We start from the raw sequence: 55298 nt of genomic DNA on the forward strand, positions 1-55298 counted from the left end.
AACTACACCTGATACCCCGCAGACACAGTGCCCAGCTGATTGGAGTGCTTTACTTACCTCAGGACTGGAAGGACCCACTCTCTCACCCAGGAAGACCAGTCGTTGCAATAGAAATGATTTGTGATAATGTGTTCCTGGGGTTGTGTGATCCAAATATTTAAGTATATACATGAATGAGTGTATGCATGTGCATCTGTGTGTTTTGAGAGTATGTATATTGTGCCACTGATTGGGCACATGTGCATGAGTTGCACGTTCATGTATGTACTAGGTGCTAGTATGCAAGCATGCATTTGTGCCAAAATATGCATCTGTATGTTTGTATGCATATGTATCTGTTGGTATGATTGCTTGTGTCTGAGTGCATGTGTGTTAATGTAACTTTTAGGGCCTTGGCTTTCTTTTCTGTTACACATTGAAACAGTTAAGCATCATAATCTTATTGTTTGTTTAAAGTTTGCTCTTGGATGCAGGCCTGATCCAGAATAACTACCAGATGCGAAAAGCATCCATTATGTATTTTTGCAATTAGCCGAAAACCCAGAAACTTTTCTTAAATAACAGACACAATTCTGTGGGTTGCTTATTGCTGGGAGCCACCTCCTTTCCCTAGCTCGCCTGAGCCGGCCCTGGGCCCAGTCCCACCCAGGCCAAGCCAGGGAGGGTTTGCAAACCAGTCCTCAGTGAGATGGAAAAAACATTAAGGATTCAGAATACAACTCAAGGGACAGTTTACAGAGAAAAGGAGGAAGAGAATAAAGAGTTTGGGGAAGTAGAGCAGCCTCCAAAATCTGAAGAACTTTTGTCAGACGACTCATCCAGCATAGCAGTTACCCATCATTAAAGACTGGAACCAGCTAAACAGATATAATAAACCCACATTTCTTTACCTGCTATTAAATATATTTCTTCACCCTATCTTTGCATACTACCTCCCATTGTTTGGTACACAGACCCTCATCACCTCCAAGTAGGTGGGTCTCCCCCAACCCTCCCTCATCCTCACTGCCATCCTTTTGCTAGTGCTGTTTCTCTCTCCTGGAATACACGACTCCTCTCCTCCAACACAAACCAGGCACCTCCTGAACACCAGCAGCGTGGTCACCAGCAAACTTTGTTGAGTACCTATCCCAGGCACTGCAGAAGGTATCCAGGAGGCAAACACAGGAGCTTCCCGTGTTTGGGTTCTATGGGAAGGCACAGACTCTCATAATGATCCTTAGTCTTTCCTCCCACTTGTATGGAAGGTAACTGTTCTGGGTCCTGGGTTACAAGAGGGCCCAGAAAACGTGGCTGGGGTTCCAGGTGGACTTCAGACTTAGTGACAACTTCAACAGGATGGTGCCAAACTACAGAATCTGCGCCGGAACACTAAAACATCCCGCCAAGTAGGCATCCAGGTTCTGCTAGCACCTCCCCAGTGATGAGGAACTCATCTGTCCTCATGCAGCCCAATTCACTGTTTGGCAGCTCTAACTTTAAAATGTTTTTCTTGCATTACTTCCACTTGCTCTAGTTCTGCCATCAAGCCCACTGTCCACATCTACTCCATCTCCCTTCAGAGGTCTGGAGATTGATGGCACCCCAGTGGGCTCTGCTCACTTTTAAGACAATGGCAGCTAAGTGAGGCCAAATCAGCCCCGTTTCTGTCAGGTTGGTACTTGTGACAACTTTAGTGGGAGTGTCTGTGATCTCCTTGCAGTACTTCTCCCCTTAACCATTCACTTAAGGACAGCGGCCCATTTGCTTCAGGCAACTGATCAGTGAGCTTTCCTGTTTGTTATTACCAGTTTATGAGTTTATTAAACACTAAGGACCTACTGACTATATAAAACTAATAAATAACCTAGAGTGAGCCTTGCACACAGCTTTGTACTTCCAAGTACTAACTGCTGAACTAACTCAACATCTTTCCCCTCTGGCTCTGGAAGCCCTCAGTGCCAGGTGGCTGTGAGAGGGCCAGTTCCACCCAGAGTCCTCAGAGGACTACAATGGTTTACAAACTAGCAAGAACACATTTAATTCAAGGCTTTTCTTGAAAGTCCATCTTTAGTCCACTGCATCAATTTTTTTCCCTTAATGTTTTAGAAGCAGCTATGAGAGTATATTTCTTCCAGGAAGGCTTCTAACAGGTAGTATATGAGCAGTCCTTAAAGCTCACATACATGTCTTTATTTGAATTTTACTTTCCTTTTTAAATGTGGTTACTCAAACAGTGAGAATACATCCACTATTTATACAGTATAATGGTTAACTGCTTGATTCCATTGCAGAAGAGTTCTCAGAGTCTGCTTCAATTACCTTCCATTAGGGTTGGAGCGTACTAGTAGCTCTGCAGATGCTTCTCCTCTGGTTGGGTAGGGAGTCACAAAGAAAATCACATAGTTACTTGAAAATGTAGCAAAAATAGAAAACAATTTTCTGTGGCTGAAGGAATCTCATCTGGAGAAATGTCAACTTGTAACCCATCTCCCTAAACTACAAAATAACTAAGACTTCTTCTCTTACACCAGGGTGTTATGAGGGCAAAGTCATGAAAGAAAAGCTTCTTTGGAAAAGAGGGACCCAAGAGAAGCAAGTTCTGCTTTAATAAACGGGAACAGCAAGGATCTCATAGAAGTCTGAGCAGACAGCTTACAGTCGGTATGGCTGACATAGGGTAGTAGCCAGAAATTCAGCTTAGTCCTTCACCTCTCGACAGGAAATGGTGACCTGCAGCACTTTCCCAAGGTCCAGAACTAACATCACAATCCCATCACTGTACCCATTCAATGGAAAGCAGACCTGCATCCAAGAGTACATACACTGAAGTCTAGGGTGAGGAAAAAGGGGGTTGGAAACTAGGACCATTTTTACCTTTTTCCTTTGGTACACAATAAATGAGCTTCCTTTCTTTCATTAAAAAGAAATACTTAAAATGAAGGAGTCAATTTAGCTGAAATATGCATGCAGGCTAGGGAGAAGTGCAGCAGGCTGTATAAAAATGACTGAAGTTAGCCAACGTAAGACATCTGAAGGTCTATCTGCATCAGAGTGTTAGTTTTAGATAGAAAGTTCTAGGAAAGCAAAGAATGTGTTTGTAGCTACAGCTAGGGCAATTAATATGTGTTTGTAGGTGAAAGACCAAACCTCCAAGGAAAAGATGCTGACCTAATCTGGCCAATATTTCAGCCACTGTTGTCTCCAGGGACCACTGAAATTACATGGACAAAGCCACAAACCCACCAAAAAACCCCTCATTCTGAGAGACATTGCTTCCCTGCTGCCAATCTCCCCCTCAGAGAGGCAAGGCATTGATGCTGCAGGCTGGTAATGAAATAGGCTGCTTGTGCCTCAAACCAGATTACTTCTTGAAGGAATGGATAAAGTCATGCTTTCTGCTTAATTCAAGATGCACATATGTAATAGACGGAGCAGGAAAACTCTCCTGGATCCTTCATTTTGCTTTTGCTATGTGAGAACCCACATGCTAAATCTTCAACATGCCCGAGATAACAGAAATCTGAACCAGCAAACAACAAAGGTTATAGCACAAATTTTATTGAGATTATTTACTAAATTATTCATATATATCCAACATCACTGAATAGAAAGAATGTTATGTTTTTTTATTTTTTAAGTCGCAAGGCTTCCACTGGGGTCTTTCAAGAAAGTAAAAAACTTCTTGGTGACGATATGTTTAACAAATACAATGACCTAACCAGTGAAGTTAGGTGTATCTCAATCAGCTCCTGAACTCAATATTGCTAACATGTTTTTCTACTTAAAAAGCAAACAAAAAGCAAGGCATCATAATTTAGTAATTATTATGTTTCTGGGGTTTTGTTCTCAAATGCCACAGAGAGATATTTGATAAAAGGAAGCAAAGCACCTAGTCTCAACAGTCTTCTTAAAATCCCAAGGCTGCTTTCACAATACCATTATAAATATTCGTATCCCCATCTATGGGTTTCTTTATTTATATGAGTAGGGATGCACTCAAGACTTGAAGTCTTCACTCTTGCTTCTTAACTGCAGCTGTTTGATTCAATTACCCATAAAATTGCTCTGTACTGACTGCACCGAATCACTAGATAAGAATTCATTACAATCTCTTCCAAGAAACCAAGATAATTTCAATACAAATCTTGTTGGTTAGTATCTTATAGTATTTATGGATACTTTGTTTTATAAATGGTAAATATATTGAAAATTCATTAATAAGTGAATTTCATAACACACGTAGAAATAAATTATGATACAAGGATAGGTAAAAGTAGGTTTACAGTTCTGAGTATGTGCAACACAGTTAATAAAGCTATTGTAATCATAACTATAACCTGCAGGTCTTTTTCCATACAAACAACCGTGAACCTACTTTTGCCCATACCTGTATAAGACTATCCATAAATTGTCCTCACTATTCCCAATGGCTTTAAATATAAAAATTTAATTATACTAATAATTATACAAAGTCAAAATTCTTTGCCTGATTTTACCCTGTATACCAAACAGTGCAAGTGCTGAAGATGAGAAACATTATAACAAGTCTCATAATAAGAACCCTGAATACCACTCTACATTGGCGATGGCAGAAAAAAAGCAAGGAGAAAATAAATTTCTCAGAAATTTTTAAAGGAAGAGTAGATTAAAGAAAAAATTCCTTTGGACTCTATAGTGTTCTTTTTTATTCTACCTTTCTCCCCCCCAAAAAAAAAAAATTTTACTGAATAAAAGTAGCCGAGAAGGGAATCAAACATTTATAAGATATATTTATTATTTTTCTGACCAAAGTGCAATGATTTTTAAATCTTCTTAAACAAATAACTATGAAAAAGAATTCAAGAAAAAATACAAATGGAAATTTAACCATTAGATTTCTTCTACTTTATACTAACCTTATATTTAGTCTAGAAAACAAACCAAAAAAAAAACAAACAAAAAAGCAAAAACAACCCCACATTTTACCGTAAATCTAGTACATGCATTTCAAGGTTCCACTGCGAGGAATTTTGTTGAGATCAATTGACTCACTAATAACACTATATAACAGAGCATAAGGAACACACAACATTAGATGTGAACCTTGTCCCTTATCCTCAGATTTATGTCAGAATAAAGCTGACAATTCTGCCAGGCTCTGAACCCTCGGTGCCCCCTTCCCAGTCCCTAGAAGCAAAGACTATGCCCTGTCACACAACTTTGTACAAGTTGCAGTAAAATGCAAACTAAGTTTTCTTATCTTTTATAGGATATGGTCAGCTATTTGATAAATATGAAAACACTTCTAGCAATTCATTTTATGAGTTTGTTTACCAAACACATTGTGCAAGAACTGACTACAGAAAAAGTTCCTTTGGAATTTGGTCCACAAATTCACTTAACAGGTTGGAAATTTAAAACCTGCAAGAAAAAGAGGAAGTGAGGAATCCCTAATTCTGACACATTTTAATTACTAAAGAGATATACACATACTAAAAAGTTTTGCTCACAGAAGGCAAAAACTATAAAAGGGATATTCTTATCGAATAAAAACAAAGAACTATCAATAGCTAATGCCCTTCTTTGTTTTGTGAGCACCATAGCTAAGATGACAATAGACCCACATTCACTGTCTACTCCTATGACCTCCCCCAAAAATAATTGAAAATAAAAAACTTAATTTGTGTTACTACATAATTTCTGGCCATTAATTGTGATATAATTATGAAAGATTAAAATTGCCTTAAAAAGGGATTGTGATAGCAGCTATCAAAGCAATATTCAAGCATGATTTCAAGGGTGTTTTCAGGTTTAGAGTTAGCCTTCTTTGTCAAAAATCTTCACAACCTCATCAAAAACCTGTAATGGAAAAAGATAGTAATAATTATAAAAGCAGATATTATTAAAACACCACATACCTTAAAAATACATCAATTTTATATTAATTTCCAAAATAGATCATTTAAAAAACACATTATAATTTCTTAGTTTCATTTATTTTGCTTTAGACAGTAATATATCATAAATTACACATATAAAATTATGAACATGTTGCATTCAATTTTATTAGTGTTGTTAGCACAAAACAAAACTACTTGATCAACTATCTTTTTTTTTTTGTATTTTTCCGAAGCTGGAAACTGGGAGACAGTCAGACAGACTCCCGCATGCGCCCGACCAGGATCCACCCGGCAGGCCCACTAGGGGCGACGCTCTGCCCACCAGGGGGCAATGCTCTGCCCCTCAGGGGTGTCGCTCTGTCGTGACCAGAGCCACTCTAGAGCCTGGGGCAGAGGCCAAGGAGCCATCCCCAGCGACCGGGCCATCTTTGCTCCAATGGAGCCTTGGCTGCGGGAGGGGAAGAGAGAGACAGAGAGGAAGGAGAGGGGGAGGGGTGGAGAAGCAGATGGGCGCTTCTCCTGTGTGCCCTGGCCAGGAATCAAACCCGGGACCCCTGCACGCCAGGCCTACGCTCTACCATTGAGCCAACCGGCCAGGGCTCTTGATCAACTATCAAAAACTAATAAAATGGAAGTGGCTTATCTTCCCAGTTTTGATTCTAAAACACTTAAGTTTTCTGATGTATTAGCTCCCTGCTATAGAAGGTGGAAATGGATTAAAATATATATATATATATCAAAAATGACTACACAATAAAAAAAGAAAGGTCCAGAAAAAGATCAAGGAAATCTGGGAAATACTGGATGAGTTAAAAGGCACTAGAAATAGGCCCTGGCCGGTTGGCTCAGCGGTAGAGCGTCGGCCTGGCGTGCAGGGGACCCGGGTTCGATTCCCAGCCAGGGCACATAGGAGAAGCGCCCATTTGCTTCTCCACCCCCAACCCCTCCTTCCTCTCTGTCTCTCTCTTCCCCTCCCGCAGCCAAGGCTCCATTGGAGCAAAGATGGCCCGGGCGCTGGGGATGGCTCCTTGGCCTCTGCCCCAGGCGCTGGAGTGGCTCTGGTCGCGGCAGAGCGACGCCCTGGAGGGGCAGAGCATCGCCCCCTGGTGGGCAGAGCGTCGCCCCTGGTGGGCGAGCCGGGTGGATCCCGGTCAGGTGCATGCAGGAGTCTGTCTGACTGTCTTCTTGTTTCCAGCTTCAGGAAAAAAAAAAAAAAAAAAGGCACTAGAAATAGTTGCTGGGCACTGAGGGCTTGCAAACCACAGTTTAGAGACAGCTGACTCATGAAAGCAGAAAGTAGTGCTGAGTCACAGAAACCCAGCACCTCTGGAGTTTGAGCTCTGTGACAGGAGTGACGAAGGCAACCTGGGGCTCCCGAGCTAGAGGACTTACCACTCATGTTATAGATTTTTTTTTAAATGATCAGTCTCAAAATGACAATTGTCCAGTGTGTGAGAAATTAGGTTTGGAATTAATAAACCACCCACTTCTTATGAAGTCTGAAGTTGTAAAATCCATTTTAGACTCTATTCAAAAAGGAGAGGCCCTGGCCGGTTGGCTCAGTGGTAGAGCATCGGCCTGGCGTGCAGAAGTCCCGGGTTCAATTCCTGGCCAGGGCACACAGGAGAAGCGCCCATCTGCTTCTCTACCCCTCCTCCTCTCCTTCCTCTCTGTCTCTCTCTTCCCCTCCCGCAGCCGAGGCTCCATTGGAGCAAAGATGGCCTGGGCACTGGGGATGGCTCCTTGGCCTCTGCCCCAGGCGCTAGAGTGGCTCTGGTCGCAACAGAGCGACGCCCGGAGGGGCAGAGCATCGCCCCCTGGTGGGCGTGCCGGGTGGATCCCAGTCGGATGCGGGAGTCTGTCTGTCTCTCCCCGTTTCTGGCTTCAGAAAAATACAGGAAAAAAAAAAAAAAAGGAGAAAAAAGCTTCACTTGTCATTTAGTCTCCAGTCTTGCAAAAAAGCAAACTATGCTGTCAAAGTATTTTTTATTCCTGCCACCCCCTAAATCATATTTTCACCTGACCTTTTTCTGAAGTAAGCACTGAAGTGATACTCACTTGATCAACAGATTTAGAAGCATCTATTTTCTTGACTTTCCCCATTTCCTCATATAAGTCAATAACTGGCTTTGTTGACTGAAGATAGGTTTGAATTCTGCAAAAAAAAAAGCAAATATTACAAAGTTGTAAGTATCCATCCATTCCCCCCCATGTTAGCGTGGCTCAGAGGACAATATCTGATCTGATCTGACCCAGTTCCCCTATAACCTTCTTAGCTAAGCCATTTCACATATTTAAGCATGACATTTTCTTTTTCTGGACCAAAATAAAGCAAGTATTTGACCTGTTACTCAAGTTCCAAACAGAGACTGAGTTAGACTATTGTATAAAATCTGCAAATTACCTCTTTTCCAAGCTTTCTCTGTTGTCATCACTCCTACCACTACTCTTTCCTCTCTCAAGACATCGTTCAATACAGATCTAAAAAGAGAAATAAAGTTATTTTAAAAAGGAAAAATATGATTTTCCATTCGTTTAACCTGAAAAGAGAATAGTTTGAATGAAGTTTACAAAAAAAAACCCAAAACAACTTGCATTAACCCAAATGTGTCTAATTCATTAATCAACATGTGAAGTCCTTTTAAATTTAAACATGTGGTTCAATTTATATAAACTAGGTTAAATAAATACAGAGCATAATAAGAATTCATTCATGACTCAGTTTTTCCTATTTTATTTTAAACCGCAATAAAAAGAAGATCTGTATGTGTATGGTTCCATCTAGGATATATTATTAACATATTAGGTATGAATTACATGCCTCAAACTTTGTTCTATTTTTGCTTAGTTTTTAATAATTCCATAAATACCCAAATATTTAAGAATCAACATATTTGCATTTGAATAAAGTATCCCTTGTTAATCATGAATAAACATTCCTTGGTTATAAAGTTGTGGTAATATTCTAAAGTTAACTTTGAACAATAAGTAAAAACATATTTTGGGGGGTTGGAAGAAGAGTTACATTTTAAAACAACTCAAAGCCCCTCTGCCAGAGGCACATCTGCGATTCAACCAGCCAGCCCCTCCAAGGCAGCCCTTCAGCCTCTTGTTGTTCCAGGTTGTGGGCATTAACCTAATAAAGTTTACACGTGTGAAACAGGCCTTTTAATGAAATGATTCCAAGAAAGTAATTTAGTTATTCAAAGTAATGCCTAAGTATGCTATAAGAAGTGCCCCAAAGAAAAGGAATGCTTTCCTGCTTTCCTTCAAGATCAATTTACTCTGAGAAGACAAACCAGGCTATCTCAAATGCTATCTTAAAATAAAAAGTTCTCCTAACTTGCCAGAAATGTGTGCTTCTTTGCCAGTAAAGAACCATCTTAAGGCAAGAGAGTCTGATAATAGTGCATACCTAAGACATAATAGGGCACCTTCATTACCTACTACTGTTGTGCAAGTCATTTCTTACTTAAAAACAAAGCAAAAGAAATTTTTGTTATTTTGAAAATAAAGCCAATTTTAGGCCCATAAGGGTGTTGATGCCAAATAGTCTGTAACACTCCAACAGCAAGGCAGTGCTATTGTCCCTCTAATGTTCCAATTCAAAAAAATACTGCTGCCCATATACAGTGTAAATATATGTAAAAATTGAGTTTATATTTCTCTAACAGTTGACCATCAAGTTGCTTAAAGCCCATGTGGGCAGGTGAAGATGTTCATTACCTCATTATCACAATCAAAAAATAGAACGAATGATACATCTGCCTTTCCATCCATGGTCTTGTTCCAGCCTTGAAGGTTGTCTTGATTTCTTGGAAACCCATCAATCAAGAATTTATTCTTCTGAGCATTGGCAGCCATTGTCTGATCCATTTCCTAAAGGAAAAAAGAAGATTTAGGGTCAACACTACATTAATAAACTACAATTTCTTAAGCAGGGTAGTGGATATATTGGTGTTTGTTTTATTATTATTATTTAAATCATAAGTAAAACATGAAGGATGCATAGAAAAAAAAGACTTACAGGAAATGATCCAATGTATTCCACAGTTGCCTCAAGCTACTGGAACTATGGGAATGTACCCTTTCCCATTTTATGCACACACACATACAATTTTTCTGTAGTTTCTAAATTTTCTAGAGTCAGCATGTATTACTTTCACAAGTTATAACCAGCAAAGAGAGGAAAATAAGCATTAACCAATATCTCTGCTTCAGCCACTGGAGACCCTATCCTGCTTGCCCCTCCCTCTTCCCAAGTCATCTTCTGTGGTGGGAAGTACGCTGCATCTAAAGACACTCAAATTCTCTGCAGTAATTCAAGTTCAATTGCAAAAAGCTTTGGAAAAATATAGAGATGCTAGCATTAATTATTAGTGTAGGAGTCAATATGCCTTTTTTTCTTTTTTTTCTTCCCACTGTGCAACCCACTTCAGTGCCTGCAGCCTGGGTAGTGGCCAGGCAATGGGTCAGGGCCATGGTCTGCTCTGGCATGGGGCACTATGAGAGACCAGGGGGATGGGCCTGCCATAAATCCAAACCTATGCCTATTCCTTTCTTTTTTAAACTGAAGCTAATCAAAACCTAAATGCCACTGGCTACTCCCAAACACAGAGAGCAAAGCAAACACAGATATACCTCCAGAGAGATGACAAGAAGAGCATATTTCACCATCTTCTTTCAAATCTGAATTTAGGTAGAACATAGGAATATGTGAATGGGAGACACATCTCCAATCTCCAAATCCTTACCTCTACCCATCACCATGGGATAAGCACAGATGCAAGACTTGACAAACTCCAGAGGAGCCTCTCCTTAAAATTTCTATTTTAAATTTAGAATTTCTATTCCAAAGCAAATCAATACCCAGTCCTGTAAGTGTTTAAATTGCTTACCAGTTCCTCAAGAACAATGGCTGTCAGGACCCTGGATTCCTTTATCTGAGAGTTAGCTTTATTCCAGCATCCAGCTTCTCCACAGAAATGTTCACAAAACCTCCACAGAATACTTTTGGGCCCCTGCTACAACATTTCTACTCCACTTATGGTAGTGGAAGATATTTGAAGAGGTACATCAGTGTTCTACACACTCAACATACATTTCTTTGAGGTCAACAATCAGGGAACACGAAGAGCAAGGTCATGGCCCAAGAGGAGCTCAGAGTCCAGTGGGTAACAAATATGTAATTAAATGTGCTAAGTTCTATAATGAGGTATAAAAGGATAAAAGGATGTGATGATAAAACAAAGAAGTATGCACAAACTACCTGGGACTCAGAAGCTTTACCTAAAAGGTGGCAGAGCAGCGGAATCCTGAATAGTGAAGTGGCAGGCAGACAGTGATCCAAGAACTTCAGACAGTAAAAACGGATATATGAAGGCTCAGAAATGAGACCGCATAACAGCTACGATGACTCTGAAGTAGGGTGGTACAACTGAGTTTTAGGACATGTGTAGAAAGCAGTGGGAGATATGACTAGAAAGTATATAGGGGCAAGATTAATGAAGAACTTGTTATGCCATATAAAGAATTTGTTTTTTATTCTGGACCACTAAGGAATTTTAAACAATAGAAGAATGTGCTCACATCACCTTTTAGAGAAAAAAAATTATGCTGACTGCACCATGAAGGATGAATTAGAAGGGGACAAGGGTGTTTAAGGCAAAAAGACTACTGAGGAGGCTCTAGTGACAGCCAAGAAGAAAAAAGGATCTAAACTAGTGATAGTTGTAATAGAGAAAAGAGACTAAACAGAAGAGGATTAAGAGATAAATGAAAGGATCTGCTCACTGAATTTCATATAGATTATTGGTAACTCCAGCAAGAATAGTTTCAATGAACATGGATACAGAAACTGACAGTGTAGGGTTAAGAGTAGAAAGTGAAAAAGTAAAAAATGCAGACTAGTCTTTTACAATGCTTATCTATAATGTGGAGAAAGGGCACTACAATCCAGAGAATAAGGAGATGTATTTACCCTGGAACAGAAGCAGGTTGCTCCAGTCTCTGAGACAAGAGGTAAGAGTGCTATGTGTGAATGAGCTCCTCAGCTTTCTCTGGTGCCATCCAGGTGCTCCCTATCTCTTTTCCATTGAGCTTCAACTATTTCTTGCTGTTCCCACTCCTGCACTTCCCCTTCACTGTTTCTTATATGTGAAAATACCCATTAATAACTAAAGTCTTAGTAATCTATAGTGAAGAGTTATCATGAAAATGTAAGGTATCTGTTTTTTAGATGGGACTGTTAGTTTGATAGCTGTTAGTCATAGCATTTCATAGCGAATATGGTGATGCATGCACCAGAAAAAGAGCTATCAGGACTGAGAGAATGGCAACAACAGTAAGGACGTGGAAGAGAGGCATGATGGGAGGGTAAAGAGAGGGTGAAGGGGAGGGAGGAGGGAAGGGAGGGAAGGATTTTACAAAAGAACAGAAAAGGGAAAGGAGGAAGGGGAGGAAGAAGAGGAGGGGGAGGAAGAAGAGCAAAAGGAAGAAGAAAAGGGGGAGGAAGAAGAAGAAACAGAAATGGGAGACTGTCAAGTGCACACATATGAATGTTGAGCAGTAGCTGATCCTAGACCAAGGCACAGAAAGAATGCTTGCTACTGTCCACTTTCTTCCCTGGTGAAAATGAAATCTCCATTCTTAAACACCAAGACCATCTTCTACCTACAAGAAATTCAATACTCTGATTTTTTTCATTAGTCAAAGAAAAGGCAGATTAATTACTCATTTCCTTGCTGGTTTAAATTGGTTGGCATTCACTCCTTACCCTCTTTAACAAACTGATGGTTATCTCAACTGGCACAATCTTTCCATCTTTAATGTACTTTTCAATGAGTTCACCATACTGTGAATCTGGGTTTTTTCTTTCATCACGAAGAAGTTCTCCTGCAGAAAGGTGTGTATAGCCATATTTCTGAAAGAAACAACAAATAGGAAAAAAAAAATCAGAATACAATCAGTGCAGTAAGACAACTGTTTTTTTCCCTTTTCAATTTTTATACTCTATTTTTTCTTACAATAAAAAAGCTTTGCTTGTATATTAAATAATTTAAGAGATTTCATGCAATCTCTCAGCTTGCTTAAAAAATAGCCTTTACCTACATATAGCATGGTAGCTATAATCACAAATCATAAAATCCTCCCAAAATTTGATTAATTACTCAAGAATTGACATCTCATTCTATTCCTTCACAAACACAATTAACGTTTAAACGTTATTAACATTCAAAGAAGTGCCTAATAAACATCTATAAGATTTATAGCAAAAAAACCCCACAAAATCTTATCTCTGCCAACTGTACCTACCTTCTATAAAATCTGCTTTCCTTCAACTCAACATGTCTAAATTGAACTCATCAGCATTTACACAATCCTCATTCTTCTGTTTTGTTTCCTTTCTCATTAAACAGCACAGGTGCTAGTTCCTCCACAAAATTAGCTTTCCTGACCACTCTGGAGAGTGTCACACAATCAGAGAAGTGTCTTAGAGCATCACTGTCTCTGCACTTCGGCCAACATCTTCCTTACTTCTCTCCAAAGTCCATTTCCTACCGCTCTAGTGAGGTCTCATAATAAAATAGGAATACAGTTACCTTTTATAAGTTAGTTGTATGGTTAAATGAGGTAATATATGGACACTGCATACTAGAGAGCCTGACACATGGTAGGGTATAAAAGCCATCAATGACCTCTTTGCCATTATAAAAAGCTTTACCTTAAATAATCTGGAAGCATTTTTACATTTTATACATATCATATATATATATATATATATATATACACACACACATACCATTTTTATATTATAATATGTGCATGTATGTATTCCCTTTATTGGTTTTGATAGAAAGACTAATCAAGGGGCTTGAGATAATAGGTATGAATACTCTATGAAAGGTCAGTAAGTATATAGTATTATGACTGTGATTATCATTATTATTAAAGTCTTACCAATGGTGTATTAGGTCATAGGTCACAGTATAGGGTAGCTGAACTAAAGATATGTAAGGTGCTATGGTGTTGTTCTGCCATTTCTCCAAGGTCAGAATGAAAAACAATATAGAGCTAAGAAGTAATTCTGAATACTGAAAAGCTTCCTTTACATGAACTTGCACATTCCATTTGATTAAATCAAAAAACCATAAAATCTATTTTGAAAATGTGTTTATTCTCAAATATAAGGACACTCAGAACTATATTCAGCCATGGCTGGGTAGGCCAGTTGGTTAGAGCAAAGTCCCAGTATGCCAAGGTTGGGGTTTGATCCCCGATCAGGGTACATATAAGAATTAAGCAGTGAATCCATAAATAAGTAGAAAAACAAATCGGTGTCTCACTCTAAAACCAATCAATTAAAAAAATTATATATAAAAAGGAACTATATTCAATGTTCAGTTATAACAATCACATCATCTCAAATGCTTAAGACTCTCTAAGTGGGTTTTTAATCTTAACCATAGTTACTGTATAATAAATATTTGATAACTTACATCTTTTTTTTTTTTTTTAGAGAGGAGAGGGAGAGAGAAAGAGAGAGACAGAGAGAGAGAGGAGAGAGAGAGAGAGAGAGAGAGAGAGAAGAGGGGAGGAGCAGGAAGCATCAACTCCTATATGAGCCTTGACCAGGCAAACCCAGGGTTTCGAAGATAACTTACATCTTATCTGTAATTTCAATGTTAAGATTTAAGGCAGTCCACACTTTTACCCCCCTATTAAAGTAGTGTTTCAATTGCACATTTTACAAAAGCTACTCTTTCAGTTGCCCAAGCTATAGTGATTTTTTTTTTTTTTGGATTGCTAAAGCCATACATTCTTTACACCGTTTCTATTTCAAAAAATTGTTGGCTAAACTCATCTTGATTACTAAAGTATGTTAACAGTAAGGTAGTCAGCAAAGGAAAACAAACAAAACAGTTTATTTGCTAAAACTGGGCATAAATTTTGATGAGAATAAACAAAACCACGGTATCATTCATGTCTCTCTCAGTCATAAAGGTTCTTTCATTGGAAGAAATGACCAAAAGTATGTTTAGTTGTTGTAATAGGCCTTTTAAAATGTTCCTATCATGTACAGAAAATGGAAATAAATATAAAAGTGTTTAATTATTTAAAAGTTATTTAAAAGTTTAAATATTTTAAAGTTATTTCCACACCACACCATTTTTAAATGCCTACTTTGATCACTAAGTACATATAAGCAAACTTTTGAAAGATAGGTGTAGAAAGAACTATAGAAAATGAAATGTGACCTACTTTCCCATCTATTAGGAGCAATTTTCAAAAAGCATTTTGCATATACTGTCCATAAAACTTTACAGCAGCTTCACATCCCACCGCTTACTTTGGCTCCTGCATCTATGCTTGCTGGATGTTCTCCTCTGGTCTAGAGAATGCACATATGGTAACACTGAGTAAATGCAGAGACAAACAGTACTATACAACAGCAAATGCTCAGTGAAACACCAACAATACAATTGCTCCATATGAATTGCGTGTGCTGTGTGAAAAACACAGACATTTAGAAACCCAGTTAGTAATTTAGAAATTAGCACACATACTCATTTTTTAGTTTGTTTCCCGATACTGCAGAGCTCAAATTTGCAAGCTTTATGATGTTTCATTAAATTGGGTTTTGGTATACCACTTTTTAAAGAGAAACTAATTTGCAAACTGTAGAGCTATACAAATAATCTTTTGAAAACATAGTTTGCCAAAAGAATGAAAACAACCCTATCTGCAAAGTCCAAGGAAACCAGGGATTTAAATAAATATAACCGTGTCAAGCCTATACATATGTATTTCTATCCCTCTTCCACATTCCATTTTTTAAAATCTTTTACCAGTCATTTTTATACTATATTTTTCTCAAGGATTTTGCAGAAACTTCCCTCTTACCACAGAGTTTCTACAACATAAAAACAACTATCACTTGCATACTAGTTATTATGGTATTTTAGTAATAGCTACACTTGAAAGAGCATGTTTTCAAAGCATTCTGCTGTCATTCAGTAGTCACTGTTGCCAATTTTGAGGAAAGCAAGAATGGATATTTCCTATGCTTAGCCAAAACTTTTTCATATTCTCTGAAATTTCCTAGCAATTAAAACCTACTGGATCACTAACTACAGTCTGAAGAGCACCATTCAAAACCACAGCAAGTTATAAATGCTATAAGCTACAATAACTACAAGCTACTATTCAACTAAAAATATTTTCTAATGACAAATGTATAAACAATTCATTTAGAGTAACTGTCTTAATGTTTTACTTTCATTTTCTCCTTTAAAAAGTTGAAAAACAACTAATAACTGTTAGAAATCACATACTTTAGATTTGGAGGGAGAAATAAGCACCATGTTTCTTGACAATTATAAAATGGCATTCCATATCACAAGGTAAATATTGAAAATTTTATAAGGTATCAAATCTCAGATTATCCTGATCAATTTCTCACTTCCTATCAATTGCCTTTCCTTCTTTCTAAATTTAGGTACTGTGGTTCTCTGTGAACAAAAACAACCACACAGAAACAACAACAAATAAAGAGTTCAAGGTAAATGGCAAATCCTGGAGGCAAGAAGAGATTCAGATGCCAGGTACTTCCTCCTGCTAGTGTGGCAATTAGAAATTGCCACTGGACTGCTACTGCGCCTTGCATTCCATAGAGGGAATATAGCAGAGATATTAGACACAAACATATTTTTAAAAAAACAGAAAGGAAGAAGTAAAACTGTCAATATTTGCATATGACATGATACTGTATTTAGAAACCTAAAGAGTCTATCAAAAACTACAAGAACTGATAAATGAACTCAGTAAAGTAGCAGGATATAAAATAAATATCCAGAAATCAGTGGAATTTCTATACACCAATAATGAACTATCAGAAAGGGAAACTAAGGTAACAATCCCATTTATAACTGCATCCAAAAACAAAAACAACCTAAGGATAAATTCAACCAAGAATGTAAAAGACTTGTACTCGGAAAATTATAAGACACTGAAGAAAGAAACTGAAGAAAATATAAATATACCGTATCCATGAACAGGAAGAATTAACATCTTTAAATGTCCATACTACTCAAAACAATCTATAGATTCAATGCAATTCCTATCAAGATACCAATGGTGTATTTCACAGAACCAGAACAAATATTCCCAAAATTTATATGGAACCAAAACAGACCCCAAAAAGCTACAGCAATCTTGAAAAAGAACAAAGTTGAAGGAATCATGGTACCTGATATCAATCTATACTACAAGGCCATAGTAATCAAAACAACACGGTACTGGCATAAAAACAGATATATAGATCAATGGATCAGGGATCAGAACAGAGAGCCCAGAAATAAACCTATGCCTTTATGGTCAATTAATATTTGACAAAGGAGGCAAAAATATATAATGGGGTAAAGATAGTGCACTCAATAAGTGGTGTTGGGAAAACGTGCAAAAAAAAATTAATGAGCCCACTTTCTTACACCATACACAAGAAAAAACTCAAAATAGATTAAAGACTTAAATGTTAGACTCGAAAAAATCCTAAAGAAAACATAGGCAGGAAAATCTTGGACATTTCTCAGAGCAGTATTTTTTATGACATATCACTTTGGGGCAAGGGAAACAAAAAATAAACAAATAGGACTACATCAAGCTAAAGAGTTTTTGCATGGCAAAGGAAATCATCAACAAAATGAAAAGACAACCTTTTGAATGGAAGAACATATATGCCTATATATCAGATAAAGAATTATTTCCAAAATCTTTAAATAACTTATAAAACTTAACACTAAAAAAAACAAACAATTCAATTAAAAAATGGGCAAAGGACCTGAATAGACACTTCTTTAAAGAGGATATACGGATGGCCAACAGACATATGAAAAGATGCTCAAGCTCACTAATCATCAGATAAATGCAAATTAAAACCACAATGAGATATTACTTCACACCTGTCAGAATGGCGCTCATCAATAAATCAATAAATCAACAAACAAGTGCTGACAAAGATGTGGAGGAAGGGGAACCCTCGTGCACTGTTGGTGGGGATGCAGACGGACTTGATATAGCCACTGCGGAAAACAGAATGGAGGTTCCTCAAAACAAACAAACAAAAGAAAAACCTGTCTTTTATGGGACTATATCCAAAGAAACCAGAAACACTAATTCAAAGAAATCTATGTACCCCATCTTCATTGCAGGGTTATTTACAATTGCCAAGATTTGTAAGCAGTCCAAGTGGCCACCAGTAGATGAGTGGATAAAAATGTTATGGTACATTTACACAATGGAAAACCACTCAGCCATAAAAAAGAAAACCTTACCTATTGCGACAGCATGGATGGACCTGGAGAGTATTATGCTAAGTGAAATAAGCCAGTCAGAGAAAGGTAAGTACCATTTCACTTATATGTGGAATCTAATGAACAAAATAAACTAACAGAACAGACTGAAAACTGTCAGAGGGGAGGGGGGCTGGGTGAAAAAGGTAAAGGAAGCAAAGGAAAAACAAAGCTTACAGGCACAGACAACAATTTGGTGATTACAAGAGGGAAAAGGGGGTTGGGGGGAAGAAGAAGAGAGTAAAAGGAGGGATAAATAGTGATAGAAGGAGACCTGACTTGGGGTAGCAAACACACAATACAATACACTACACACAGATGATGTATAATAGAACTGCACACCTGAAACCTATATAATATTATTAATCAGTATCATCCCAATAAATTCAATAAAATTTTTTAAAATTAAAAATAAATTAAAAAAAAACAACTGATTTAGTTAAAACTATTGGGTGTCCTTTAAATAGCTGACACATGTGCCCTGGCCAGTTGGCTCAGTGGTAGAGCATCAGCCAGCGTGTGGATGTCCCAGGTTTGATTCCTGGTCAGGGCACACAGGAAAAGCGTCCATCTGCTTCTCCATCCCTCCCCCTCTCCTTCTTCTCTATCTCTCTCTTCCCCTCCTGCAGCCAAGGCTCCATTGGAGCAAAGTTGGCCTGGGTGCTGGGGGTGGCTGCATGGCCTCTGCCTCAGGCACTAGAATGGGCTCTGGCTGCAATGGAGCAACACCCCAGATGGGCAGAGCATTGCCCCCTGGTGGGCATGCCAGGTGGATCCCGGTAAGGCACATGCAGGAGTCTCTCTCTGCCTCCCTGCTTCTTGCTTCAAAAACAAATACAGTGGAGAGCCTGACCTGTGGTGGCGCAGTGGGTAAAGCGTTGACCTGGAAATGCTGAGGTCGCCGGTTTGAAACCCTGAGCTTGCCTGGTCAAGGCACATATGGGAGTTGATGCTTCCAGCTCCTCCCCCTTCTCTCTCTCTCTGTCTCTCTCCTCTCTCTCCCTCTCTCTCTCCTCTCTAAAAGTGAATAAAATTTAAAAAACAACAAAACAAATACAAAAATTAATAAATAAACAAATAAATAAATAACTGACACATGTATGAAACATTTAAGACTAAGTTTACTTTACATTCTCTATAAGATTAGTAAATATTAAAATCTAAATTCTGGTTATGTACTATTAACAATGCTCTTTTAGCAGAACACCTGAAAATGCTGCAGGTACTATTCAGACCTATCCAGGCTCACCAAACTAGCACTTGGTGCAAACAATAGCTTTAGAGCCTACAGCATCCCAGCAACACATCCTGTAAGCCTATCCTTATTTCAAAGACATTTCCGATAGAACTTTTTCTAATTATGCTAAATGAAAGTCTGGTAAGGACTTTCTAAGAACATGATCTGCCAGTATTGAGGAACTTACTTTTCTTTGACTTCAAGAACAGATACACAGTGCACAGATAGTACTTAAAACCAATCAACTGTTTAGAGGGTTAGAAAAAGGCTTTTCCTATAATCAGCATTAAAGAAAGGTTAACATTAAAAAAAAAAAAGATTACCCAGTGGGACAAAAGCTTAAGTATAATATTTGACTTAAATTGCTAGCAGATTTTCAATCTCATTTTTGGTCTGCCCTCATTGTATTTCCAAATGTGTGCACTGCATTTGACCATGCCTATTTAATTGAAAATCTACATATTAATATAAACTATGGAAGTTATAAACCCAGCTAAACCTTTTCTTAAGCAAAAAGCTTTAGCAGACAGACTCCAAATTAACATGAAACATACTTCTTTCTCTAATTATAGAGTGATATTTTAAAAGCTTCCATCCTGTAAAGGAGAAAAGAGGAGGGATAGAAATCAATTCAACTGCAGCACTATTTTGCTTTTCTCAATGTTTTGCTCTTCATATAAGAAAATATTAACTCAGGCAATACTTGGAACTTACTTTAAATCCATAAATATTTATTGTCTACAAGGTGCCAGGCAATGTGCTGATTCAGGTTATATTTAAAGGATGTAATTAATCATAATTTGCATATATAAAATGACCTGAGCCCTACTATTAATTAATAAAGGCAGTTATTCATATATGCATAACTTTTGCTAAGGAATTCAGTCTCTACTACCAGCACCGTCTGCCTGGGGAAGAAGTTGATTCTTCAGAGCAAAAAGGTAGAACAATAAATAAAACTTAAAGAAAGGATGAGTTAGAAGCCACCAAACAAGCTGTTTTCTCATTCGTGTAGGCCTGCATATCTCTCTAACATTTTACAGAAGGTTTCTCAGATAATTGAGGACTTGGTATCTGATTTACATACCAAATGGCTCTTACAGCAATTACGAATTAGAATGTTCATGTCCAATTTCATTCCAGTTGGTCATTTCCAGTATTTTTATTTCTTTTAATTTATCTCAGCCCCTCTGAATCAATCTGTATTCTCTATAGCAGAAGGGGATAGAAAACGGCCAGAGATAAAGACCAGGCCCAGAAACCTCCAGGGATTCTAGGGACTTAAGAGGCAATAATTTGAAAACTTCCAACATTAATGGATAGGCACAGAGGTCTTGTTAATCCTAGGAAACATTCATCTGATCTTGTTAAATGATCAATTCTTCCAGTCACCACAGAGCCTATAAGCTACACATTCACATCACTACAACCCAAATATTGTTGCACGTAGTCTAAAAGCCTAGAATACAGTTAACTCAGTTACTGTGAGAACACTCAAACACTCAGCTGTAGTCCTATCCTCTGCGCTTTCACCTTATGAAAAAGAGGTTTTTTAAACACTAAGCAGGACCTACTTTAGTTTAATTGGTTTTTTTTCCTTTTTTTTTTTGTATTTTTCTGAAGTGAGAAGCAGGGAGGCAGACAGATTCCCACATGTGCCCTACCAGGATCCACCTGGCATGCCCACCAGGGGGCGATGCTCTGCCCATCTGGGGTGTTGCTCCATTGCAACCAGAGCCTGAGGTGGAGGCCATGGAGCCATCCTCAGCATGGGGCCAATTTGCTCCAATGGAGCCTTGGCTGCAGGAGGGGAAAGAGAGATAGAAAGGAAAGGGGGAAGGGTGGAGAAGCAGATGGGCGCTTCTCCTGTGTGTCCTGGCCGAGAATCAAACCCAGGACTTCCACACGTCAGGCTGGTACTCTACCTTTTTTTTTATTTTAAAAAATAAGTAATATTAAAATGAGAATATCATTTACCCAGGGAATACCGAAAGGAAATCACCCTAAGAGAAATTACTTGAGAATGCAATTTGTAAAGAGTCTTATCACAAAATAACCTCATTTCAATAGCTCAGTTTCTCTTTGAGACTAGAATTTGTTTGGATTTATGAAGCAGCACTTAAGAAAAATGTGTGCCTGACCAGGTGGTGGCGCAGTGGATAGAGCGTCAGACTGGGATGTGGAGGACCCAGGTTCGGGACCCTGAGGTAGGAGCTTGAGCGTGGGTTCATCTGGTTTGAGCGGGGCTCACCAGCTTGGACCCAAGGTCGCTGGCTCAAGCAAGGGGTTACTCGGTCTGCTGAAGGCCCATGGTCAGGGCACATATGACAGAGCAGTCAATGAACAACTAAGGTGTTGTAATGAAAAACGAACGATTGATGGTTCTCATCTCTCTCCGTTCCTGTCTGTCTGTCCCTATCTATCCCTATCTCTGACTCTCTCTCTGTCTCGGTAAAAAATAAATAAATAAATAAATAAAATGGTTTAAAAAAATGTGCAAAGGACACCAAATTCCAAATTCAATAATATATGCAAACATGACATTTGAGTGTCTGCAAAATTACCAAGTGAATGCAGAAATGCATTTAGAGAAACACACAGAATTCAGCAAGGATCACCTTCAGCAAGGAGCATAACCTTGCATAAAGTCATATATTCTTTTTCTTTTAGAGAGCATTTATTTTTTAATTGATTTTAGAGAGGAAGGGAGAGAGAAAGAGAAAGAAACATCCATTTATTTTTCCACTCATTTACACATCTGTTGACTGACTTTTGTATGTGCCTTGACAGGGGATCAAACCGCAACCTTGGCATGTCAGGGTGACACTCTAACCAACTTAGCTTCCCTACCAGGGCTAAAGTCATATGCTCCTAAAACTGAACTGGAAGTTAAGAGATAAAGTTTTATAACTAAATTTTACCATAATCCAGTGTGACACTTGAGAAATTTATTTAACCTTTCTGAGATCTCTCTCTCTCTCTCTCTCTTTTTTGACAGAGAGAGGAAGAGGGGAGAGAGAAGGGAGGAGAGAAAGAAAGCGAAGCATCAACTCATTGTTCGATGTCATTGTGCAACCACTGATTGCTTCTTATATGTGCCCTAATCCAGTTGGGGACCTTGGCACTCAGGGACAATTCTGTATCCACTGCACCACCAACCAGGGCTAAGATTTGTTTCTTATTGTAAAATAAATATAGTATCTATACTAGCAGAAGTAATATCTACACTACATAGTAAATTTCATTATTAGCTGTTAGAATCAGAAACATCTCTTGAAGAACATATTCCTAAAAATGTGATCTGTGCTATTATGTAGATTCAAGACCTACTTTGAGAGTACTCAGATAGGTCAGGGAGGAGTCAGAAAAACTCATACAGGTTAGTCCTAGCACAAAGTCCAAAACAATCAGTAGCTAAACTATAAATTACATACCAATCAAAGAACAGAACTACCTTACTCAACAGCAAATGAAATATATATAAGAAAAAAAAGCAATGTCAAAAAATAACTAAAGAACAAGTAGAGTATATGAAAATCCAACTCACTATGCAAATAGTCTCAAACACAGAGGCTCAAAAAATTGGCATCACAAATGTATTTGAGTATATTAAAAAATTTATGATAACCAACAAGAATTCACTTTGCTTTCTACTTTTAAAACAGATCAGTAGTTTTCCCAACTACAAATGACTAATTAGAAAATATATTTTTAGAAGATCCTATTCAAGTAAATTATGCATAAATTTTTTTAAATAACTATTCTAAATAGAAATAAAGACTTAAATTTAGGGTGAAACCAAAACTAATGTATAAGAACTGTATGAAGAAACTAGAAACACTTAAAATCAATATATAAAAGGCATTCCGTATTTCTGAATAGAAAGATTCAATACTGTGGATAAGTTTTCCACAAATTATGTATTTAATGCAACCTCAATCAAAATTCAACTGGGATTTTAAAAAAATGAAACTTGGTGAGTTGATTCAAGTTTATTAGAGAGTAAATGTGAACGAATGGCCAAAACTGAAAAAAAGATTAACAACTACAAATAGGAACCTGTCCTACCAGTCATCAAGTATTATAAAACTATAGTAATTAAAAGTGTGACACTGGTATAAAAACAGACAAACAGAACAATGAAACTCAACAGAGTCCAGAAACAGACCCAAGCATAAATGGGAATTCCAATAGTCACAGAGTCAGTATTGAAAAATTAACAGAGAAAAAAAATGAACTATTTAATAAATGTTACTTGTGCAAACAGCTACCCAGCTGATAAGAAATTAAATTAGAGCCCTGCATCATACCATATGCAAAACTAAATTTTAAGTGAATTAAAGTTCTATAACATCACAGTACAAGCAAAACAAAAACAGAAAAAAAGTACCCTATGACAGTACTAGAAGAAAAAAATTTTGAGATAAGGAAAGGCATTCTAAAACAAGAACCAAAGCAGCTAAGATATATGTTTGACCACATAAGTAATAAAAAGCTTCTGAACAAAGTGATATCATAATTGCAAATAATGACAAGTAGCCTGTTTATACCATACAAAGGTAACAGGGTTACTATACATTATGTATAAAGAGATCCTACTAACAAATGAACAAAATTCAATACAAAAATGGGAAAATAAGAACAGACAACTAAGAGAAAGAAAGAACAGATGCTCAACCTCACTAGTCGTGAAACTGCAAAGTAAAACAATGTGATTCCATTTTCCACCCATCAGATTGGTTAGAATAAAGAAGACTGTTATATCTGGCTATGGCAAGGACGGGGTGTGGAGTTGAAGGAAAATCAGCATCCTCATAGTTTGTGCAGCACAAAGTGGTTCAGCCTTTTTAGAGGACAATTTGGCAGTGCTATAGAAATTAAAGTTTGCATACACTTTGGCTCAGTAATCCATTTCTAAAAGTGTTACTGAAATAATTGTACATATGCACAGACATATGTACATGAACATTCACATCAGCATCATTAAACAGAAAACCTAAATGTCCACCAATATACGAATAGCTAACTAGATTATTGCAGTGGTGGGATTCAGCTGGTTTGCACCAGTTTGGCAGAACGGATACCTAATTTTTTGTTGAGTTTGGCGAACTGGTTGTTAAAATGGCACTTGTAATCAGGGATCTCTCTAAGGTGGGTGCCTGGGTAGCCGCCCAATGTGGAGATCACAAATTTACATTCCTTACTCTTTTTTGTGTGTGATAGAGACAGAGAGAGAGACAGACAGAGAGAGGAACAGACAGGGACAGACAGGAAGGGAGAAAGATGAGAAACATAAAATTCTTTGTTGCAGCTCCTTAGTTGTTCATTGATTGCTTTCTCATGTGTGCATTGACTGGGGGGGGGGGGGGGCTACAGCAGAGTGAGTGACCTGTTGCTCAAGCCAGTGACCTTGGGCTCAAGCCAGCAACGTTGGGCTTCACATCAGCGACCATGAGGTCATGTCTATGATCCCATGCTCAAGCCTTGGGTTTTCAAACCTGGGTCCTCTGTGTCCCAGTCCGATGCTCTATCCACTGCGCCACAGCCTAGTCAGGCTTCTTACTCTTTTTTAACATTCATCTGAGCAACAGCATATTCTAAGTGCCCGTGGTAATGTTCATCTCGTCCATAGGTTAAAAAAATTGCCAGTGAGGACGCCAATCAAGAAGCAATATGGAAATATCTTAAAAAACAATTTTATTGTTTTGCCAGGTATTATTTAATATTTTTTCATTAATATTTTAAAACTCTTATAATAAAATCTAGTTTTGTGTACCTCTTTCACTGCTCTTATTTAAGTATTAAGTACATGAAATAATAAACTATCTTTCAGTATATCATTTTTTTAATACTTAAAAATGGTTATTAGGGCCTGACTAGGCGGTGGCGCAGTAGATAGAGCGTCGGACTGGGATGCGGAAGGATCCAGGTTTGAGACCCCAAGGTCGCCAGCCTGAGCATGGGCTCATCTGGTTTGAGCAAAAAGCTCACCGGCTTTGACCCAAGGTCGCTGGCTCCAGCAAGGGGTTACTCGGTCTGCTGAAGGCCCCACGGTCAAGGCACATATGAGAAAGCAATCAATAAACAACTAAGAAGTAGCAACGCGCAACGGGAAACTAATGATTGATGCTTCTCATCTTTCTCTGTTCCTGTCTGTCCCTATCTCTGCCTCTGTAAAAAAAAAAAAATGGTTATTAGGGCAGAGAACTGGTTAAATTATTTGAATCCCACCACCAGTGGATTATTGTATATATCACAAATGAAGTAGAGTTATCTATCATATATGTTCCAACATGGAAGGCTATCCAAGATAAACTATTAAGCAAAAAAAAAAAAGCATAAAACAATAGGCAATGTGTATGTGTACACATGTGCTCATGCTTTATATCTGTGTATAAATAAGTCAAAAATGGATCAGAGCCTGACCAGGCGGTGGCGCAGTGGATAGAGCATCGGACTGGGATGCGGAAGGACCCAGGTTTGAGACCCTGAGGTTGCCAGCTTGAGCGCGGGCTCATCTGGTGTGAGCAAAGCTCACCAGCTTGGACCCAAAGTTACTGGTTACTTGGTCTGCTGAAGGCCCACGGTCAATGCACATATGAGAAAGCAATCAATGAACAACTAAGGTGTCGCAATGAAAAAATAGATGATTGATGCATCTCATCTCTCTCCATTCCTGTCTATCTGTCCCTGTCTATCCCTCTCTCTGGCTCACTCTCTATCTCTGTAAAAAAAAAAAAAAAAAAAAGAATCAGAAAGGCACATACAAAAAACCTGGTGATTATGATTAAAGAGAACTTTCACATTTGACCTTATGTACTTTCAAACTGTTTGAATCTTTTACAATACACATTTAAACTTTTTAAAGCTTTAATTCTTTTCTTAAAAAAGTATATATACTATCCACACATCTCTAAGTGGCAAATGCAACAAAATAAAAGTAATGATTTAAATGTTTAATTAATATTAAATACTAAGAGAACAGCAAAGTGAAATTCAAATTAGTCTTACATTAAGGATAAAAATCCCTATATAAAAGCATCATCTGATTTCAAGAAAAAAGGGAAACAGTATCTGCACAATCAAAAACTTATTTAAAATTTAAAACTAAATACTGCAGAGAATAACAGCAAAAATCAATTCAAATGTTTGGATAAAAATTTCTCTGGAAAGTGATCCATTTCTTAAACAAAGGAAAAACAAAAGTATAATATAGCAACACAAAAACACATTTCAGGAGCATGAATTCAAGAGTTACAGGAGAGAGAAAACAGTCCAGTTTTATAGCCTAGAAACAGATGGAAATTTAGAGGCACACTCAGTTGGGAGGATCCAAAAGGCACAGCAGCAAAGGTTTAAAAGGAAACATATTTCAACGAAGTCCTACTCTAGACACTAGAGTTCAAAATTATAAGATGTTTTGAAAATGGCACCTCCGTGGCAAAGACAATCTATCCACACTACTACTAGTCTCCAGTATAACCCACCGAAGCACTCTCAGAACTTTATTGTGCCAAGCAACCTCTCCCAATTAATATATATTTTAAAGAAAATGAATCTTGCTTAGGCAACAAAAAATTATCTTTGTTTTTAGTCCATCGGCTTGTGCTAATTAATAGAAGGAAGTGTGAGAAAAATCATCATTTGGCTTTTAAAAGGTAGTACATATTGCTCTGGCCAGATAGCTCGGTTGGTTAGAGCTTTGTCCTGAAGCACAGAAGTTGCTGGTTTGACCCCTGGTCAGCACACATAGGAACATCAATGTCCCTGCCCCCTTTCTCTCTCACTAAAATAAATAAATATGTTTTTAAAAAGTAGTACATATTTAAATTTGGTATACAACTTCCATTCGTGAATGCCTTTTGCTCAATCTATAAGAAGATACATTTTGATGGTATAGCCATCAAATGCTTGCCCAACCTGGGATTTAATGTTGACCACAGGTAACTGTATCCATTTATGTAACAAAGAACTGAGTACTAGAAGAGACTCTGGGTTCTTGATTAGAGCTTACCTTATTCATGTAAAGGAAATGTCTGGAAAACTACTAAGTTAATAGGAAAATTTTATGGGAAAAAATTTTTCCTGCCTTGTCTACACAACAGGAAGAATGGTGGAAACCATTCTGCACAATAGGCAACTTCTCCCACCCCACTAGTCTGACTTGACATGGACCTAATTATGCTCTGGAATCAGTCAAGTAATAAGAATCTGTTACGCTCTTCTTTTCCATCTACCATTATCCCCCTCTCTCTTCCACTTCCAACTCTCTGTCTTAGGCACAATTTAGACACAGTTAAACCTCTTTTGTAGTTTTGGATTCAATTATCAGTCTTTTAATCTCTGCACAATAGGCAATAGAAAGTGTGGACCCTGAGAATGAAGATACCTACTTTCTTAGGGTTCCATGCAGCTAACTGGGTTGAAAAATAATAATAAAAAAACCAGTGTAGCGGCCATTTTTACACAGGAGCTCTCAGGCAAACCACACGTCATGGAGGAATCTGTAAACTGCCTGCCTCCTTCACTGAACTATCTTTCTGCACTGTGTTTCTGCCAATGAGCAGACCAACCAGTCAGAGCAGTGCCTTTTGGATCAATCGAACTGTGAGGATCTGGAGTCTGATGGACTAATTAGGGACCAGGGCAGGGACTTCTATTTAAGTTAGCTCCCCTCTAGCTTGGAGAGGGTACTATTCCCTTTCCATTAAAGATAGAAGACTGTGTTTTCCCAACTGGAACACCAAAGATGTCTGCCAGAGCAGAGCACAGCAGAGCAAGTTGTCTTAGGCTTCATCAGGGCTGGCTAACAGCAGGACTATTCCTCAGCTGTGCTCCTTCATAATTAAGCTGTAACACCATTGAGCTGTTCCACAGCCCTGCTGTTCTCACAGCGGTGCTGTATCACAATTGAGTTGTTTGCACTGAATAAAGTTTCCTTCTTCACCACACCCCAAAACAGGGATTCCTGTTGGCAATGAACTGGCTGGCACAGGGCAAAAGCATACTATGTCCTAATGTGCAAGATGTAAGACCTCATCCAAATGAAAAACTTCTGTGCTTCCAAAGACACTACTGAGAAAATTAAAAGAAAACCCACAGGATAGAAGAAAATATTTATAAATAATATATCTGGATAAGGGACCACTAAAATATATAAACAAATTTACAACTCAAAATAAAAATAGAAATAACCCAATTTAAAAAATGAGCAAAGAAGCCCTGGCCGGTTGGCTCAGTGGTAGAGCGTCGGCCTGACGTGCAGGAGTCCCCGGTTCGATTCCCGACCAGGGCACACAGGAGAAGCGCCCATTGGCTTCTCCACCCCTCCCCTTCTCCTTCCTCTCTCTCTCTCTCTTCCCCTCCCGCAGCCAAGGCTCCACTGGAGCAAAGTTGGCCCGGGCGCTGAGGATGGCTCTGTGGCCTCTGCCTCAGGCGCTAGAATGGCTCTGGTTGCAACAGAGCAACGCCCCGGATGGGCAGAGCATCGCCCCCTGGTGGGCATGCCGGGTGTATCCCTGTCGGGCGCATGCGGGAGTCTGTCTGACTGCCTCCCCGTTTCCAACTTCAGAAAAATACAAAAAAAAAAAAAAGTAGCATTACAAAAATTATAAAAAAAAAATGAGCAAAGACTATATTCTAGGGTGAAAAAAAAAGGACAAAGGGTCCAAATAGACATTTTTCCACAGAAGAGAGACAAATGATCAGTAAGTTGAAAAAAATCGAAACCACACTAGGACACCATTTCACACTCACTAGGATGGCTATTAAAAAACAAAACAAAAAACAGTTAAGTGTCAGCCAGCACAGAACATAGAGAAATTGGATCCCTCATTCCCTGCAGGTGGGAGTGTAAGATTGTGCCGGCTACTTTGGAAGTCAGGCAATTACTCAAAAAGTTAAACATAAAATAGTTGGACACCACGTATCTGATATGGGCTTAATACTCAAAATATATAAATAACTCCTATAACTGAATAATGAAAAGACAAACAAAATACTGTATTAAAATGGGTCAAGGAACTAGAATAGACATTTCTCCAAGGAAGATATACAAATAGCTAACAAGTAAATGAAAGATGCTCACACTAGGGAAATGTAAATCAAAGCCACAATGAGCTGCCACTTCATACCTAATGGGATGGTTAAACTGAAACAAATGGAAAATTGTGTTGGTAAGGACATGGAGAAATTGGAACCCTCCTTGACTGTTGTTGGTGGGACCTAAAATGGTTTACCTGCTGTGAAAAACAATTTAGTGGTTCCTTAACAAGTTAAATAGAATGATCAGATGAACCAACAATTCCACTCCTAGCTATATACCCGAAAGAACTGAAAACAGGGACTCAAACAGATGCTGTATGCCAACGTTCATTGCAACATTATTCACAACAGTCAAAAGATGTAAGCAGCCTGTGTCCATAACAGATGAACAAACAAACAAAATGTGATATATACATACAATAAAACATTGCTCAGTCATAAAAAGGAATCAAGTTTTCATACATGCTAACACGGATGAACCTTGAAAACATTATGCCAAGTGAAATAAGCCAGACACAAAGGACAAATACTGTATTGTTTGTTTACATTTATATGAAGTACCAGAAATAGGCATAAAGTAGATTAGAGATTACCAGGGGTTGGGTGAAGAGAGAAATGGGGAGCTATTGTTTAACAGTATAGTTTCTGTTTAGGATGATGAAAAAGTTTTAGAAATAGTGATGGTTGTACAACATTGTAAATGCAATTCATGCGACTGAATTGTACATTTAAAATGGTTAAAATGAAAATTTCACGTTTATTTTGTCACACTTTTTAACAATTAATAATGGAATATACCAAATCATTAAATCATCCTTTTTAAAATTATTTTTTTTTATTTATTCATTTTAGAGAAGAGAGAGAGAGAGAGAAGGGGGAGAGGAGCTGGAAGCATCAACTCCCATATATGCCTTGACCAGGCAAGCCGTAGGTTTTGAACCAGCAACCTCAGCATTCCAGGTAGACACTTGATCCACTGTGCCACCACAGGTAAGGCCTCCTTTTATTTATTTTTTAAGTGAGAGGAGGGGAGATAGACAGACTCCCGCATGTGCCCCAACTGGGATCCACCCAGCAACACCATCTGAGGCAGATGCTGAATCAGTAGAGCTATACTCAGTGCCCTGAGCGATGCTAAAACTAATTGAGCCACTGGCTGTGAGAGGGGAAGAGAGAGAGAAGAAGAGGGAGGGGCAGAGAAGCAGATGGTCTCTTCTCCTGTGTGTCCTGACTGCGGATAAAATCGAGAACATCCACATGCCGGCTGACGTTTTATCCATTGAGCCAACCAGCCAGGGCATAAATCATACTTTAAATGGGTAAATTTTATCTTATATGAATTATGATATCTCAATCAAGTTATATTTTTAAAAACATAGAACACAATTTCTGAAGAATCAGAAACAAAATTTCCAAAATAAGTAATTAATTAATATATCTCCTAATCTATAGATTCTAATATTATTATATAGATTATATGGTAAAAGTACATTTATTATATAATGTTTGCAATATTGTAAGTGAAAAGCAGATATCCAGAGAGTATGAGCCTACTTTAAAAAAGGGGGGAAGATAATCATTTCCTTATGCTGTTGTAAACAATGGGAATATAATACTCCCCAAAATTACCCATCCAAATTAGTCTTTGAATTCTTTTCTATAGATCTTTTCTAAAATATAAATGTTACCATTTACACAGTTACTGAATACCACATACTGTGCTGAACACTGTAGAAGTGTTATTTCATCTTTGAAACACCCCATTAAAGTTGGCATTATCATCACTTGACAAGTGAAGATTCAGCAGTGTAGTCATAGGTGGCAGACTAAGATTCAAACATCTGACTTCAAAGTCTACATTGTAAGAAAGTTAGCCCTTATATCCCATTTCTTAAATCTTTTCAGTTAAAAAAATACACACCATACAGTTGTTCTATTTCAAAAAGCTATTTTTCCTGCCTTTACACATTTTTGTTACCAGTTTAAAGTTCTATAGAAACATGAAATAAAACAGGAATTTATAAATGCAATTCCTTATTGCTCTTATTCATACAAGATAGAATGGCAAAGAAGGTATATATTCATGGTGATTGGATAATTTGCCTCTTAAATGTGACTATATTGGATTACATGCTATCTAATGCTGACATCTAGGATATAGATCTGTTTTAGGGCTGGCAAGACTCCTACTTCCATACCATTCTCTTTACAAAAGAGGAAATTGAGATAAGCTGATTTACCAGTTAGTGGAGAAGAAACTGGCACTTGAAACTAGGCTCCTGACTCTAAGTGACTCCATTAATCCACAGTGGGTCCCTGAAGTCATTCCTAGGTGAAAGAAAGATAAGAGTCGTTTGCCTTCAAGCTACGATGGCTTTTTTTTTTTTTTTTTTTTTGTATTTTTTCTGAAGCTGGAAACAGGGAGAGACAGTCAGACTCCCGCATGCGCCCCACCGGGATCCACCCGGCAGGATGCTCTGCCCCTCCGGGGCGTCGCTCTGCACGACCAGAGCCACTCTAGCGCCTGGGGCAGAGGCCAAGGAGCCATTCCCAGCGCCTGGGCCATCTTTGCTCCAATGGAGCCTTGGCTGCAGGAGGGGAAGAGAGAGACAGAGAGGAAGGAGGGGGGGGGGTGTGGAGAAGCAAATGGGCGCTTCTCCTATGTGCCCTGGCTGGGAATCGAACCCGGGTCCCCCGCACGCCAGGCCGATGCTCTACCGCTGAGCCAACCGGCCAGGGCCGCTATGATGGCTTTTGAATACAGAATCTGCTGGCAGAAAATAAAAAGGAGACACACAGTTGATGGACTTTACCATTTTGTTGTACCCTAGCATGGAGATAAGATCAGGAACTTGATCCAACACAAAGAGTCAGGTATGTTTGACCCACCACTCAGCCAGATAGCGCCCATCCTTGCTTCATTCTTCACTTCTGACACCATTTCTACTTGTCTCACCCAAAAATCATTAATTAAGTAGCAAATAAAAATTTCTACTATTTAAAAACCTAAATTAAGTCATTTCCCAATTACATAATCAAAACAACATCTGGGCTGTCTCTCTACTCCCAGTAGACACCAAGAAAACAAAAATTCATGTTTTTATCTACCTAAATGTAAATCATAAAGGTAAATCCTACAGGTCAAATTAAACACAATAGTTTCCAATGGCAACATCAATGATTAATACATTATGTAAGTTCCAAACAGAAAGTAGGCAGGGAAGCAGTCTTTTCCGTGTCCCAAGTTAGGTATATTTAATTGCTCATTGATATAGAATATAGTCTAATGATGAATGGAACCAATTATGGGCCTTCTGGAGAAGACTGATGGAAATCAGGTATGGAACATATGTTTCATGAAACCAAGTCCCTCATAGTGAAAGTTTCTGAGAATGGTAGGTAACAAGTGGTGCTTTTTCCTTTACCAAAGTGATGTTTTGTTAGCTTTGTTCACCAGGCAGCATAACACTGTTGGCAAAAATAAATATGTCCAGTCACAGCTGTTCTCTATTAAGTTCTAAATGCTCTTATCACAAATTTAGTCTGTTAAAATGTTCTTGATTTGTCAGGTTACAGCAACTATAATGTTAGAGCAAATACATTTTCATATGGCACTGGGCTAAAAGTATTAGCTTTAAGGTTAACAAGAGTCAGTGTAATCTGGGCAACATGACACAAAGAATAAGACAGTTCTCCCCGTCTCCACCCTTTCTATCTAACCTGGTCTAAAGAGTCCCACTACTAGAGCAACTTCTCTGAAATGCTCTTTAAAAAAAAATTTTAGAGAAAAGAAGGAAGAGAGAGAGAGAGCAATTTGTTGTTCCACTTATTTATGCATTCATTGGTTGATGTGCCCTAATCAGGGATGGAACTTGCAACTTTGGCATATCAGGAGGGCACTCTAACCAACTGAGCTACATGGTCAGAGCTTAAAATGCTCTTAATTTCAACTCAGAAGGACAAGCATGAACATACTGGAAGCTGCTCTGGGTGAGTTGGTGAGTGAGTGGTAAGTGTAAAGGCCAAGGACATTACTGTATACTACTATAGAATTTATAAAGACTGTACATGTAGACTACACCAAATTTGTAAAACATAAGATTAAATCAATCACAAGAGAAAATGACAACCAAGATATGCAGTATACATGAGATGTGGGAGGCTGATGCTGGCATAACACAGCATACTGGTTTACAGCAAATTTTTTTATATAAGTAGAAAGAACAGACTCTAATAACAATAAAAAGTATAGTAAATATATAAATCAGTAAACAGTCATTTATGTTCATTATCAAGTATTATGTACTAGACTTTCTCATGGCTGGCAGCACAGGTTTGTATAGAGCAGCATCACCAAAAACGAGATGGCTACATCACTAGGCAGTATGTCATGATGTGGTGTATGATTGTATCAGAAATACATTTTGGTCATCTGAATGACCAAATATATATTTTTCTTATTTAACTTAAGTATTACAAATATGTATTTTTCTTATAAATCATGTAACTTAAGTTATCACAGGAAGACAATCAAATAACCATAAAAATAAAGGTGAATTACAAACTGATAAATGTTCTAAAGCAGTGGTCCCCAACCCCTGGGCCGTGGACCGGTACCAGTCCGTGAGCCATTTGGTACTGGTCCGCAGAGAAAGAATAAATAACTTACATTATTTCCGTTTTATTTACATTTAAGTCTGAACGATGTTTTCTTTTTAAAAAATGATCAGATTCCCTCTGTTACATCCGTCTAAGACTCACTCTTGACACTTGTCTTGGTCACGTGATACATTTATCCGTCCCACCCTAAAGGCCGGTCCGTGAAAATATTTTCTGACATTAAACCGGTCCATGGCCCAAAAAAGGTTGGGGACCACTGTTCTAAAGGACAACAGAATTACAAATGGATAGATGTGATGAAGTAATTTGAGAGATTACAGTAGAGAAATCTAATCTCATCTGAACATGTGAGAACTGGTTTCAGAGACAATTAAGCTCATGATTCCCAAACTGTATGCCAAAGTGCCTGGATCACAGCAGCAAATTCACAAGTGTTCTGAGTTTAAATTTCGATGGGAATTAGCAATATTTGATGTCTGTTAGAAATCATGTGAATGACGAATTCAGGGTAGTTCAGTTTCAACTTTAGATTATATAACACATTCTTTTTGAAGACATATCTTTGTAATGCTGATTTTTTTGGTGGGTGGTTGCTGTGATAAAAACAAGTACTATATGAGGCCCTGGCAGGTTAGCTCAGTCAGTTTAGAGTATCATCCGAAAACACCAGGGTTACAAATTCAATCCCTGGTCATGGCCCATGGGAAGCATGGCCCATGGGCCCAAGGGAAGCAACCAATAAACACAACTAAGTGGAGCAACAAATGGATGCTTCTCTCTCTCTCCCTCTCCCTGGTCAGGGCGTAGATGGGAAGCGACCAGTCAACACACAACTAAGTGAAACAACACATGAATGCTTCTCTTTCTCTCCCTTTCTTTGTGTCTCTAAAATCAATAAAAACAAAAAACAAGCACCACATAAAAATGTGGCAAAGGAAACGAGAATGAAAGTGTCCAATCTAATTCCAAGGTATAAGAAACTACAGTGCCCAAAAGGCATTTACAACCCATTAGTAAGTAATTGTGGAAAGAAAACTGCCACTTTTTCTTTTAAGTTACATGTATTATTTCTTCAAACAGCTACTGTTAGAAAATATTTGTTAAGTATTGTTTGGATCTAATTATTTAGTAAATAAAACTATTAGGTATTTCTTTTGGACTAGCGTGGTTGTGAAAAACATTTATTGAGAGGCTGAAGAAATCTTTAGCGTTTGGGGATATCTTTATTAAGCTTAGATCTGAAGAATGAGTAGACATTTCAAACACCATGCAGTAGTAAGTAGAAGGAGTAAGACGGGAAGGACAGAGTTCCCACCCTTGAAGACATTACAATCTAGATAGAGGTAAAACTAAAAGATAAAAGGTTTAAAACAACTTCATGTTAAACTTTAATATTTGCAAAAAATCTTTCATATCTTTTTCATAAAATTCTATTAAGTGTGTATTGCCCACTCTAAATTGAGAGCCCTCGGAAGCCTATATCCCAACACACATATACAGCACGGTTTGCATTCAGGAAGTATTTCTGGGTCAATCGTACTTTTATAGGTTTACTCTCCTGGGCTTTTCTCAGAAATGAAACCTCCAATTACCTGATGCAAGGGTAACTCTGCTTTAAGTACTCTCCATTCCCACACATCTCCCAGCTGTGTCTTTCCTGCTGTCCTTCAAAATTGAGCTCGTACATATCACCTGCCCTGGGTGACTTCCATGACCCACTGGGCTGAAACTGGTACGTTCCTTATCTCAACAATATATTTCTATCACAGGACTTACTGCTCTACCCTGTAGTAGTCACATTAAATTCCTTGTTTCCCCACTCGCTGTAAACTTCTGATAGCAGGTCTGTGCCTTATTCATCTCAGCAACTACTACAGTGTTTAGCTCTCAAAAAGTGTTTTCTGAATGACAAGTACAGAGAAATTTAAAAAAAGAAAAAACCTACTAATGCCATTTCACCTTAATGGGTTTCCTGGGAAAAAAAGTTACTCAGAGATACAAGAAAGAAAATTTATAAATTTGCAAAAATGAAAGTGATTGATAATCATACAGTACTAGCACAGAATCAATACTACACTGATATAAATATAACATGTTTCTGAAAAGTAATCTGACAATTATTAATTAAAATTTTAAAAATGCACCTATCTTCTGACTCAACAATCCTATGTAGGGGGTTTAGAATGAGCCACTCCAAGATGTGTCTCTGTGGTATGTGGATTATTTTGAGCTAAGGGTAACTGAGACCCACTTTTCAGATACCTACATTTAGGAAATTTACTGACAAAAATAAAGTATCTATATGCAATGTTATATTCACAAGGAAGTTTACTGAAGCACTGTTTGCATTAGCAAAATAATTCCTCAAAACTTCCTGAATATTTATCAATAGGGGAATGGTGCAAACATACTATGTATCATTCAACTTAAGAATTTTCTGCAGCTACTAGGAAGAATGAGTTAAATCTGTATGTAAAGGCCTGAAAAGATATCCATGATACTTCAGCAGAAAACAGAATTATACATAGAGATAAAATGATATGTATTTGCATTTTTATTTGTAAGAATATTAAGAGATAAGGAAGCAGTTAATACCAGACAATTAATAATAGTGACCTCAGATTTAGATTTTTTCCCAACTAATATGTAACCTTTTTAACTTAAAATAGGCAAAAGAAAAAAGAGAGAAAGCTCTCAAAAGGATAGTAATGTCTGAATATAGTCTTTCCTCTCAGTTCTTAACAAAAAAATTCGTTTACAACTACTTTTAATAAAAAGGTGGTGCTTTCAGAAGAGTTAAGAATTCTGTGGGCTATCCCTTTTACAGATCATTTAAACTTTCTCAAAAAAAAAAAAAAATCTCTTACTCCTCCCTATCCTATCAAAAGGAGAAAGGCTTATTATTAAGCAAGCTTAATGTCCAGTAGAGTTTCCTAATTTCTTCTATGAGTGGTAATCTGCTTCAGGAATTTGTAATTGGAGCTTGGAAACTTTAAAATGCTCAGATTTTCACAACCGTACCACTTATTCACTGAGCGTAAACAGAAGTGTTACATGAGAAATCTGAGTAAGACAGAGAGCTATGTCTCTCAAACCCTTCTATCCCAGAATTGGGAGAGCTAACTGCTATTTGGGCGCCCCCTGGGGACTAAATTTTTAAAAATGTTTACTATATATATGTTTACTATATGATTTTATAGAGAGGAGAGAGAGAGAAAGAGAGAGAGAGAGAGAGAGAGAGAGAGAGAAAGAGAGAAAGGATGGGGGAGGGGATAGAAGCATCAGCTTCCTTCTCTTTTCTGCCTTGACCGGGCAAGCCAAGGGTCTTGAACCAGTGACCTCAGTATTACAGGTGAATGCTTTATCCACTGTACCACCACAGGTCAGGCTAATTTTTTTAAATATCTTTAGGACAACCCACTACCCTCTAAAAATATTCATTTAAGCACCTACTATGTGCCAAACACAATGTTCAACACTTGAAACACAAAAAAAGATAAGTAAAATCAAGTTTCTGATTTCTACATGCTTAAAGTCATATCACCCAAAAACTTTCTAAGGACAGTAGGGAGGAAGGCTAAAATACAAGTTACCCACAAAGCTTGGAAGTTATGACACAGAAGATAAGAATGAATGCTTTTTGTGTGCTACAGAAAGCAATTTGGCATGGATATAAGCTTTAGCATAATTTGTTCATGTAAGCAAAATGTTCAACATCTTTAAGAGAGGAGGTTTAAACATCTCTTCCAGATGTTTAATTCCACATGCAGGATTGTAGTTGTTATTTTCAAAGACAAGTTTAGGTTACGGCACCATAATTTCTCGAGTCAAAACAATATAAATAAAGTTTAATTTTAAAAATTCAAAAATAAGGTAGTGTCCCCATCATGTTTTGGAAACAAGTTATTTGACAACTCTAACCTGAACACTAACTCTAAGAGGATTGCACTGATTTTAAAAGTGGCTAATTTTCAAAAACAAATTAAAGTAGGGAAAGGACACAGACAATAGAAACAATTAGAAAATAAAACAAAACTGAAAAAGACCAGTATAAATACATGGAAAAAGTCAAAACTAAATAAAACCCCTCAAACCTTTCCTTCCAGTTCAGAACACCTTCAGAAGATAGTGTATCGGCTTTGCTTTTCCTTCCTCAAGGTCTGGGAGAGCAAGTACCAGAGATAGAATAGAAGCCAGAAAGAAAAAGGAGTACTATCTTCCCTCCAGTTACACTCTCATCCCTAAAGGCACATAAGAGGGTCAGACAGTCACAGGTTCTGAAGCCAGGACCCTAAAATGTACTTCTGGCAGCCTGAGTTGAAAATCAATGTACTTTTCCCAAAGAAACAATTCTATCTCAGCCATATTTCAAGGCTCCTGTGAGCTAAATTAGCATTGGCATGATAGTTGGAAAGTTTAACTTTGTTTATACAATTTTTTTTCCTACAGAAAACTCAGTTCCAAAAAATTCAAGTTTTTGGGATTCAGCTAATGTTTGCCTATATATAATAATAACATACTGAAATCAAAATACAAGGGACTCACAAAAAAAAAAAAAGAAAGAAAAGAAAAACACCTGATGTAACTGACCATAGATATTCCATTGTTTCTTTAGTCAACTGGGGGATAGCAATTACTAAATTATAAACTATTTGGAATTTGCAGATATCAACTTAATGTTTATGGCAATTAGAATTAAGAGTAACTGTTTTCATGAAAGATGAGTTTAAAACAGTTTAAGCTCATATGGCTCTGGACAGATAGTTTAATTGGTTAGAATGTCATCCCAAAATGCTGAGGTTGTGGGTTTGATCTCCAGTCAGGGCACATATAATAATCAGTCAATGATGACATGAATAAGTGGAACAACAAAATCAATGTTTCTCTCTCTCTCTCTCTAAAAACAAACACACATATAATCTTAAAGAATAAGATAATAAGTTATAAAACATATCTCATCATGGAAATCTTGTAACAGATAATTAACAGGTTTAAAATATTCTCAGCCCTTACTAACCAGAGATAGTTCCTAAGGTGTAAATTATAATTTTTTAATGTGTTGATTATTTTTAATCCAGTGTAGTAACATGGGTATTATAGTTTGGGTATGGACATTTAAAGCCAATATATGATTCATGAATAAAATATTTAAGTACATTCAAATATAACAGTCATAAACTAATTTTTAAAAAGTAACACTACTACAAAGTAAAAATAACCAATCTCATAATTAAATACAGGAACTCTAAAATTGAGAAAAAAATTATTTGCATCTATTTGTGCCAGATATTTCACTTCATTTAAAATTTACAATTACCATACTAGATACTCATTATTTCTCCCTTTTTACAGAGAAACTCAAGCTAAAACTAACACCTTCTCTAGGACTAAAGAAACAGTAAATGGCAGTTAGGGTTTGAATCATATCTGTCTGACTCTGGAGTCTGCTCCTTCCTCTATCATGCTATTAACATAGAAGAGTCACAGCATACATAAAACAAAAACTTGAAATCATCCATCTGTCACTTGTGTTCTAAAAAGTGAAAAGAATCAAAAAAAATGAGGAGGAAATATTTCTGTATTTTTTTGGTTGAATCAGTTCCACTTTTATTCCTAAAAATGATCACTTATTATAAAGAGCTGTAGAACACATAATGAACCAGATGTTACCATCCGACTTTTCTGGAAGCTCTTTAGAGAATAAAATATAGGACAGGAGTGAATTGTATGAACACAGAAGGAGAGAAGTAAAAGCCTAAAGCTAAAATAAGCCACATCATGCAACAGAGGAGGGCATTATTTTAGAAGTTCTGGGTCAAAACTTTCGTTGTTCACCAAGTTTCATAGGAACTCTTTGAGTGTTTTACAGCGCCCCTGGTCGCCTCTTCTGTTTCTACATATCTTGTTTTCCTTCCTTCCCAAATATTCCCCAGGCTCTCCAATAAGCATTTCTCCTCAGTGTCACTGCAAATAACCACGTAGCTGTTCGAAAATTGTTAACAGAATTAAAGTCGTAACCTTATCACCACTTGAAGCGGAAAAAAGAAAAAAGTAACAATTTCCGAGTCGGAATGTAGTTCATACTGAGTTTAAAACTGGGTGGACCTCTTATGTTCTAGAGGGGGCAACTGAGACTCAGAGAGAGGAAGTGACCTGGCCATGAACACAGCGTGAGTTGGCAGCAGGGCCAGAGGTTGAAGTGAAGCTTGATCTCAGCACTGGGCTCCACGGCTTTTCCAACACAGGCTGAGCGTCCAGCCTGGTACTGCCAACTGAAGGGGTCAGAAAGCGCTATTGACAAATCACAGCCTGTCGGCCGGGACTCCTTTCTAGGGTAAAGGCTGGTTAGTTGAGTGTTCGTAGTTTAGAGAGTCCATGGCAAAAGGAAGAGTAGAAAAACCGGTCTTATTGGAGAAATGCACTTCAGCAAGCAGCTGAAGGCGTAGACTGCCTAACCTAAGTCCGCGCTTCTGCTGCCTTCACTTACTCCACACCCAGCGACACTGAGCGACCTCTGCGCGCTGAGGGTCCCCGGATTCTGACCCTCCCAGGATCCCTCTCTCTCAGCTCATTCTTGAGACCAACTCTGTCCCGAAATATAAGGAAAGGAACAAAGCGACCCCAAGCCGTCGCCCTCCATTCCCAGCGCCCCCGAGGCGGGCGGACGTGGACTACCAGTCCCGACATGCCGCGCGTCGGAGGACCCCCGACCACCGCCACGCGGGTGGCGCGATGATGGTCGGGACTCGTAGTCTGCGGCTCCGGGGGGCGCGGAACGCTGGAAGCGACAGGACAAGCCGGCCCGCCGTCCGGTCAAGTCCAGGAGACCGCCAGCTACCCGGGCCTCACCTCGACGATGCGGGCGCACTGGGTCCCTTTGCCAGCGCCGGGACCGCCGAGGACGAACACGACCAGCGGCTTCATGAGGCGGTGAGAGCAGAGGAAAACCGGGCGGCGGCTCAGCGGCGAGAAGCTAAGGCTCAGGACGTGCAGCAGCCGGCGGCCGCAGCGGCTCACCATACAGTGTCTCCGCCGGACGCTGAAGGAGCTGACAGCAGCCGGCCCGGCGGAGGCGCGGGGTGGGGCGGGGCGGCGAGAAGGGGGCGGGCCGAGCCGGCGCCCGCCACAGCCCCGCTGCCTTGGCTGCCGAGGCGTCCTCGCCGGGGCCGGAAGGGGCGGAGCTCCCACTGCTCGCAGGGCGGTGGCGCACGGCGCCCTCCACGCGGAGCCGCGCCTCCTCTCCTCCCTGTTCCTCTGCCCGCTCGCTCACTGATTGGCTCAGTCCGTCGGTTCTTCATTCTGTGCATCCTTCTGTCAGGCCTGTGTTGGAGTCTGTGACGTGGCACACTCGAGACCAGAACCTATTGTCTCTGTTGGCAAGGAGTTTAAATTCCAGTGGGGAGACAGCCGACCTAAACAAGACAACACACAAATAAGTAAATAAATACAAATAGAAACAAAGAAGAAAAATACAAATAGCAATATGAGCTTTGAAGGGGAATAAACGGAGGCATAATAACAAAGGATGAATGTAATTTGGATAAGGCAGTCAGCGCAGATCTCTGAAGAGGTGACATTTAAGCCAAGACATTAGGATAGGAAAGAACAAAGCCAGGCAAAGACTAGGATACAGTGTCCCACAAAAACAGAAAAGCGTGTGCAAAAACCCTGAAACGCCTTGTGTTAGAGAAGACAAGTGAGGCCAGAGCTGTATGAATGAGGGGGACAACGGAAGGTGGACGAGTTAGACTGGTGGCAGGTCATTCAGGCCCTTTAACTATGGAAAGGGATTTTGGGTTATATTTTAATTGCAATAGGAAGCTCTTTAACTGTAACTCTATTTCTCTGCCCCCTGTATGATGGAAAAATCTTAAGGGAGAAGAAAAGGAGTCTAAGGAATCAGTTTTGTTGAACACAGATCTTTAAAAGTGGGAGAGGAGAAGGAGCCTGAAAAGGAAGAGCCAAAAGGTAGGAGGAAAACCTTAAGAATGTGGTATTCCAGCAAAGAGGAGAGTATTTGAGGTGGGATTTTGGTGATGCAGTGGTGAACACTGTGTTGAAAGCAGATGAGTACAGAACTGGGTGGATAGCTCCCTTGGTGAGAGCATCATCCCGAAGTGCAGAGATTGCCTGTTTGACCCCTCAGTGAGGACACATACAGGAACATGACTCCCCCCTCTTTATCTCTCATTAAAATCATTAAATAAATTTAAAATTTTTAAAGCAGATAAGTAAAAATAAATTGAGTTTTGCACCAGGGAGACTTTAGATGTATGAACTCTACAGTTCTACCCAAAGCAGATCACACACTATATTTAATTTGAAGCTAGATTGAAAGATGAGTTGCCTAACCTGTGGTGGCACAGTGGATAGAGTGTCAACCTGGAAACACTGAGGTTGCCGGTTCAAAACCCTGGCTTGCCTGGTCAAGGCACATATGGGAGTTGATGCTTCCTGCTCCTCCCCCTTCTTTCTCTCTCTCTCTCTCTCTCTTCCCCTCTCCTCTCTAAAATAAAAAAATAAAAAAAAAATAAAAAAAAATAAAAAATAAAAAAGAAAGATAAGTAGATAGATAAGGAAGTGAAGACAATAGAGGGTCAAGGTTTGGTTTATTTAGGATGATATTAAGAGTGATAATGTCTAATATATCAATAGTAGCCACTAGCCACATATGGCTATTTAAATTAATTGCATTAAATACAATTAAAAATTCTTCAGTCATACCACATTTCAAGTGCTCAATAATCACATATGGCTAGTGGCAATTGTACTGGACAGTGTATACACAGAACATTTATGTCATCACAAAAAGTTCTATGGGCAAAGCTGTACTAGAGCTTATATTTAAGCTACTAAGACTGATATGAAAGAAAGGAAGAGAGGTAGCCCATTGAGAAGAAATATCAAGTGGGTTCCAAAGGGTCCATAAAGGGCTTTAGATGACTTAAAAGTTCTTAGAGACAAAGAAATTAATTTATAGTAGGGGTTGAAAGAAAGGTACAGTTACAGGAAAGTTTGAAGGCAAGGAAGCATTCTGTCTGATAACTTGATTTTCTCAGTAAAAAAAAAGGCAATATCAGCTGAGAGTAATGGGGAGGGAACAGATGTTTGAGAAGAGAGAAGGTATGAAACCAACATCATTGAGAGTAGAAAATTAGTTTTCTCAAGAAAACTAATCAGTAAGACTTCGGAGCAATATTACAAACTCATTTGGTGTTTATGAGTTTGTCAACTATAAAACAGAATCAACTAGGTATTTTGTAACTGGATTGTAATCCAGTATGTATAGACATGGCAGGCCATGTGCACAAACTACCACAAGCCATTCCCTCCGGTCAGGCTGGGATTCACAACCTCAGCATTATCCCCAAGAGCTCCTCCCTGACCTTTGGGTTAATAGCTGACCATGCTAAAAGATTGCTGTGCTCTAGAGCTCCGCCCACAGGTTCTAGCTCCTCCCATAGACCTTACCTATTGATTATGTGCAGGTTATGGTCTCCGTCATAAATTTTATCAAGATCATGGATTTAAAATATTTGAAGATGTTTGACTGCTTGGGTGCAAGCAGAGAGAAGACAGATTGTTGAGCTTATCCAGGGTAGGAATTTTGCCAAACAAGTACAACAGAAGAAGAGAGGGCCAAGAGGGTGTTCACAACAGAATGTTTTTGATGATGTATGTGGGCTCAAAACCATAAGGAAGCAAATTTTGGCATTTTGATAGTGGAGATATGAGGAAACCTGGAAAGGGGCCAAAGAGTTAGAAATGTTGCTGTCAAAGAATGGTTATAGTAGGATACTGAAGCAAGCTAGCAGTACAGATGCTGGTGGTCTGAATGAGATATTTGGACTTGAAATTACAGACGTTGTGATTTTCTGGTGATGCCAAGGTCCAAGGTGAGCCCATGCAGGATGAGACACAAGGAATGGAAGGGTGAGGCAGAATAAATGCCTTGTTATTAGAACTGAGAGTCCAGAGTGTTAGGTTTATCAACCAAGTAGAAACTTAAGTAAGGGAGTATTACAATGAAGAGAGATTCTATGAGAGGGGAACTAAGTTGTTGAGAGCAGTGAACAGAAGGCTGGGAAATTATGGCAAATAGAAGAGTAGGATGGTGGTATAGCCCCAGTCTTCATTTCCCTTCGCTACGCCTCTCCTCTTCCCTCACTCAATATTTCTAGCCTCCTCCCAATCTCATTGTACCTTCTCTTTCTCTTTTTTTTTTACTTATTCCCATCCCTCCTCCCCTTCCTTTCCCATTTCTAACATCCTCTCCTCTCTATCTACTTCTCTTTTTCTCTCTTTTGCCCCACCCTATTTCCTTCCTTCCCTTCCTTCCTTCCCTCCTTTCTTCTTTCCTTCCTCCCTCCTTCCCTCCCTTCCTCCCTCCCTTCCTTCCTTTTTTTATTAAGACAGTGAGGCAGAGAGACAGACTCCTGGATGTGCCCAGACTGGGATCCACCCCACAATGCTCATCTAGGGCTAATGCTCTGCCCATCTGGGGCTATCTGTTGCTTGGCAACTGAGCTATTTTCAGTGCCTGAGGCATGGCCAGGGAGCCATCCTCAGTGCCCAGGGCCAACTTGCTCAAACCATTTGAGCCATGGCTTCAAGAGGGGAAGAGAGAGAGAAAGAGAGAGAGATAGAGAGAAGGGGGAGGAGTGGAGAAGCAGATGGTCTTTTCTCCTGTGTGCCCTGACTGGAACTTCCACATGCCAGGCTGATGATCTACTGCTGAGCTAATTGGCCAGGGCCCCCCATGCTCTTATTTTCCTTTCTCCCTCTTAATCCTTCCCCCTTCAGTTCCTATTTCCTTTCTACAATTTCTACCTTTCCTTTCCCACCATGGAAGAAGGAATAGATTATTTCAGATTATCACAGCTGAAGAAATTTTATTATTAATAATTTACTCATATTCTTTCATGAATTCCTTTTTTTAATTTATTGAACCTATCATAACTACTATCTTGCTGATCTAGAAACACAGATGTTACTATTAAACTCATTTTATCAATGACACCTGAAGCCAGACATTGTTGGAGGGCATACAGCCATTAAGCAGAAGGAGCTGGAATTAAGGGCTTCTGAATCCATGTCTCACGTTCTTGTTATTGCTACAGAACTAGGCATCATCTTGTTTAAAAAAGCATTGTAAATCAGGGTTGAAAGGAACTAATCTTCATGTTACAATAGCAAAGAAGGGATACAGAGAAAGTAAGTAACTTGTCCAAGAGCTTACCACACTTTAGTACAGATATTAGGACTCAGGAAGGCAAATAGGCAGGGGCATCCTACCAAGAATAGGGAGACCTACTCTTTTTTTAAGTCCCTGTGCTACCAATAACTCAGTCTAAATTTAGGAAACTCTTATAAATCTTTTTTTTTTTCTTTTTTGTATTTTTCTGAAGCTGGAAACGGGGAGGCAGTCAGACAGACTCCTGCATGCGCCTGACTGGGATCCACCCGGCATGCCCACCAGGGGGCGATGCTCTGCCCATCCAGGGCGTCGCTCTGTCGCGACCAGAGCCACTCTAGCGCCTGAGGCAGAGGTCAAGGAGCCATGCCCAGCGCCCGGGCCATCTTTTGCTCCAATGGAGCCTCGGCTGGCTGCGGGAGGGGAAGAGAGAGACAGAGAGAAGAGGAGAGGGGTGGAGAAGCAGATGGGTGCTTCTCCTGTGTGCCCTGGCCGGGAATCGAACCCCGGACTTCCGCACGCCAGGCCGACTCTCTACCACTGAGCCAACCGGCCAGGGCCTCCTATAAATCTTTTAACTTCAGTTTTTCATCTTCAAACTGGGAAATGGAGAGAAGGGTAAAATGAAAGCCTTGGTCTATAATCTCCAGGGTACTATCATGTTCATGTTCTTTGATGAAAAAAGGGACAGTTATCCAATTGCTACTATGAAGTTTCTTGAGGTCATGTTCCTGGTAACTAGCACAGGGATTTGGGAACATTTTCTGTAAAGAGCTGATAATAAATATTTTAGGATTTGTGGGCCATATCATCTCTGTTGCAACTATTCAACTTTGCCACTGTAGGTGCAAAAGCTGAGCCAGATAATACACAAGTGAATAAGTGTGGTTATATAAAAAAATTTTTTTTTCAGAGACAGAGAGAGAGTCAGATAGAGGGATAGACAGGGACAGACAGACGGGAACGGAGAGAGAGATGAGAAGCATCAATCATCAGTTTTTCGTTGTGACACCTTAGTTGTTCATTGATTGCTTTCTCATATGTGCCTTGACCGTGGGCCTTCAGCAGACCGAGTAACCTTTTGCTAGAGCCAGTGACCCTGGGTCCAAGCTGGTGAGCTTTGCTCAAACCAGATGAGCAAAAAAAATAAAAAAATAAAAAATAAAAATAAAACAAATGAGCTCGCGCTCAAACTGGCGACCTCGGGGTCTCGAACCTGGGTCCTTGGCATCCCAGTCCGACTCTGTATCCACTGCGTCACTGCCTGGTCAGGCTATATAAAAATTTTTATATGGACATGGAAATTTGGATTTCATATAATTCACATCCCAAAATATATCATACTTTCTTTTATTTTTTCACCTATTTAAAACTGCAAAAACCAGCCTGACCTGCAGTGTCACAGTGGATAAAGCATCGACCTGGAACACTGAGGTTGCTAGTTCAAAACCCTGGGCTTGCCTGGTCAAGGCACATACTGGAGCTGATGCTTCCTGCTCCCCCCCCTTCTCTCTCTCTCTCTCTTTCTCTCTCCTCTCTAAAATGAATAAATAATAAAAATGTTTAAAAAATGCAAAAACCACCCTGGCTGGGTAGCTCAGTTGGTTAGAGCATCATCCCAATACACCAAGGTTGCAGGTTCTAATCCCCATTCGGGGCACATACAAGAATCAACCAACGAATGAATCAGTAAGTGGAAGAACAAATCTCCCTCTCTCTCTTTTTCTCTTTCCCTCTCTCCCTCCCTTCCTCTCTCTCTAAAATCAATAAATTTTTTAAAAATACAAAGATTATTTTAGCTTGTAGACTATACTAAAACAGATGCCCAGAGACTATAGTTTGCTAACCCCTGTCCTGGAAAAATGCGTAGTGTTAAAAAGTCCAACTCAAGCTCAAAGGAAGGCTCTAAACCAGGGGTCCCCAAACTACGGACCCGCGGGCCACATGCGGCCCCCTGAGGCCATTTATCCAGCCCTTGCCGCACTTCCAGAAGGGGCACCTCTTTCATTGGTGGTCAGTGAAAGGAGTATAGTTCCCATTGAAATACTGGTCAGTTTGTTGATTTAAATTTACTTGTTCTTTATTTTAAATATTGTATTTGTTCCCATTTTGTTTTTTAACTTTAAAATAAGATATGTGCAGTATGCATAGGGATTTGTTCATAGTTTTTTTTATAGTCCAGCCCTCCAACGGTCTGAGGGACAGTGAACTGGCCCCCTGTGTAAAAAGTTTGGGGACCCCTGCTCTAAACTCTTCATCTTCTGGAGAGGAGGAGCTAGGACACACAGGTCAGCTGAAAACAACCACCGTCAGTCATATTACTAAGAGGTAGTAGGTATACAAAAAAGGCCCTATTAATGCAGATGTATCTTCTTTTCCTTTGTGTACATTCTCTTAAGTGACTTTTTTGTAGCTTAAGGCACCTAGACTTGAAAGGTGTTAAGGATATAGGGTTTGTGAAAAAAGAGTCTAGGAAGCTATTCTCATGCTTTAAATGAGGTCCTTATGCCCTGTTCACATGCTTTTAGTGAAGGCCATATAGAACATAAATAAAAAGTCTTTCTTGCTCTGATGATAGAGGCCCCCAGAACTAAGGATTCCACACAGTGGTTTAGGTTCAAAACATCATTGTGAACCTACATACAGCAATTTGTAGTGACTTTTCTCTCTATGCCTCCCTGGAGAGCTATGACTACAGTAGGTTGAGTATTTATAGTCCTGTACCTTGCTCATCTCTTTCTGCCAACCATGCTAAGTTACTAAGGAAAATATTAATGTGAAATTCAAAAAAAAAAAAAGTGAAACAAAAATACCTATCTCTGTCAAAGGTTTTCCAGGGAGTTACTTCTAGGAAGAACAAGGTTAAGCAAAAGAACAGTTTATTATTTATTGGCTTTTTGGGACTGTCCTGGTTATTTACTGCTACATAACAACCCAACTCCCAAAATTAATGGCTCACAACAAGAGATGCTCTGTGTGGGAACCTTGCCCTCTCCCCCCAACACACACACATATTTGGTAACCAGAAGTGTTTAGTGTCAGTAGTGTTGTTAGTAGAGAGAGGAGACACATGAAAGAGTTTTTCCAAAACACCTCTTACCACACTAGTCATGTGCAGCCAAGCCAAGGAGGCTGGGATTTGTAAAGGACACCATGCTACTCTGATGCTTGAACATATTCCTCTGCTTGTCTACAATGAAAGGTCTACCTCTTAGCACCTTGATCCTATTTTCTCTTCCTCCAAAATCATTTTTCTTAACTTTATATCAGTGCTCCTACTCCTTGGAGGTGGCAGAGAAGCAATGGGTTCCACCTAGAGGCAAGCAACAGACTTTCAATAACAATATGCCTCAAAAAATATATACTGAATAAGTGGATGTTACCCAGTAGAGGGCCATTCCTTATCTAAATCCATAGATTGAATCCACAGATTAAATAAATTGAGGGGATATCTACTGAATATCTACTATGTACCAGGCATTTCCTTTACCTATTTTTTGTGATGATATTCAAACTTTTTAATAATCACTACAGTTAAAATAGCTGTAGAGATTTCTGTGCCAGAATTTGCAGTGCTGGGCATCAACCCTCTAATTGTGGGACCATAGGAAGGTCCTTGGTGTCCCAGGAAAAGGATGAATGGTGCTCAGGGGAGTAGCTCTATACCAAGTCATATGAAAATAATTCAATATTTTAAACAGCAGTAGTGTCTTAGCAGTTGTTTGTTGGCTAAACATCAGCCTTGCCTTATAAAATCCTCATAATGCTGTGACGTTTTCAGTTGGAGAAGCAAAGCTAGGAAGTGGAAATCCTTTGTTCAAGACCACATAAGCAGTAGATAGCGAAGTGAATTTCAACCTCAGCATGTATGGCTTCAAAAATCTGTATTCTTTCTCTACAATACTGACACCTTCTGAGATAAAAAAAAGTTCCATACTCATAAAATCCCTTCAAAATGAGTTTTATTACAGATGAGAAGACTGATCTCAGAAAGTTGTGTAATAAGAGCTACCCTCAAAACTTACTCTTACCCATCTGTTTACTTACCCATCAAATACATTAGGTCTTTTGGGAATCTATTCAGTGCATGCATGCTATTCCTGTGATATAGTTAAGTTCCTAGTGACAACTCTAGGAACTTCAGAAATAGCGCCTTTTTACCATTTATTTATCCTGTTGATCATAATTGCCCTTTCGAGATAGATCATCTGTTCCCATACTTTCACTTTCCCATTCTTCACTACACCTCTCTGCTGGTATATGCTATTTTTTAGGATTCAGCTCAGATTTTACCTCCATCGGGAAGCTCTCTCTAAATCTCTAAGGCTGGGTTAGATGCCCCTGTCTTGTACTTCTCCACACACCACCTCCCTACTTACTCCATCCCTTGTTTGCTTCTGTTATAGCACTGTGGTATATTGTGTATCTCCACACTAGAGTCAGAGTTCCTTGAAGGAAGGGACTGTGTCTTATTACTCTTTATACAGCATGACAATATATTTACTGTTATAACATGATTCACTCTTTTAAGGGAACTTCAAGGTTCCTGGATGAGTTACACTAGAAATTAAAGAGATGTTGCAAGTAATACCACAGAAGTACAGAAAAAAAAAAAAGACTACTATGAACAAAGTGCGCAACCTAGAAGAAATTGATAAATTCCTAGAATCATACAACCTACCAAAACTGAATTATGATGAAATAAAATATCTGAACAGATAGATTGTTAGCAAGGAGATGGAATCAGTAATTCAAAACCTCCCAACAAACAAAAGTCCAGCACCAGACATCTTCACTAGTGAATTTACCAAACATTCAAAGAAGAATTAATACCAATCTTTCTCCAAAATATAGAAAAGAGGGAACTCTTCCAAACACATTTTATGGGGCATGTATTACCCTGACAGGATGCTATAAAGAAAAAAGTTACAGGCCAATATTCCTGATGAACATAGCTGCACAGATCTTCAACAAAATATTAATAAACTGAATTCAACAATACATTAAAAGGCTCATATACCATTTATTTATTTATTTATTTATTTATTTATTTATTTTTACTTTTTAAAAGTTTCTTCATTTTAGAGAGGGGAGAGAGAGAGAGAGAGAATGGAGGGAGGAGCAGGAAGCATCAACTCCCACATGTGCCTTGGCTAGGCAAGCCCAGGGTTTTGAACCAGTGACCTCAGGTCGACGCTTTATCCACTGTACCACCACAGGTCAGGCCAGGATTATATACCATGTTCTACTTCTATTCAACATAGTATTGGAAGTCCTAGACAGAGCAATTAGACAAGAGAATGAAATAGGCATCCAAATTCAAAAGGAAGAAGTAAAACTATCACTATTTGTAGATGACATATCATATATTGAAAACCTTTGCCTGACCTGTGATGATGCAGTACATAAAGCATTGACCTGAAATGCTGAAGTTGCTGGTTTGAAGACCCAGGCTTGCCCAGTCAAGGCAGATACAAGAAGCAGCTATGAGTTGATACTTCCCATTCCTCTCCAGTCTTTCTCTCACTCTCTCCCTTCTTTAAAAACAAACAAACAAACAAATAAATACTTTAAAAAGAAAAGAAAATCCTAAAGATTTTATCAAAAACCTGTTAGAATTGCTCTGGCTGGATAGCTCAGTTGGTTAGAGTGTTACCCCAAAATACAGAGGTTGCCGGTTTGATCCCTAGTCAGGGTACATAGAGGAACAGATCAATTTTCTTTTCTCTCTCTCCCTCTTCCCCTGTCCCCCTTCCTTTCTCTCTAAAAATCAATTTTAAAAATGTTAGAACTAATAGGGGAATTCAGGAAATAAAGTTGCAGGATACAAAATCAATACACATACATAAAAGTCTGTTAGAAACTATCAGAAAGAGAACAATTCCATTTGTAATTGCATTAAAAACAATAAAATATTTAGGAATAAGTTTCACTAAGGGGTTGAAAGGCCTATATTGAAAACTACAAGACATCATAAAAGAAGGAACATCACTTTGTGACCATTTGGCTAAGATTAAGTGAAATTAAGAAAAAAAACCAAATAAATCTAAAGATCCTCTGTGCTCATAGACTGAAAGAACTAATATTGTTAAAATGATATACTACCCAAGGCAATAACAGATGCACTGCAATTCTTATCAAAATCTCAACGGCATTTTTCACAGAAATAGAACAAACAATCCTAAAATTTTATGGGACCACAAAAGACCTCAAATAGCCAAAGCAATCTTGAGAAAGAAGAACAAAGCTGGAGGCATCATGCTCCCTGGTTTCAAACTATATTACAAAGCTATGGTAATGAAAACAGTATGACATTGTTATAAAAACAGATACATAGATAGGTCAATGAAACAGAGTAGCAAGCCTAGAAATAAATCCATGCATATATGGTCAATTAATTTATGACCTGACCTGTGGTGACACTGGATAAAGTGTCAATCTGAAATGCTGAGGTCGCTGATTTGAAACCCTGGGCTGGCCTGGTCAAGGCACATATGGGAGTTGATGCTTCCTGCTCCTCCCCTCTTCTCTCTCCCTCTCTTGCTCTCTTCTTTCTAAAATGAATAAAGTCTTTTTTAAAAATCATAACAAAGGAGTTAGTTTCCTTGAATGTAAAATCAGGATGGTGGTACATTAACTCAGATTAGCAAATACTTTCAGAGAATTTACTGGTATGTGTTACTTGCTTATTCCAGTCTTTACTCCAAACAATCCAAGCTTTAAAAAATGAGTAAGATCAGTCAACATGACTTAACACATAAATTATTGTTATCGCTAATGAGAGGTTTAAGACTCTAAAAGGAATTTTGGCCTGACCCTGGTGGTGCAGTGGACAAGGCCTCAACCCAGAACATTGAGGTTCCCGGTTCAAAACCTCGAGGTCAGCTTGAGCACCTGTTGTCAGCCTGAATACGGGATCATTGACATGATTCCCAAGGTCAGTGACTTGAGCCCAAGCTCACTGCTTGAGCAAGGGGATCACTGGCTCAGCTTAAGCCCCCCCAGTAAAGGCATATATGAGAAGCAATCAGTGAACAACTAAAGTGAAGCAACTAGGACTTGATATTTCTCATCTCTCCTCTCTCACTTCCTGCCTCTCTCTCTCTAAAACAAAGAAATCTCAAAGGAATTTTGCATAAATTGACAGATTAACAATCCCCCTTGAAAATATGATGTTCCTTAAAAGTGAAGCTGTCGTTTTTAAAAAGCAGTAGTCCAGCTTAGCTCAAAAATGTAAATAGAGGAGGGGAAAGTTGGGTGTTTGGATAAATTTAGTAAATGAGTAGCAGAACTGATTACTGATTCCAACTTCCTTGTTCCTGGTGATAACAATAGCTCTTTAATTCCCACAGCCAGGCTATTAGCAGGCACATCAGGGTTTAACTGAACATTTACCCAGTCTGATCATAACGACCATGCCACATAGACAGTGACTAAAAAGGAAAAAGAAAAAAAAAAATGAAGACGATGAGTTAGGATGTAGAATTTTAGGTGAAATTTTTCATTTGCAAGATTTTTCTTATAGCATTGTTTTTGCAACAAATTCATACATTAAAAGTATAACATACTAGCCTGACCTGTGGTGGCGCAATGGATAAAGCATTGACCTGGAAATGCTGAGGTCACCAGTTCGAAACCCTGGGCTTACCTGGTCAAGGCACATATGGGAGTTGATGCTTCCTGCTCCTCCCCACCTTCTCTGTCTCTCTCTCCTCTCTCTCTCCCTCTCTGTCTCTCTCTCCCCCTTTCTCTCTCCTCTCTAAAATGAATAAATTAAAAAAATTAAAAAAAAAAAGTATAACATACTAAAAATAGTTCACTGTGAATAAATTAATGCACTTGCAAATTTGAAAAATAAGACTGATAGCTTTTCTCTGTTAGGGCCAATAACCATAACAATTCCATAGTGTTCTGAAATGACATAAATACATGTAAACAGGGATCGAAAAATAGCATAGTATATATTCAGTCTATTTAAACTGGCCTGAAATTTAACAATAATTCATATTTGCTTTGGATAATTACCTCTTATTACCCTGTCTATAAAATTGTGCCTTCCTTGTTCTATGCTTGTCACATCCTTCCAATTCTCCATTCCATCTAGCACAATGCTTAGTGTGTAGCAGGTCCTTGATATAGCATTTGTAGATTTTATTTCACTAAGTTGATTCTCTTTGGAAATTAACAAATCAGTTCCCTTAATCTCTATGAATCTACTGCAGTGTGTTGCTCATTTATTAAAACTGTCAGCTATTTGTACATTTACACTAATAGTATATAGGCAGATTTTAATTTTACATTCTTTATGCATTCAATCTTTTTTATGATAATGTATGATATGCAAAAGAGGAAAATCAATCTTAGAGATCTTAAATAGCAGCATTGGGGCCAGATTCCCAAAGCTAGTGCTTGTTACATTATACCATAATTAAAAAGTTTTTTAATAGCTAGAAAATAATCCCTTTGGTCACCTCCAATCTGTACTAAATATAAGGTTGAGTCATTGCAATCCTAAAATAAAGATTACTTTTCTCTTCATTCAATTAAAAAAAGCATCTACTTTGTGCATAGCATTAAATGTATATCCTGCTTAGAAGTCCAATAGTAATAAAATGTTTAATTGAAGTTCTTTTTTGGTATTTGAGTTATTAGTAAGTAATAATAAGATATTTAACTGTATTGTGGTTCAAAACAATAGCATATGCTTCAACTCTCCTCATGCCCTTCCTTTTTGTATTTTTAATTGACTTTATATTTTATTTTATTTTTTTAATGTTTATTGATTTGAGAGAAAGAAAGAGAGGAACATTGACCTGTTCCTGTATGTGTCCTGACCGGGTATCGAACTGGCCAGACAGAACAGTTTTAGACTTACAAGAAAAAAAAAAGAAAAAAGAGAGAATGTAGTACAAAGTTCCCACGTACCCCATATACACATAGCTTCCCCTATTATTAACATAGTGTGGTACCTTTGCTCCAATTAATAAACCAATGTTGGTACAATATTATTAATTAAAGTTCTTGGTTTATTTAGATTTTCTTAGTTTTAAACAAGTGTCATGTTTCTATTCCATGATTCCATTCACAATACCACATTACATTCAGTTGTCATATCACTTTAGGTGTCTCTTAGCTAGTTTATCAGACTTTCCTTGCTTTTGATAACCTTGACAAGGTTTGAGGAGTACAGGTCAGGTATTTTATAGGATTCCCCACCATTGGCATTGGTCTGATGTTTTTCTCAGAACTGAGGTTATAGGTTATGGGAAGAAAGACACTAAAAAGTGCCATTTTCATCATAGCATGAGTGTACATACTATCAGCATGACCCTTGACTGTTAATATTGGCCTTTATTACGTGGCTGAAGGACTATGATCAGATTTCTCCAATGTAAATTACTCCTCCCCTTCCATACTATACATGTTGGAAGGATGTCACTATGTCCAGCCCATACCTAAGAAGTAAGGAATTATGTGTTATGCTCATCCCTTCTTTTTGTCTAATTTATATCATCTTACATTTCTCTTTCAGATATCTTAAAGTAGTTCTAAAAAAAAACTAGAGGAAAGTAAGGGACATTTCAAATCCTGACTCTGAACTAACTAGCCGTATGATCTTTTAAATTTCCTCTTTTGTTGAATAGGAACACTACCTCTCTACTTTGACTATTAGGACAGACATACAAGATAATGGCAGAGAAGGCCCACACAAGGTCCCTTTTTTTATGTCCTAAATTTAGTCTGTAAACAAATCCTATTGACTCTACCTTCAAAATACATCCAGAATCCAGCAACCTCTCATCACCTTCATTGCTACCATTCTGGTTCAAGCCAATATCAAGCTCTCCCCTAGTTTATTGCAACAGCCCTCTAAGTAGTCTCCTTACTTCTGCCCTAGCTCCCTCCAGTTTATTCTCAATGTAGCAACCACAGTAACCCTTTAAAGCCCTAAAAGCAAATCTGTCAGTCCCCTAATCTTTGAATGGCTTCCT

At 38.6% G+C, this 55298-nt stretch overlaps 1 protein-coding gene and 1 non-coding gene across 2 annotated transcripts; both read right to left on the reverse strand.

Moving 5' to 3' along the window:
- Positions 1-3520: 3520 nt before the first annotated feature.
- CMPK1 (cytidine/uridine monophosphate kinase 1) lies at positions 3521-41228 on the reverse strand. Its single transcript, XM_066269267.1, has 6 exons — positions 40962-41228; positions 12637-12783; positions 9588-9740; positions 8266-8342; positions 7920-8016; positions 3521-5820 (listed from the first exon to the last, which is right to left on the reverse strand). Exons 1-6 carry the CDS (start codon positions 41130-41132, stop codon positions 5779-5781), a joined length of 687 nt encoding a protein of 228 aa, XP_066125364.1. The 5' UTR covers positions 41133-41228; the 3' UTR covers positions 3521-5778.
- On the reverse strand, positions 10281-10411 carry LOC136332372 (small nucleolar RNA SNORA42/SNORA80 family). The gene has a single exon (XR_010730643.1). It is a non-coding gene; the product is annotated as a small nucleolar RNA SNORA42/SNORA80 family (small nucleolar RNA).
- Positions 41229-55298: the final 14070 nt, after the last annotated feature.

The sequence above is a fragment of the Saccopteryx bilineata genome, chromosome 3 (genome assembly GCF_036850765.1).
Source record: "Saccopteryx bilineata isolate mSacBil1 chromosome 3, mSacBil1_pri_phased_curated, whole genome shotgun sequence".
Classification (NCBI taxonomy): domain Eukaryota; kingdom Metazoa; phylum Chordata; class Mammalia; order Chiroptera; family Emballonuridae; genus Saccopteryx; species Saccopteryx bilineata.

Bases quoted from the DNA above. Each gene is read 5' to 3' on its own strand.
- CMPK1 (XM_066269267.1), bottom strand. From the start codon at position 41,132: ATGGTGAGCCGCTGCGGCCGCCGGCTGCTGCACGTCCTGAGCCTTAGC. The intron at 9,741-12,636 runs GTAAGGAGTGAA...TTTTTCCTTTAG, and splicing joins CCATCAGTTTGTTAAAGAGG to GAAATGGATCAGACAATGGC. The intron at 8,017-8,265 runs GTAATTTGCAGA...TTTTTTTTGCAG, and splicing joins AGAGAAAGCTTGGAAAAGAG to AATTCAAACCTATCTTCAGT.